Source organism: Solanum verrucosum, unplaced genomic scaffold, assembly GCF_900185275.1.
Source record: "Solanum verrucosum unplaced genomic scaffold, falcon-dt-bn FXZP01000199.1, whole genome shotgun sequence".
Classification (NCBI taxonomy): Eukaryota; Viridiplantae; Streptophyta; class Magnoliopsida; order Solanales; family Solanaceae; genus Solanum; species Solanum verrucosum.
Genome location: NW_026020049.1, coordinates 629,275 through 701,363, shown reverse-complemented (window position 1 = coordinate 701,363; position 72,089 = coordinate 629,275). Strand labels below are relative to the sequence as shown.

Below are 72,089 nucleotides of genomic sequence, written 5' to 3'. Positions count from 1 at the left end.
ATAATTTTTTGTTTATTTGATAAGATTGAATAAACAATTGGGGCTATTTTAATAGTTTACAACTTATGAGATTTTTATGTTTATGAGAAAATATACAACACAAAAATTTCATATCGCATGTCCAAACAAAACTTCAATTTCATCTAATGATTTCATATCATGATACCATATCGCATGACCAAATGGGCCCTTAAACTAGTAACTCACAATCTACAATTTTTATAATTTATGATTTATAATAAGGAAAAACTACATAATTAGACATACTTAACTATCATATATACATATTTTATCTATAGTTTAAAAATATTGCTCATAATACCACTTTTTAATAATTATACAATATATTTTAAAAAGTTAAATCAGATACACAAATCTCTTAAATATGGTATTAAATAATTATCTTAAAATTCAAACTCCTTGATTAAAGGTAAATTAACAATTATCCCTTAAACTCCTATGCCAACAATATATCTCCCCTCACCCCCACGTTTTCCATCACATCTGCATATTCTCTCTTCCTTCATCTCAATCTCCAATCCAAAGTTCATCTCCCAATTCTCTTTATTTCTTCCTTCTCCCTCATAAATCTTCTTCACTAAACTATCCATGCTGCCTAAACAGTCGATACAAACAAGCACATAGGAGAGGAGAAGTCAAGATAATCATAAGTTAAAGCCCGATATGTTGTTCGATTTATATGATCAAAAAGAGACTTCTTGATAATGCACACAACTTTGTTTGTATCTTTGCATCCAACAAGCACATAAACGCTGACTGTATGGCTCAAAAGAACCGTAAATCTAGATTTCACAGGTAGAGTCATCTTGTATTCATGCTCTTCCAAGTGGAACCTAAGAACATCACAGATTCCAAGAGGCGGGATCCAGATTTCCTTATGAAAAAGAGGCCCTATGACCACATCAGAAAACTCAGATGCAGAAGTCGAGTAAGATTATGTTTACAATATTTATGTAAAAAAATGCAAGATCTATTCATAATTCGCAGTATACTTTATGTATCTATCTAACAATATCGATTTTGTGTTATATCATATACCATGTCGCATATTTGATATAGTTATTTTTATTTTTTGTATCTAATATATAACAATGTTATTTATCAGATACATGTATGTCTAAAAAGTATCAGTATTAATTAAGACTATATGACTTTTGAATCTTGTGTTATATCAGATGCAAGGGGATGTACCCAACAATTAACTAATTCATGTATATTACACATGTTCTAAAGTGTATCAGAATTACTTAAATATGTAACATGTATCTGATCTAATATTAATGACAACGTAATGTATCTGTCATACTTATTAGTTTAATGTATCTGAATTATCTCATATACTGTTTAAACGAAATATGTTAAATAGTGTATCTTGACACGGATACACCAAACTTTATGTGATATAATAGGAAAAAAAATTGTATCTGAACTACCTTATATCATAAGGTATCTTAAACAAGTTAGAAAATGTATCTGGATTAGTTAGGCAGTGTATCTATAATAGTTTCACACTATGTATTAGAACTACAATCGAACTTATGTATCTGGATTTATAAAATAATGATATCGACTATTGTTGAACAAAAAATGTTTGAAATTATTTAAGAAGAAGAAGTGTAAAGTTTGTTGAATCTCAAAAAAAATAGTAGAATTTTAATTATTTTGATTATTTGTGATACACCAAAATATTCCATAATTGTTACACGCGTGAATTCCTCCTTAATTTATGATTGTCAGTTACAATCTTTAATTAGATAAGCTTAATGATATGTATCTGACTAACATGGATCTCGGATACATGTATCTAGACGCGATAGATACATGTATCCGAGGTGAAAAATATGGCAGGACTTGTAATTATGCAAACTGAAGGGAAGAGAGGTAATTAAACCCTAAACTAGTGGGATTTGTGTTGTTTACCTTTATAATAAACAGTAGAGTTTTCGACCATTACTTAGTGGAGATAAGATTATATCTTAAAGTGGATGTGCGGTATATCAAAGAATTACCTTTCAATATCTTATTGGAAATATATTATGAGACTCATCAATGATCAAACTAATTCCCTATATTACCTGAAAATAACAGTATTAAGTGAAAAAATTCACATAATATAGTAATAGTTTTGCGGTTTTTTTATAGCGGATACGTACTAATATATACACTTATTTTGCACACAAATAAAATTAGACAAAGATATTGTATCTGGAGTCCGAAGCCAAAAGGGCAAAAAAAATTGTCAAAAATTCCAAAATGGCACATTAATTATTTTTTTAACCAAAAGGGCAAAATCGCTCCTGACGGAGAGATTTCCTTCTGACAAAATTGACTACGTTACTCCGTTAAAAAACATAAAAATTGCTGCTAGGGCAACAATTTCGTCCAATTTTTTTTTCTTTTTTCCTTAAAATCGCTGCTCTGGATACAATTTTGTCATTTTTTTTAACAAAGCTGCCACTGCAACGTTTTTCTCAAAAAATTAGCTGAACTGTTTAGTGCTTGCCTCTATTGCTGCAAAGAGACGAAGACCAAAATGGGTGCTTTTGTTAAGCTATTGGGATTGCTTCTTTTCTTTTACTTCTTGTTAATTGGCATTGTTGCACCACTCTTTGATGGCCAAGTTTTCCTTCCTAAACACATGTTTCATCCTGTGTTGGTTGACCTAAAGAGATGGTACACTCAACAATATGGTGATTATTTGGTTTTTGAGAAACCCCATTTCTTTGTTGGCTTATTTGGTTTCTGAGAAACCCCATTTCTTTGTTGGCTTATTTGGTTTCTGAGAAACCCCATTTTTTAAGCCTTGCAAGCGATTTTTTTTTTTTAAAAAAATTTAACTTTTTTAAGGAAAAGGAAATCGTTGCTATATTTCAATTTTAAAAAGTTTTTTTTGAGAACAACGCTGCAGGGGCAGCGATACTAAAAAAATAATTAACGGTGTCAATTTTGTTAGAAGAAAATCACTCCACCATGAGCGATTTTGCCCTTTTGGTTAAAAAAAAATTGATGTGCCCTTTTGAAATTTTTAGCAATTTTTTTTGCCCATTTAGCTCCGGACTCATTGTATCTGCACAGATACACTTATTGAGTGCATGTGATGTAATGTTTATATTTCACAATTGTTATGCACGTGGATATGATGTATTTACTATTGTTACATGCATAAATATAATATATTTCGCTATAAAACTATTGTATATGCACGAATATATAATTTATTATGCACGCAAATACAATATATTTTACTTGCACATGAATACAAACTGTTGGCACGTTTCGTAAATATAAAAAGCTATAACTATGTTTTGTAAATTTAGAGGCGAATCTATAGCCATATACAAAAATTTCAATATTTGATTTGAACTGAATAAATCCAAAAAAATAGGGTCATATTTTTTCTTTCAACAAGGTGCCTTTGATCAGTTTTAGCATATATATACTATTGAAGAATTAACTAAGTAGGCGTTTGGCCATGCGATACCATATCACGATATGATATCGTGAGATGGAATCAACGTTTGGACATGCAATTTTACGCTGATTTCATCTCATGATTCCATATCATGAGATGTGATTCCATATTCTCCAAAAACCATGATATGGAATTATATATCATGATTTGAGATATTTTAATATAAAAATTGATCCACGAGTTTATATTTTGTTAACAACCACACATTTATATCTACTAATCATTTATTTCATATGTAAATAAAATTTATAATCACATTATTACTTTTTAAAATTTATTATTCTCACCGACATAAAATTTATTATTCTCACCAACATATAGTCACTTTAACTCACACCAACCGATTGTTAAAGTGATGAAATATGTATGGTCTATGAGCATGAAAATATAGTTGCGGATGATATCGACCAATAAATGGCTCAAAGTAACAATGTTGGTTCGTCTTCTCGGTCACATGATCGAGAAATGCAAGTTCAACGTGAGGAAATTGTCCGTACTATGTGGGAGGATTATATTAAAAACTAGTACACTACAATTTATGTTCAATTTTTTTAAATTGAATTAAAGTTAGATGAAACAATTACTTAAGTGGAGAACAAATAGCTTTGTAATAATTTATTATGCGATTTTATAAATTTTTGTTTATTTGATAAGATTGAATAAACAATTGGGGCTATTTTAATAGTTTACAACTTATGAGATTTTTATGTTTATGAGAAAATATACAAAACAAAAATTTCATATCGCATGTCCAAACAAAACTTCAATTTCATCTAATGATTCCATATCATGATACAAATATCATGATTCCATATCATGATACCATATCGCATGGCCAAACGGGCCCTAAGTAAACTAGTAACTCACAATCTATAATTTTTATAATTTATGATTTATAATAAGAAAAAACTACATAATTAGACATACTTAACTATCATATATACATATTTTATCTATAGTTTAAAAATATTGCTCATAATACCACTTTTTAATAATTATACAATATATTTTAAAAATTTAAATCAGATACACAAATCTCTTGAATATGGTATTAAATAATTATCTTAAAATTCAAACTCCTTAATTAAAGGTAAATTAACAATTTTCCCTTAAACTCCTATGCCAACAATATATCTCCCCTCACCCCCACGTTTTCCATCACATCTGCATATTCTCTTTTCCTTCATCTCAATCTCCAATCCAAAGTTCATCTCCCAATTCTCTTTCTTTCTTCCTTCTCCCTCATAAATCTTCTTCACTAAACTATCCATGTTGCCCAAACAGTCGATACAAACAAGCACATAGGAGAGGAGAAGTCAAGATAATCATAAGCTAAAGCCCGATATGTTGTTCGATTTATATGATCAAAAAGAGACTTCTTGATAATGCACACAACTTTGTTTGTATCTTTGCATCCAACAAGCACATAAACGCTGACTGTATGGCACAAAAGAACCGTAAATCTAGAAATCACAGGTAGAGTTATCTTGTATTCATGCTCTTCCAAGTGGAACCTAAGCACATCATAGATTCCAAGAGGCGGGATCCAGATTTCCTTATGAAAAACAGGACCTAGGACCACATCTGAAAACTCAAAAGCAGAAGTCGAGCAAGATGATGTCTAAAATATTTATGTGAAAAAAATGCAAGATCTATTCATAATTTGTACTATACTTTATGTATCTATCTAACAATATCGATTTTGTGTTATATCAGATACCATGTTGTATATTTGATATAGTTATTTTTATTTTTTGTATCTAATATATAACAATGTTATTTATCAGATACATGTATGTCTAAAAAGTATCAGTATTAATTAAGACTATACGACTTTTGAATCTTGTGTTATATCAGATACAAGGGGATGTATCCAACAATTAACTAATTCATGTACATTAAACATGTTCTAAAGTGTATCAGAATTACTTAAATGTATAACATGTATCTGATCTAATATTAACGACAACGTAATGTATCTGTCATACTTATTAGTTTATTGTATCTGAATTATCTCATATACTGTTTAAACGAAATATGTTAAATAGTGTATCTTGACACGAATACACCAAACTTTATGTGATATAATATAAAAAAAAATTATATCTGAACTACCTTATATCATAAGGTATCTTAAACAATTTAGAAAATGTATCTGGATTAGTTAGGCAATGTATCTATAATAGTTTCACCCTATGTATTAGAACTACAATTGAACTTATGTATCTGGATTTATAAAATAATGATATCGACTATTGTTGAACAAAAAATGTTCGAAATTATTTAAGAAGAAGAAGTTTAAAGTTTGTTGAATCTAAAAAAAAATAGCAGAATTTTAATTATTTTGATTATTTGTGATACACCAAAATATTCCATAATTGTTACAAGCGTGAATTCCTCCTTAATTTATGATTGTCAGTTACAATTTTTAATTAGATAAGCTTAATGATATGTATCTGACTAACATGGATCTCGGATACATGTATCTAGACACGATAGATACATGTATCCGAGGTAAAAAATATGGTAGGACTTGTAATTATGCAAACTGAAGGGAAGAGAGGTAATTAAACCCTAACTAGTGGCATTTGTGTTGTTTACCGTTATAATAAACAGTAGAGTTTTCAACCATTACTTAGTGGAGATAAGATTATATCTTAAAGTGAATGTGAGGTGTTTTATTTAAAAAGATAAGTACAGGGAAAATGACTGAGTTTTCAAGAAATCGATTAAACTTATGATTTAAGCAGATCGAATTTTCAAAAGAACAGAGTCGCCACTTAATTTTTTAGTAAAGAATCAAGAAAAAATTTAAGACTTTTCAAAAGATTTAAACAGATAAAATCAGTTGAAAATAAAAAGGTTCGAGTTCAAATGTACATTCCGAGAAGGTGTTAGGCCCTCGGAATGCCCGCTAAGTCGCGGTTGACCGGCGATTTGACCAAAATGATTTTGACGAATTTTAAAATTTTAACTTAAGTAAAAGAATTCATTTATTTGAACTAATTATTTTTAAAATTTAATTAAGTAAAGAACTCACGACTTTGGCTAATTTTGAAAGTTTAACGAAGTAAAAGAACTCATTTATTTTAACTAATTTTTGAAATTTTAACTAAGTAAAAGAACTTATTTATTTATTACTATTATTTTATTTTTATTACTTTATTGATCTTAAGGGGGAATTTTCTAAAGGGGAACGGTTCATAAAATGTCAACAAGACTAATGTTAAAATAAAAACTAAGTAATAAAATATATATGCTTTAATTCGAAAATAAAATGAAATGACCATTCTTGGGGAATTCAATTAAGTTAAATCATAAGGTAATGAAATGCAATAAAATATAAATAATAATATAGGGAGAGGAGATAATTAGACTTGGGCTTTGGCCCAAATCCAATTAAGTTGCCTTTTGACCCATTTTTCCATCCCAGATGATATACACCAAGTGTATATTCGAGGTATACACCATGTATGCCGTCGATTCTCGGACTCCCGGACCTGTAATTTTGTTTTAACTGTACATTCCTGCATTTTCCGCCTGCATTTTCACATTTTTGCCCTGTATGTGATATTTTCTGACTGTACATTGGTGTATACAACATGTATATCAGCCTGTTTTTGACTCTTTCGGAGCTTGAAAATTTAATTTTCAACGTTATCTTGCTGCTTTCAACCTGTGTGCCTATTTCGCTGACCCGATAATGAGGTTGACTCGAACGATATCATAGAGCTTTTATGGCTCGACTCGAAAATGCAAGGAAGAAAGTCCATCATGGACTCAAAGGAGTTCATATAACACACGAAAGAGAAGACGACATTAGCATACGAAATAAGGAAATAGCTAAGACATGATTTTAATTTGAGAGGCAAGGTAGATGATTTTTTTAAAAAAAAAAGAAAATAAGAAAACTACTGCTAGTGTATGGATTTCAAAGAAAGTAAAAAAAAATCCAGAAAAAAAGAAGTGCACACACAACAATAAGAAACCATGTTTTATCAAATTAATCAACAATGCAACATCACTACCTATTAACTAAGAAAGACATTTCACATACGCACTCCTATAGGCAGTATCACATAAATATCAATAACCAACAAATTGAGCCATATTGGATAACACACTCAACCTAACATGCTTGAATATGACCAAATTCAATTGAATGCCTAGACCATACAGTAAACAACAACAAACGGAGAGGCATTCCCAACAATAGCTACTGAAATAATGCACAATTGTTATCATCATTTGCTCAAATGAATAACTATGTATGTTGACAGTAGACTACTCACAATAAAATCATCATTCCCAAGTAAAAAAAAGTAAAATCTAGCAACGCAACTTAGCTTTCCTACACTTTATTGAAAAGCAATTAGGCCTAACTTGATTTTTTCTCTTTGCTTCAAAACAGAGGTTACAAACAGAAGAAAAAACTCTACTTGGATATTAAACCAGATTTTTGCTCCCATTTTTACTCGAAACACTTGGAGAGATCACAAAAGCAAAAGGCCAATATGCTATCACACATATGCTAAAAACATTAAACCATTAAACCCAAAACTAAGCTAGACCTAAAATCAATTTAAGAAGACGTAATGGGAGGCTGAAATTTAAATGCAACAACCATGAACTAAATTTGCCTTAAGTTGAATACATCGCATTTTCGACTCAAAACTAAGAAAGTTCGTACATTTAGAACTCATTTCGGCACAACAATTACTAAAATGAACTCGAAACCATACCAAACATGTTATTAGCAAATTAATACTTGAACAAATATCAACTGTGGGGAAACATGGATAATGAAACCATCAGTCCAAAGAGAACATTAGAGAAAAATAAACTATCAAAACAACAACCTTTAACAGAGGCACTGAACTAATATATATATGATATATTTGTGAATCGGCAGTGTAAACACGGATCTAGATGCTTATTGCTTATGAGGACGAACGCCAGACTAAAACCAAGAGGAACACTACTCTTTAGACCAAAATCAGACGAGTAACAGGAACATGAACGCTAGAAAAATCATTTAAATATTGAAACAAGTCTTAACACATGAAAACTAAAACAAAGTTAAGAACACACAAATAAAAAAAATAAAAAAAGAACTAGGAATTAAACGAAAGGTAAGGGAGAATTTACCTTTCTCCGTGCAGTGAACTGAGACTACGAGTAGAAGAATATCGAACTTAACACCACGGCGAGAACTTTCGAGAAATCCGATTAATCTTTTTGCAACCCACAAAGAATCGAGAAGAAAGAAAAATATATATCCGAAGTGTATGTTTCTGGGGATCTTTTACAACTTTTTGAAAATTTTTCTATCTGACTTCTCCTTAAAAAAAGAAATTTCCCCCCCTTTTACCGTGAATGAGGAACAAGCTACTTATGGACAAGGATTCGGGTTCGGAATGTGGGGGGAAACGAATAGAGATTCCAAATTCAAAAATTGAATTCCTTCACCAATTTGGACAAACACCTTTTCCTTGGGGTTTTGACTCATTTCGAAAGAGGAAAACAGGACAGAGCGGGTGCCTATTGCGATGTTAATGGGGATAGGGACGTTGGAGAAGAAACAAAAATGTGCAGCGTACGTCTCTCTGTTGCTGCTGCTTGCTGGACTCAGGTTGCTTTCTGTGTTGGATTGCAAATTGGGTTTGTTCTCGTCGGATCGTTGGAGGAAGAAGAAGAAGTGTCGTGGGTACTGTTTGTTGTATGTGTACATTGTTGAAATGAGTTTCTTAGTTAATGAAGGAATTGGGCTGGGCCGGGTCAACTAAGAGGAGGAATTGGTCAGTTTAGGAGTAATAAGAGTGTGGGTTGGGTTGGGAATTGAATTAAAGTATGGGGCTGACAATTAAGGGAATAAAAGGGGAAAAGGCTGTTGGAAATTGCTGGAAAATTGCATATATAAGGCCTAAAATTTTGGTCATTTGATTGGTCCCATAAGGAGTGAAAGCATTGGTCCTATTTGAAATAACTAAATGGATTGCAATCTTGCCAATTTGAATTAAGAATTTGGCCAGAATCGATTTTAATCAGAGAACTTTGGCCAAATCTTAAACAAGATGAATCAATACAAATTAATTAAAGAGCTTCTTACTTTTAACGAAATAAAATAATTAACTTAATCAAACTAATTAATTCAAAACATACCTATAATTTGAACTAAATTAAATTAGTAAAGTGTTTAACGTTAAAAATAAAAGAAATATTTTCAAGATAGTTTTCAAGTATTTGTAAAATATATTAGTTACATACGTAACAATATAAAGCATATTTATTATTTAAAATATTTAAAATATTATGAAAGTGAATAAAATTCTAAAAACAAATGTCTTGAAACCTATTTTGATTTTTTTATAAAATCAATTATTTCAAATCGTTTGAAATTAAAGAAGCTCGCAAATTAATTCTTATCGTGGAGGGTCAAAATTAGGTGTCAACAACTGTCCCTCATTTGACTTGGATTGATGAAAGGAATCCGAGGCAAATAAAATTGACAAATCCAATTTTGCCGACCACATCTTCATCCTTTAGAAAATGGGCTTTTGGTACGGACTTTAGAAATTATGGCTGAATCCTGGAAATGGTTTCCTACATATCTCAAGATATATGAGAATTCAGGCCACTTGTAGTTCGATACGCTTGATTTGACGCACAATTTTGAAAGAATTCAAAAGTAATCCCGATATCAAATTATGGAGAGATCGGAACGCTCAGGAGTGAGATTTAAGCGAGAATGTAAAAGTACAACCGAGTTTCAACATCGACTCTACCTACATATCCCTCAACTCAAGGAATCAAGCTGCTTGTAGTTTCACTCAATCGATTGAAAAGGAAATCTATTATGCCAAGATATCCTTTGGTTCATGCGGAGTGACAAAGTAAGTCGAATATGAAAAAGAGGCTTGCAACCTCTTAGTCATGAATGTGGCGCACTTCACACCCATAATTAAGGACTTACACTGACATAATTCCCAAAGCTCTTGACACATTTGTCACTCGGATTGGAAAGCTCTTCCGGTAGAGACCAAGAAATTTCTGGAAGCGAAACTGAAACCGACAAACCTAAGAAAAACCCACATGCCTTCTGATAGGGGTGTGGTTTGATTGTGGTGGAAGTCGCTCCTCTGCTCGCGTCTTGAGAGTTTGACACTTCTCTTTGGACTATGTCCAGTTCGCTGCTAAGAAAAGTTTCACGTTGTGCTGCATCATTTTTTATGTCGTTCGCACCTGTGGTTTGTTTTGGAGAATTCATCATTTCAGATGCTCTCAAGAAAGACTGAGATAAAATTCATTAGCATAAAAATGCAATTTAAATGGGAGACAACAATTTTTACCGTGTTGACACTTAATTGCTCTCATTGAACATTTGACGTCAATTTCATCGAGTTTGACGTAAAGCAAATAAAGCTTATGTCTCATATTTGCAATATAGTCTTCAATATACTCTTCCTTTGATGTCAAAGCAATAAAACAAGTTGATGTAATATGTTGACAATTCTCTTGATCTCGTTATTTTTTGCAAAGAAAAATGATGCAGTTGATGTTGATTTTTTTCTGATGGGTAAATCTTTCTCTTGCGATGCATAAATTTCCTTCCCGCGATGCATGAATCTTCTCTTGCAATGCACGAATCCCTTTTCTCGCGATGCATGAATCTTCTCTTTCAATGCACGAATCCCTTTTCTCGCAATGCATGAATCTCTTTTCTCGCGATGCATGAATCTTCTCTTGCAATGCATGAATCCCCTCTCTCGCGATGCATGAATCTTCTCTTGTAATGCATGGATTCCTTTTCCGCGATGCATGAACCTTTTTCCCGCAATGCATGAACCTTTTTTTCCCGTGATGCATGAATCTCTTTTCTCGCGATGCATGAATCTTCTCTTGCAATGCATGAATCTATTTTCTCGTGATGCATGAACCTTTTCCCCGCAATGCATGAATTTTTTATTGCAATGCCTGACTCTTCTCTTGCAATGCATGAAAATCTTTTCTCGCGATGCATGAATTTTTTTAATCTTCTCTCGTGATGCATGTCTTTTTTCTCTTGCAATGCATGACTCTCTTTTCTTGTGATGCATGAAACTTTTTCTCGCGATGCATGAATGTTCTTTCTCTTGTTGTGCATGACTCTTTTCTGTTGTTATGCATGACTTCTTTTGATGATGCCTCTCTGATACCAAATGAAGATAATGCTTCACCGAGTAACATATATGATCTTCTGGGTATCTTTTGGACGGTGGCATCGTCTCAATCGACAATATAAATAAAATGACTCTCGGAGTAGTGGTATCATCTTATTTGACAATACGATATAAATGACTTTCCGAGTAGTGGTATCGTCTCATTCAACAATACAAATATAAATAACCTCCAGGGTAAGAATATTATCATATCTGATAATATAATGCAGATAGACATCTTCCAAGTATATTTAGTTGTTAAAAAATAAAAGTATTGCTCTCTTCGTGGTTTTCATTTTTCCCATCTTCGAATATAATTGCATGTTCATTATGAACCTTGCCTTGCCGAGAATTTGAATAAAGTAATGCTACTCATATTCCCAATTCTTGGTATAAGAAGTATAAGATATTTCCTGCATCTACAGAAGAATTGTCAATTTTGAAGAGCTTCTCGCCCTTTTGACTTCTCCATATTCATTGAATAGAGGAATACATTGATCTCGAGGTAAGCTTATAGACCTGCATCAACAGAAAAATTGTTAGTTTTAAAAACGAACTGATATGTGTCAATCTCTTCAGTTGTCTGTTCCTTGTCTGACTATGTCCGGTTGATTTTTCTGATCTCCCGCTTTTTGATAGATAAGACAAAACATATTTATGCAAAATAATTTAGACACGAAAAAAAAGTTTTTAAGAAAAATAGATTTTCAAAAAGAGTATTTGGAAAACGTCGCTGCCAAGTGTCATGTCACGTCGAGCTTTAGCGAACGTCTTTTTAGTTGATGCCTTGAGGTCCATCTGATTACTTGTTGAGAAATATTCAAAGTTGTTCTAAACTGTCGATAAACCCTATGGAAATTTTGAGGCCATCCTCAAAATTTCTATCTTAGTTAACTGTCTTGGCTCATCTTTAACCGTTGGTAAGTAGATCACGGAATTTTTGAGATCCTCTCAAAAATTCTGTCTCAGTTGCAAATCTCAAAGTAATTTCAGTCTTGAATTTGTTGGAGAGATCTCTTTCTTGAGAATTTTTGAGTCCCTCTCAAAAATTCTGTCCCAATTTCTATTGTAAAGAGAAATAGAAATCTTACAGGAAATATGACCGAACCCTTTTGGCGCCTACGTATCCCGTTGAGGCATGAATCAGGTCAAACGTAGTTCCCCCTCTCGAGGATTAACAAAAATAAGAAATTTACAAAGAAATCGACCAAGGCCGACATGCTGCACATACGGTATGATCTTTGGATTCTTCACAGCCCAACTACGTTGAACCTGATGGATCAGCAAATCTGAGTCTCCAATAACCAGCAACTCGGGAACATTCATATCAATGGCCATTCTCAGACATAAGATGCAAGCTTCATATTCAGTCATGTTGTTCGTGCATTCAAATCGGAATTTAGCCGCCATAGGATAATGTTGACCGGATTTCGACACTAAGACCGCTCCGATTTCTTTCCCTTGATGGTTACCGCTCCATCAAAGAACACTCTCTAACCAGGGAACGCTTCAGAAATATCCTCACCCACAAATGTTATTTCTTCATCGGGAAAATAAATCTTGAGCGGTTCATACTCTTTATCAACTGGATTCTCTGCAAGATGATCGGCTAAGGCTTGCGCTTTTATCACTTTCTGGGTCACATACACAATATCAAACTCACTCAACAACATTTGCCATTTTGCCAACTTTCCGGTCGGCATTGCTTTATGGAAAATGTACTTCAGCGGGTCCATCCTAGAAATAAGGTATATGGTGTACGAAGACAAATAATGTCTCAACTTCTGAGCAATCCAGGTCAAAGCATATCATGTTCTCTCCAAAAGAGTGTAACAAGCCTCATATGGAGTGAATCTCTTGCTTAAGTAATAAATGGTTCGCTCTTTCTTCCCAATTTCGTCATGTTGACCAAGCACGCATCCCAATGCATTATCTGATAAATATAACAATAACTGACTCCCTTCTCGCGGAGGGACCAACACCGGCGGATTGGACAAATAGTTCTTGATGACATCAAAACCAGTTTGACATTCTTCGGTCCACTTGGTCGAGACATCTTTTTTCAATAACTTAAAGATGGGCTCACACACCACGGTGGATTGAGCTATGAACCGACTGATGTAGTTCAACCTTCTTAAAAACCTCATAACTTCTTTCTTGGTCTTCGGAGGAGGTAATTCCTGGATCGCCTTGATCTTGGAAGGGTCAAGCTCAACGCCTCTTCTACTAACTATAAATCCCAACAACTTGCCAGCCGGTACTCCAAAAGCACATTTGGCGGGATTTAACTTCAAATTGTATCGGCGCAAACGATCAAAAAATTTCCTCAAGTGAGTCAAGTGATCCGAACTTTCGCAGGACTTGATTATGACGTCATCTACATACACCTCGATCTCCTTATGAATCATATCATGAAAGATGGTTGTCATGACCCTCATATAAGTTGCACCAGCATTCTTAGACCAAAAGGCATCACCCGATAATGATATACACCCCAAGGTATAATGAAAGCTGTCTTTTCTGCGTCTTCTTCATCCATCAGGATCTGGTGGTAACCCGCATAAGAATCCACAAATGACTGCATCTCATGCTTAGCATAGTTATCAATGAGAATGTGGATGTTTGGCAACGGAAAATTATCCTTCGGGCTTGCTTTGTTGAGATCTCTGTAGTCGACACAACTTCTGATCTTTCCGTCTTTCTTGGCAACCGGAACAACATTAGCTAACCAAGTCGGATACTGCGTCATTTCCACTACTTGGGACTCGATCTGCTTTGTAATCGCCTCTTTGATCTTCAAACTCAACTCAGCTTGAACTTCCGAGTCTTTTGTTTTACTGGACTGAAATCTGGATTGATCGGCAATTTGTAGGACACCATATTCGTGCTCAGCCCTGGCATGTCTTTATAAGACCAGGCAAATACATCAATGTACTCCTAGAGCAAAAGGACCAGGTCTCTTCTTTGGGCTTCAGTCAGATGGACACTGATTCTGACTTCTTTGACACATTCCTCATCTCCGAGATTCACAGTTTCAGTTTCTTCAAGATTTGTCATGTGTTGATTCTCAAATTGACGAAACTCATCAGCAACATGTTCGGGTACCTCATTTTCTTCTTCATATTCCTCACACTCATCATCACCTGCCTCATTTCGTTCACTCGGTTCATGACATGACATGACATTGGCAGGTTTTAAATTAATATTACTAAAATCATAAACAAACAAAGTTAGGAAAGTAAAATATAAACAAATAAGTAAACAAACAAATTTTGATAAAAGAGGCTTTTCATTTAGATTAAAAGACAAGCACAAACTTTGGCCATGGCCGAGGGCCATTTTGCCTTTTTAAACATCACAAGGGAATTTAAAAGCTTTAAACAAATAACAATTGCATAAAGGGTGGGTCTCGGGCCTCTTTCGGACTGCCACCGATTTTAAAACTAACAAAAACACATGTCGTTTCTACCCATATGAGCGAGAAATCAGGAGTGGTGTGGAGGTCCATTTCTGCAATTGCTCATTAGGTTCTGCATCACGGATGCCCGATGTCCCAGCCTCTTCCTCGAGGATCGCATCAATCTCCTAAAAAAGGCCCCATATTCCTTCCCTGAGACCACCATCGTTGACATTTTCTCGTACCGAAAATGACTGATACAGATGAGGAATTGGCCTGGCCAATGTTTGATCAACACTCTTGTTCTTCATCTCTGCTTCATCAGACTCTGTGGGGACATACCCCAAACCAAATTTTGCTCATTTAGCGGGAATTTGGATAGGCTCGATGATTCCTCAAAAGTGTTTCCATAATCCGAAACCTGGTTCGAAACCATTCTGGAGCATGACAGTAGCAATCATCTTATACACGGTAGGCATATGAGGGCGTGGAGCCAGGTCATCACCGGTGGCATTTACCAGCTCCACCGTGTAGAAATCACAACCTCGAGAGACATCATCAACGATCGGTGCATACCCATTGGAATGACTCCATTCACCATAAATGACCAATTCCTTGTCCTTCCAAACAAACTTCATTAGTTGGTGAAGGGTAGAAGACACAGCCTCAGCCATATGAATAAACGGTCTTCCCAGAAGCAAGTTGTAACTGGTGTTGATATCCAACACCTGGAACTCCACATTAAAATCAGCAGGACCCACCTGGATATCCAAGTCTACTGCACCGAATGTGTCTCTTTGCACTCCATCAAAGGCCCTCACATTGACTTGGTTCTGGTGAAGCTTTCCCAAGTCGAATTTCAGCTGCCTCAAAGTCGAAAGTGGGCAAATATTAAGGCCAGATCCGTCATCAACCAAGACACGATTAATTATCTTGTCTCGACACATACAGATGACGTGCAAAACTTTGTTGTGCATCCTCTCTTCAAAGGGCAGCTCTTCGTCACAAAAACTGATTCGGTGTCCTCGGATGACCTAGTTTATCATGGCTGCTAAATTGTCACTGTTAGTACCCACAGGCACATAAGTATCATCCAAAGCCCTCATCAGATCCTGCCTATGTAACTACGAACCCATCAATAAGGCCCACACAGAGATCTGAGCCGGCGTCTTTTCCAAATGCTTCACAATTGAATAATCTTTCGACTGCATTTTTCTCCAGAACTCCTCGGCCTCGGCTTCACTGATCAGCCTTTTTGTTTGGTCCTTCTTCTGCCCTCTTTGAGCTAACTCTTTCGGTGTGTAGCACCTATCAGATCTGGTCATACCCTGGGTAAGGGCCGTTTCAATCACAAATTTTGGTCGGGTAAGAGTTTATCTCGGCACCAAGGCAACAGCCTTGTCGGGTGTCAGAATCACAGACTCTTTCTTCTCTCTGATGCTCAATGAAGCTACAACACTTTCCAATTCATCAGGAACAATCGGAACTATTGCCTTTGTCACACACCAGTCATCATCTGTCTCTATCATATTGATAGTGACACCTCCATGATTCGGCAAAGGATTACTATTGACATTGGGCACGACCGTCTGAAGAGAGACCACATTTTGGTCAATCAGGACTTGGATCTTATGCTTCAGGTTGATACAGTCCTCGGTATCATGTCCAACACTGTTGGAGTGATACGCACACCTCTGATCAGGTCTGCAAAACATTGAGCTAGTGTCAACCGGCTTGGGCCCCACTGGATGAATATATTCTGCCGCAGTTGATCGCTCGAACAGTTTTGTTCGGCTTTCAATAAGCGGAGTGAAGATCCTAGCAGGCTTTTTCTCAAATCTAGGACGGGAGGGATCGTAATTGCCTTGTTGCGGAGGAGGCATTTGACGATAATTTAGATCCTAGTTGGTTTGGTAGTTTGGTTGTGGAGCTTGGTAGTTCGAGGGGGTATTTTGGTAAAGTGGAGCTGGGGTTTGGTACATTAGGGGAGGTGTTTGGTAATTTGACTGAACGTTGGCGCAGTTGGGGGCGGCATTTCGGTAGTGATGAGATGGAGTCTGGTAAATTGGAGGGGGAGTTTGGTAGATAGTAGGGGGAGTTTGATAGCTAGGAGGAGGAATATTTTGATAACTGGAAGAGGGGTATTTTGATAACTGGGGGGCGGGATACTTTGGTAATCAGCCTATGCATGACAAGCCGGGTATGAACTCTGTGAAGGTCGAGAACGACCTTGGTATGATGAGGATTTCCTTGGGGTCTTCTTCCCCTCATAAGAGATAGAGGACACATCCTCTCTTTTCTTCTTCAACAAGCCCGAAGATCCGGGCGAGACAGCAACACGGGCAATCTTCCCGGTTCTCAATCGATTTTCGATAGTCTCACCTACCTTGACTATCTCAGCAAATTTTGCTCCAACGAGCAACATAATTCTGTCATAATATTCGGGCTCATGCACCCGCACAAACACTTCGACAATTTCCTTTTCTGACATAAGAGGTCTAACTCTAGCTGCCTCCTTTCGCCATCTATATGCGAATTCGATGTAACTTTCAGTTGGCTTTTGCTTCATCTTCTCCAAGGAGTAACGATCAGGAAAGATCTCCACATTGTATGCGAATAGTTCGATGAAATCCTTAGCCAGAGCGTTCCAGCAAGACCACGGTCACGTTTAATGAGACGTAAACCATTCTAGAGCCTCTCTGCTCAGACTTCGGCTAAAAAGCCGCATTAACAAAGCTTCGTCTCTCCCAACTCCCATGAGTTGGTCGCAGTAGGCCCTCAGGTGTGCTAAAGGGTTCCCCGTTCCTCCAAAGATGTCAAATTTTGGCACCTTGAACCACTTCGGGAGGTCCAAATTCGGATGAATGCACAGGTCTTCGTAACTCAACCCGGCGACCTCAGGAATGCAGTTCAACTCCTTCATGACTTTTCTAATATCCTCCTTCATATCTATCTTGGCAGTCTCCTCCTTTGACTTCCACTCTCTCTTCCTCTCATCATAGTAGTCGAGCTCCGAACCATGGGCATCATGCTCATTGGGGACTGGTATTTGGAAAGCGGCTTTTTGTGGTAGTGGAGGAGCAATAGAGGGACTCTTGTCATTTAAAGTGGCGTGATAGTTTTGGGGAAAGGTCTAGGGTTGGTGTACTGGTTTTGGTGAAGGAGGGAAGTGGGTGGGTTATTAGCGTTTTGGCTGTGGGAGGGTAAGCTAGTTTGGTGGTTTGCATTATGGGGAAGGAGTGGTGCTTGGAGGTTGGTATTTTGAGGATGGGGTGGTGTTTGATAAGAGGCTGAGGCGTAATGGAGGTTTTGGGTGGTAAGGTCAATGATGGAGGGATTACAAGCAGGACTTGAAGGTGGGTTTTGAGCTTGTTCCACGTTAGGAGGGGAGATTCGAGCTGGAGGTCTTCCGTCTGGTTGAGCATTGATACCAAAAATTGGAGGAGGCAAATCTTGTTTCCTCTGCATCTTGACCCTCATCTCAGCAATTTGTTGCATCAACTATATGATCAGTTCATTCTGATCAACAAGGGCGGGCTGAGCCACCACGACATTAGTAAGGCTGGTTTCTTCGTTGTTATCACCCATTGCAGCTTTTCCCTTTTGTGAATTTTGATTAGGGAAGGAATCTGTAGGATCTTTAGATCTAGTGAAATAAGGATGATCGGCCAGTGTATCAACACAGATCAGTTCTAACTACCTGTAGAGAAAAACAACTCAAAGGCAAATCTGTTAGTATTAAGTATAGATGAATGACACAAGATATCACATAGGAAGCAGGTAAACACATAAAAGTTGTTTCGTTTGAGGACACGTTAACCCACGAGTAATGGGGACTGATCTTTTGAACAAGCAGGAATTTGCTCGTTTTATTTAGGGGCTAGCAACTCAAAAAGGCTAAATTGCGTTGAGCTAATGTCTTCTTGCTGCATCTTCTAGCATCTGTTGATCTGAGCTCAATGTCTCCTTGTAGAATGAGAGAGGGGGAAAAGAAAATTTGAAAAAGATAGGGGTCGGGCCATGAAAGGTTGCCTACGTATCTCCCAAGGAGAATTCAGGCCCTACGTAGTTCAAATACAAAGGAAAATCTCATTTTCATTCATTCATTTTTGGTGATTACAAGGAAAGTGAAAAACAGATAATAAAGCTCCTAAAGACAGATGGCGCCTTCATCGAAGTTCCTTTCTCTGACTGCCGTATTAGCCATGGGGGACAAACTCAACTTGAATCTTTCTCATGTTAACGAGGGATTCCACGTCATAACGAAACCTGAGGCACCTCCCAATGTTGTGATCGATGGCATCATGAAAAGGGCGGGGCTTCCAGATCTCAATTCCAACGGGATCGATTGCTTCGTCATCCTTTCTGATAGAGGCCAAGACTCCCATTTGAACTAACAGACTGTAGATGTCCAGCAAAGTTTTCTTGAAAGGCGTGAAGTAGTGACAATAAAACAAAGTGTGCTCAGTGACCGGCATACTAGGCTCCTGTTGGTCACAGGTAAGGACGGTGTTCCCACCCCACATAAACGGGATCTCCCCAACGTTGATCAGGTTGCGGATTGCTGCCTTAAGCTCCACACAGTCTTCTATAGTGTGTCCTCTTTGGTTTGGGTGGTAGGCACATGTCTTTTGAGAGCTTTCATGCCCAAACCCAAAAGTGATTCCTTCGAGAGGCTTCAGCATACCTGACGCCTTAAGGTGATCGTAAATGAGAGCACACGACACGACTCTTGCCCCTGTTGACATTCAATTTTGGCCCTCCACATTCAATTAATTTTCAAGCTTCTCCGATTTCAAACAATTTGAAATAATTATTTTCGCAAACCAAAAAATACTTTAAAATTAATTTTCAAGACATTTTGTTATTTTTATATAGATTGTACCTGTTTATATTTATAATATAAATATAGATTCATATATTTTTCATGCTAAATAAAATTTTAGAAAATCTTCCTACTAAAAATTGGAGTTTTAACTTAGTGTGCATTTTTCCCCCTTGAAAGTCAATTAGGCTACATAACTAATCTTTTTTATTTCAAAATGACTAAGCTTTTTATGTCAAAATAATTATCTTTACATTGTCAGTATTAAGAAGCTTAATAATTAATTGAAAACATAATTTATTTGGTTCCAAGTTTTATCATTTTTATTTTAAGACCAATGGTCCTTCTTCCTTTAAAATCGATTGGACTCTCAATATTTCATTCCAAGTAAAAGAGAAGACCCATTTTTCTAGCCCAAAATCACCTGACCCAGCCCAAATAACCCCTATTCTCCTCTAATCTCAATTTCCCTCATCCAACAGTAACACACACACAATTCCAGCAACTTTCACCCAGTAAAGAACGAACCCATTCCCAAATTTTTGCCTCTTCGATTCCCTCATTTCTCCTTCAATTCGTACGTTCAAGCGTGCTTAGCACGAGCACAACGACATTATCCTCTCAATTTTCCTTTTTTCTTTTGCTAACTTTCGTTCAAAAAATGGTACGAATTCGTACACTACCTAGTTGGCAATCCTTATCCGCTTAAGGATTTTTGAAATTTCTCAAGTCCCACATCGAATTCCATCTTCAAATTCAACTCGTTATTTGTCCTATATAAACCCATTTCCTCTTACTGTTCAAGGGCGGAGTTTTTTGAGGAAGCGAAGAAAAGAGCACCCCGCTAAGTTTTTGGGAGTTCTTATTTTCGTTACTGAAATTCTATTGATTCGCGGCTATTTTGAGTCGGAGTGGTGGTGGAGTTCATCACGTACACTCGAGTTCCAGTTGCTGCCCAGAACCAGGTAATTATTTCATTTCCTTGTTATTAGTTCAATTTTAGTCTATGTTGTTGTGTTATTTGTTACAGTCAATTTAAGGCTAGTTATGTTTCTTAAATTCTATATATTGATGAATCCTTTCTGCTGAATGTCTAAGTTTTCTTGTTTGAGTTTTTGATCATAACTGCTTGAGAAATTTACTGTTTATAGATTAGGACGAATCATGTGGTTAGAGAAGGCCTACTGGTGTTGCTGATATGTGTTTAAGTTCTTTTGAGATTTTATTTCTGTGAAATATGAACATGTTTATGATCAATAGCAAATTTTACTTTGGTTGGTTTTTTTTTGCATTATATTCTGATTGGATCGAAAACAACCTAAAAATGCATTATTCTTGCTAGCTGGACTGCCATGTTTGTGTTGAAAATAGCTTATCTTTGGGGTTGCTCTTTAGCATTCTCCAAAGAGCTAGGAGTGGATGAATGAAAGCTTATATCATGGCTCTTATGCATCCTAAAGTCTATTGATTCACTATCTTTAGACCCCTGCTCGAATTTGAGTATATAATTTCTTGAATTTACTATTAAATGCTACGATGGTATCATCTTATTTTCTGCTCTCTATTTGTCTCGGGCTGATTTTAAAGGTTCAACTTAGGTGTAGTATAAGTGTTGGTTTGTTTACGTGGTTAGTTTTATTTTATTAGAGGTTGAATTTTGAATATTCGTTATGGGTCTAACTTTGAGACATAGAGCTTTGTTTACATTAGAAATTTTCCAGTTGGTATTGATCAATTGCTTAGTTAGTATTCACTGCTCTATTTAGTTGGTTATTAGTTTAAATTAAATTGATTTCTCATTTTACCTTGGCTGTCTGGAATGCTTTCTTTCCAGATATATTGTGGCTATGCTTATGCTAATTAAATTTCTTTTAAAATTTGTCAACTTTGTCTTTTGATCAAGTGTTGAATTGCTATGGAATTCTGGTCAATACTTCATGTTATTTGAGTCGGCAACTTCAATACTTGTTTAAATTACTCTCTGCTTTAGTTCTTGCCTAAGTGTTTGCTTATTCTAGTTTGTTTAAATCAGTATTTAGTGTATTTTGTTTAGTTCATGAGGCGATGATTAGACTTCCGCTAATTCTTATCTTTCTTCCTTTTACATGAACCTTCTTGTTTGAGCCTATTGGGACTCCTATCCTTGCATTCGTTTCTCTTCGAGTCGACCTCATCGAAATCGTGAAAGGGAAGCTAATATTAATGGGTTTAAACCCAAATCAGTGGCAGCAGCTAAGTAGCAGAGTAACAGCAATCAAAAATGGCCGGAAATTGAATTTTGGATTTAAAAATCCAATTTGATTATTGCAGCAGTCCCAAATGGACTAAAATTGAGAATTTTTTGACTTAAAAAGGTCCAATTTTACACTGTGGCAGCAGTAACAGTAGCCTAAATGGCTGAAACGAAAATTGAAAATTGGACTTAAAAGAAAGTCCAATTTGAATTCAGCAACAACAACGCCTACCTGCGTTTGGACCAAAAGTCCAAGTTCTTTTAAATTTTGTCATATCTTACCATGTCGAATGTGTTATTATTTATTATTTTATTTGTTGACTTCTAACATTTATTTTATCTAACTTAGATGAATCCTTGGAAGTTTTTTTTAAGTAACTCTTCTATTTCGTTAGTTGTTTACCTTAAGTATTTAAATTTTCAAAACTCTTGCAAGTTAGGCAACTTAAGCTCTTAGACTAACTTGAGAATTATCATATTCTTTCATAGTTGGTAATTAGCTTTGGATCCATGTTTATGAGTTTGAACTAAATATTTAGTTCAAATTTTTGAATAGGATAAAATTGTTAAGTTTCTTAAAATAAATTAGTTGTCTTTTAATTTAACTTAGGACTTTGCATGAATGACTTGAGGATTCTTTATAACCTTTCATAGTCATTAAACAAGGTTCTTTATTCCATATTTATGAGTTTAAATTGATTGTATAAGTTCAAAATCTGACTATGGATAAATTTTTAAGTTAGGATTATTTTTAGATTTCACAAGTTTCAAAAGATTTTTTTATTCAAGTCTCAAAAAAAAAAAAATTTAGCCAAACTTTTTAAATCCGTCGGTCAACCGCGTGTTAGCGGATTCTCTAAAATGTCTAAACCCTTCCTTAGAGAATTATTTGAACCCTTACCCGACTCTGGTTTTATTTAATATGTTTTCTTTCCAATACTCATTTTTAAATGGTTTTCTTAATTTTTCCTAAAAAACTAAGTGGCGACTTCCAAATAACTCATTTTTCCGAAACTTAACCAAAATTGCCAAAGTTGCGAAATTGGTTTCGAAACCTTAGTTTTCGAAATCGGGTCGTAACAGCCCCCACGCTATGTGTTCGCTCATAAGCCAGGAGAGTGATCTTTTGGTCTCATCCTTTCAGACGTCCCAGGAAGGGAGGCATATAGATGATTTCCTCATCGGCATCTTCTTCAGCAGCTCCAAGGTGAGTTTCTTCGGGACCACTATTTGCTTCTTGATTGAAGAAAGAGCATTTTCCGCGTATCTTCTGAAGTCTCATAGTTATGTCATTCTTGAGGACGTCATGCTCCTTCCACAACAATTGTCTTTTTACTTATAACATCACATTTCGTCCTTTTTGCTGCCAATTCCGCGTCTAGTGCCGCATTTGCTGCTTGTGCGACCGCGGTGGGAAACTCCACTTCTATTCTCTTTTCTCTGGTTTCTTGGATCTCTCGCCTGAGCCGCTGCAATTTCATCCTCAAATCCTCATCAGTTAGCTCTACGTCGATACCCTTGCCTTTTTCCATCTTTGCAGCAATTTTACATTTCCTGAGATAATAGGATAGTGTTTTAGGACTTGGGTAGTGGGATTTTATTTTTTAGGTGAGAAACTCAAGACTCAGGAAATTTGGTCGGACATTTTGCAGTAGTGACTTGTATTCAGTATCGTAGAGATTTATTTTTTCCAGAAAATTTTGACAAGGAGTGGGCTAAAATGTCCTCGTTCAAAGCAACGCATCACATAAACAGTTAAAGCGTACAAGAAAACAGACAAATATCGCGTCATAAACATGCATGTGACCCTTTTGTGCCAAGGTTAGGCCTAGCGAATTGAAGGATGTATATGTCTTTTTAAGCCAATTAATTATCCCCAAAATATTTCATTAATAACATTCAAAAATGTTTGACAAACATAAGATTGGGGAAAAGAGTTCGAAAAAATAAAGCAATCCCACGCAGGGGATGATAACAAACTCCAAGCTCATCCTGATCTTTCATCAAATCTGCTCCTCTTGGCTATGCTGACCTCTTCCCACAAGCATATATGTTCGCCCATAGGTGATCTCTTGCCAACCGAGCCCCTTCTTGATGTCTGAACCACTCAACCGACTGAATTTGCTGCTTCATGCTATCATCTAATTCTGACATACATTGCCTAGATTTTTGTAGCTCTTGCTTCAACTGAGCTATGACTTTGGCATCTTCCGAGTGTCGACGTTGATGCTCTAACTCATTCCTATCAAACTTCTCTTGGAGTTGATGAATTCGGATTTGATGCTTGGCTCCAACATCTGCAATAATATGGGGAACGTTTGGACCGGGTTCGATAGTTCCGGCGAGACTTTTCTTTAACCATTTTTTGTAATCCTTAGAACATTCCGGACGAAACCTATTTGGCACCGGCTCACCCAATACCCTTCGAGTCTTCCATAATTGAAGCATCTTTTTAGTAAAAGCGACTTCGCCATTTTTATGATCCGTCACAAATCTTGTCTTGTCTTCGATATGAGGAATCTCTTGTTTCCCTCCTAGCTGTCTAAGTACTTGAGAAGAAGCATATGGCTGAGTTCCTATCAACCCAGCAAATATCAAGTAGGGGGCCTTTCCACTTCGGATTACAATTTGTTTTGTTACTACCAAGCATTGGATCGACCACTGCACGTTTTCCTCTCTCAAACCCTAAAGTATCGGGTACCAAAACTCTTGGCCTCCAATCCTGTTGAAATGATTACGTTGCACCCACCAATCGTGACTTTCGAGTCTGTTTGGTCTTTCCAAGGGATCTGGTTCTGTTGGATCATGAGCTTTGATTAGGTGTCTCATCATCCACCATTGAAGTATCAAGTTGCACCCTTGAAAGAAACGTGTGCAACTTTTACATCTATCAAATGCCTTGTAAATGTCGGCAAGGATCATGGGAGTCAAACTGTAGTATTTTCTTGCGGACCCGTAGTCTACTCCATTGAAATAGCGTGAGCGACCATTACTACACCTGAATGAATGGTGTAGTTTGGTCCTTGAGGAAACACCATTGTCCCAAGTAGGCATATCGCAAAAGCGAGGGGGCGTGTTTCCTTCCATTTTTCTTCCGAAACAAACTTTTATTTGAACTTTTCGTAAGCTCTCACGCGTCCGAATCGATAATACAACTTCCGAAGTGGAATATTTTACCCGGGAAGCCTGTCCATCCATTCAGCTTTGATGAGTGACAATTTTTCTTTGATTCGGTAAAATCCTATACTTTTGGAAAGAGAAGATCAGTATCGGGTTAGTGTTTCCTTTTGTTGCACATGCCGACGCTCTCGTAACTTGCAAGAACTTTATCTATAGTCGGGGTCAACCCTACTTCCCCAAATCGAAATACCATGTTGTCGCTGTCCCAAAATTTCACCATCGTTCCAATCAAATCGGGGTAAGCCATAATTTCCATTAATGACGGGAGATGACCTATGTGTCTTTGAACTTTCTTCTTATCTTTCTTGTTCATGAATTTCCACCAAACTTGGAGGTAAGGATCAGGTATAGTCACCATTCGGGTTCTCAACGGTTCAAATGTCGAATTCATCCTACAAGAAAAACAAAGGTAAGTTAACCCCCACCCCCACTTGATAATTGATTGGTTTTAAAATGACACATACATCCTTCAATTAAAACACATAAGTATGATTGTCTTTTTATTGGCAAATGGGCCAAATAGACACAAGGTGGGCTTCTAATGGGCCCAAGACGCCTTTGGGTGTTGGGTCGACCTAGTTCAAATTGAGCTAAAAATTGGGATTTGGTTTCGCTCTACACTAGTTGACTAAGAGTGGCTTTGAAGGACCGGGAACCCAAGTGGACAACTTAGGCTGAAATTCACGACAACCATTAGACGCATGACGTACCAATAAATTGCCGATCCTTCCGAAAAAGGGTTGAGTATAAAAAGTCCGGCTGCGATTATTTAAAAACCGTCCTTAACATACTGTACATATAATAGGAAGATGTCATTAAATGCAATGACAGTTATAACAGTTTAAGCACTTTAAGCACAGATAAACAATTCAACAGTCAATAACAATTAATCACATAAGTCAAATCTTATGGTTAGAACTTAATTAACTCCCCAGCGGAGTCGTCATTTCTGTTTTATTTAAAAAGATAAGTACAGGAAAAATGACTGAGTTTACAAAAAATCGATCAAACTTATGATTTAAGCAGATCAAATTTTCAAAAGAACAGAGTCGCCACTTAATTTTTTAGTAAAAAATCAAGAAAAAATCTAAGATTTTTCAAAAGATTTAAACAGATGAAATCAATTGAAAATAAAAGGGTTCGAGTTCAAATGTACATTCCGAGAAGGTGTTAGGCCCTCGAAATGCCCGATATCTCGTGGTTGACCGGTGATTTGACCAAAATGATTTTGACGAATTTTAAAATTTTAACTTAAGCAAAAGAATTCATTTATTTTAACTAATTATTTTTAAAATTTAACTAAGTAAAGAACTAACGACTTTGGCTAATTTTAAAAGTTTAACGAAATAAAAGAACTCATTTACTTTAACTAATTTTTTGAAATTTTAACTAAGTAAAAGAACTTATTTATTTATTACTATTATTATTTTTTATCACTTTAATGATCTTAAGGGGGAATTTTCTAAAGGGGAACGGTTCATAAAATGTCAACAAGACTAATATTAAAATAAAAACTAAGTAATAAAATATATATGTTTTAATTCGAAAATAAATTGAAATGACCATTCTTGGGGAATTCAATTAAGTTAAATCATAAGATAATTAAAGCGTTAGTCAAATGCAATAAAATACAAATAATAAGATAGGGAAAGGAGATAATTAGTCTTGGGTTTTGGCCCAAATCCAATTAAGTTGCCTTTTGACCCATTTTTTCATTCCCAGATGATATACACCAAGTGTATATTCGAGGTATACACCATGTATGCCGTCGATTCTCGGACTCCCGGACTTGTAATTTTTTTTTAACTGTACATTCCTGCATTTTCCGCCTACATTTTCAAGTTTTTGCCCTGTATGTGATATTTTCTGACTGTATATTGGTGTATACAACAGGTATATCAGCCTCTTTTTTACTCTTTCGGAGCTTGAAAATTTAATTTTCAACGTTATCTTGTTGCTTTCAACCTGTGCGCCTGTTTCGCTGACCCGATAATGAGGCTGACTCGAACGATATCATAGAGCCTTTATGGCTCGACTCGAAAATGCAAGGAAGAAAGTCCATCATGGACTCAAATGAGTTCATATAACACACGAAAGAGAAGACGACATTAGCATACGAAATAAGGAAATAGCTAAGACATGATTTTAATTTGAGAGGCAAGGTAGATGATTTTTTTTTTTAAAAAAAAAATGAAAATAAGAAAACTATTGCTAGTGTATGGATTTCAAAGAAAGTAAAAAAAAAATCCAAAAAAGAAGAAGTGCACACACAACAATAAGAAACCATGTTTTATCAAATTAATCAACAATGCAACATCACTACCTATTAACTAAGAAAGTCATTTCACATACGCACTCCTATAGGCAGTATCACATAAATATCAATAACCAACAAATAGAGGCATATTGGATAACACACTCAACCTAACATGCTTGAATATGACCAAAATCAATTGAATGCCCAGACCATACAGTAAACAACAACAAACGGAGAGGCATTCCCAACAATAGCTACTGAAATAATGCACAATTGTTATCATCTTTTGCTCAAATGAATAACTATGTATGTTGACAGTAGACTACTCACAATAAAATCTTCATTCCCAAGTAAAAAAAAGTAAAATCTAACAACGCAACTTAGCTTTCCTACACTTTATTGAAAAGCAATTAGGCCTAACTTGATTTTTTCTCTTTGCTTCAAAACAGAGGTTACAAACAGAAGAAAAAACTCTACTTGGATATTAAACCAGATTTTTGCTCCCATTTTTACTCGAAACACTTGGAGAGATCACAAAAGCAAAAGGCCAATATGCTATCACACATATGCTAAAAGCATTAAACCATTAAACCCAAAACTAAGCTAGACCTAAAATCAATTTAAGAAGACGTAATGGGCGGCTGAAATTTAAATGCAACAACCATGAACTAAATTTGCCTTAAGTTGAATACATCGCATTTTCGACTCAAAACTAAGAAAGTTCGTACATTTAGAACTCATTTCGGCACAACAATTACTAAAATGAACTCGAAACCATACCAAACATGTTATTAGCAAATTAATACTTGAACAAATATCAACTGTGGGGAAACATGAATAATGAAACCATCAGTCCAAAGAGAACATTAGAGAAAAATAAACTATCAAAACAACAACCTTTAACAGAGGCACTGAACTAATATATATCTGATTTTTTTGTGAATCGGCAGTGTAAACACGGATCTAGATTCTTATTGCTTATGAGGACGAACGCCAGACTAAAACCAAGAGGAACACTACTCTTTAGACGAAAATCAGACGAGTAACAGGAACATGAACGCCAGAAAAATCATTTAAATATTGAAACAAGTCTTAACACATGAAAACTAAAACAAAGTTAAGAACACACAAATAAAAAAAATAAAAAAAAAGAACTAGGAATTAAACGAAAGGTAAGGGAGAATTTACCTTTCTCCGGGCAGTGAACTGAGACTACGAGTAGAAGAATATCGAACTTAACACCACGGCGAGAACTTTCGAGAAATCCAATTAATCTTTTTGCAACCCACAAAGAATCGAGAAGAAAGAAAAATATATACCCGAAGTGTATGTTTTTGGGGATCTTTTACAGCTTTTAAAAAAAAATTCTATCTGACTTCTCCTTAAAAAAAGAAATTTCCCCCCCTTTTACCGTGAATGAGGAACAAGGTACTTATGGACAAGGATTTGGGTTCGGAATGTGGGGGGAAACAGATAGAGATTCCAAATTCAAAAATTGAATTTCTTCACCAATTTGGACAAACACCTTTTCCTTGGGGTTTTGACTCATTTCGAAAGCGGAAAACAGGACAGAGCGCGTGCCTGCTGTGATGTTAATGGGGATAGGGACGTTGGAGAAGGAACAAAAATTTGCAACGTACGTCTCTCTGTTGCTGCTGCTTGCTGGACTCGGGTTGCTTTCTGTGTTGGATTGCAAATTGGGTTTGTTCTCGCCGGATCGCTGGAGGAAGAAGAAGAAGTGTCGTGGGTACTCTTTGTTGTATGTGTACATTGTTGAAATGGGTTTCTTAGTTAATGAAGGAATTGGGCTGGGCCGGGTCAAGTAAGAGGAGGAATTGGTTAATTTAGGAGTAATAAGAGTGTGGGTTGAGCTGGGAGTTGAATTAAAGTATTGGGCTGGCAATTAAGGGAATAAAAGGGGAAAAGGCTGCTGGAAATTGCATATATAAGGCCTAAAATTTGGTCATTTAATTGGTCCCATAAGGAGTGAAAGCATTGGTCATATTTGAAATAACTAAATGGATTGCAATCTTGCCAATTTGAATTAAGAATTTGGCCAGAATCGAGTTTAATCAGAGAACTTTGACCAAATCTTAAACAAGATGAATCAATACGAATTAATTAAAGAGCTTCTTACTTTTAACGAAATAAAATAATTAACTTAATCAAACTAATTAATTCAAAACATACCTATAATTTAAACTAAATTAAATTAGTAAAGTGTTTAACGTTAAAAATAAATGAAATATTTTCAAGATAGCTTTCAAGTATTTGTAAAATATATTAGTTACATACGTAACAATATAAAGCATATTTATTATTTAAAATATTTAAAATATTATGAAAGTGAATAAAATTCTAAAAAAAAATGTCTTGAAACCTATTTTGAATTTTTTATAAAATCAATTATTTCAAATCGTTTGAAATTAAAGAAGCTCGCAAATTAATTCTTATTGTGGAGGGTCAAAATTAGGTGTCAACATGAGGTATATCAAAGAATTACCTTCAATATCTTATTGGAAATATATTATGGGACTCATCAATGATCAAACTAATTCCCTATATTACCTGAAAATAACTGTATTAAGTGAAAAAATTCACATAATATAGTAATAGTTTTGCGGTTTTTTATAGCGGATATGTACAAATATATACACTTATTTTGCACACAAATATAATTAGACAAAGATATTGTATCTGGAGTCCAAAGCCAAAAGGGCAAAAAATATTGTCAAAAATTCCAAAAGGGCACATCAATTATTTTTTAAACCAAAAGGGCAAAATCGCTCCTGACGGAGTGATTTCCTTCTGACAAAATTGACTCCGTTACTCCGTTAAAAAAAACATAAAAATTGCTGCTGGGGCAGTGATTTTGTCCAAATTTTTTTCTTTTTTCCTTAAAATCGCTGCTCTGGCAGCAATTTTGTCATTTTTTTTAACAAAGCTGCCATTGCAGCGTTTTTCTCAAAAAATTAGCTGAACTGTTTGGTGTCTGCCTCTATTGCTGCAAAGAGACGAAGACCAAAATAGGTGCTTTTGTTAAGCTATTGGGATTGCTTCTTTTCTTTTACTTCTTGTTAATCGCCATTATTGCACCACTCTTTGATGGCCAAGTTTCCCTTCCTAAACACATGTTTCATCCTGTGTTGGTTGACCTAAAGAGATGGTACACTCAACAATATGGTGATTATTTGGTTTTTGAGAAACCCCATTTCTTTGTTGGCTTATTTGGTTTCTGAGAAACCCCATTTTTTAAGCCTTGCAAGCGATTTTTTTTAAATTTTTTTTAACTTTTTTAAGGAAAAGGAAATCGTTGCTATATTTCAATTTTAAAAAGTTTTTTTTGAGAAAAACGCTGCAGGGCAGCGATGTTAAAAAAATAATTAACGGTGTCAATTTTGTTAGAAGAAAATCGCTCCAGCAAGAGCGATTTTGCCCTTTTGGTTAAAAAAAATTTGATGTGCCCTTTTGAAATTTTTAGCAATTTTTTTTGCCTTTTTGGCTCCGGACTCATTGTATCTGCATAGATACACTTATTAAGTGCATGTGATGTAATGTTTATATTTCACAATTGTTATGCACGTGGATATAATGTATTTACTATTGTTACATGCATAAATATAATATATTTTGCTATAAAAATATTGTATATGCACGAATATATAATTTATTATGCACGCAAATACAATATATTTTACTTGCACATGAATACAAACTGTTGGCACGTTTCGTAAATATAAAAAGCTATAACTATGTTTTGTAAATTTAGAGGCGAATCTATAGCCATATACAAAAAATTCAATATCTGATTTGAACTGAATAAATCCAAACAAATAGGGTCATATTTTTTCTTTCAACAAGATGCCTTTGATCAGTTTTAGCATATATATACTATTGAAGAATTAACTAAGTATTAAGTCGACTGAATTGAACAAATAATAGATTAAAACTATATTGCTCATTCAAAATTGAAGAGGGGAGAACGAACCCCACGAATGACTATTTTCGATTTCTACAATATTGTAGGCACGTTAAATATAAGAATCTCATGAATTATTAAATTCATTTTTGTAGAATATTGTGGGGGTTAGAGAATGTCTCATTATGTTTGTGCCTTTATCATTGTGATTATTTGTGATGGTACTTTGGTGGTCAGATTTAAAATGAAAAAGACCATTATTACCAAATATATTTGTTGAGAAAATTTGTGCCCCCATCACTAATTTGTGATGAGGAAATTATGATCATATTGTCATAATTCATAAATACAAGAAGTTTACAGTCTTTTTGGAGGAAGGAGATGAAGAAGGTTAGAGAGATGGGTTTGAAGATTTAATTTGGTATGAATTTATTTAGTTTAGTGGGTCGAATTCGGACAAAAAGAGGAAATTAAGTTATTTTAATTGAAATCGGGTAATATTACTTGATTTAGGATTTTCTATCTAATTAAAGAGTACATGTGACAAGTTTGTAGACGGTAAGGTATAAATAACCACATAGTATAATGAAAGTTGAGGGGTATTTTAGACCATTTTTTCTAAAAGAAAAAGTAATTTAACTTTGTCTATGTATCACATAAAGTCTTTAAGAGAAAAAAAAACATTTTATATGGTACATAGATAAAACTGGATAATTTTTTTTTGTTACAAAATAAATTATTTCAGTGAGAATTATTGTGATTTTTAGGGAAAGTTGATACTTGAGAAACTTTCTTTGCATAATTTTTACACACTGAAACATGCATGTTCTTTATAGCTATTTGCACCCTATTTTATTTTTAAAAATAATTTATATCCTAATCTTTTTATTTCCTTGCAAAATGATAAAATTACCCCTTTTTCAAATTTTCATGAAGGCAAAATCAGAAAGATATATTAATATGTTCCTAAATTGAAAGTATATTCTCGATCAAGGTTTATATATAATTGAAAAAAATATGGCTTATGATTGCTCAAAACAAGCACGAAAGTAGCAATTGTGGTTTTCAACTGACCAATAATCCCTTTTAGCTGATTTGTCATTTGTGTGCTGCGAATATTGCTGGTTTAACTGAATTCATGACTTTTGATGTAGAATATAAATTTATGTGTAGATTTTTTTTATTTTTTTTTAAAACTAATATAAAATGGTAGATATGAAATTCATAACTTTAAAAATATAACAAGTTCAAAACGAATAATCTTCAAATTGAATCTATTGAGTATAAATCTTGAATGTTGTCAACTTTATATACTATCGTTTGGTGTGAAAGATAACACTAAATAGTCCCGTGATTAAATTATAGTACCAGTTAATTTGTTGTTTGGTTAGCAAGTCTGAGATCTCCCCTTGGGTGATATAGTAACTCGGATAACTTATCCCGGGATAAAATAGGTAAATGACAAAAATATGTCTTTAAACCGTTTTTATACATCGCTTTTCATATTCATGAAGGGTATATATATTTAGAACAAACAACTTGTTCTTAAAATTTATGTCATACATATTGTTTTGAATACAATAAACCAAACACTCAATAAAAATAATCTCAACATTACTTATCACATCGTAACTAATCTCTACATAAGTAATGGAATAGCAAATTATATGGCCAAACACTAATTTTCAATTTTTTCTCAAATATATTTGTGGTCAAACAGTCCCTAAAAATCACTCCAAAACAATGAAAAACAACCTCTTTCATGTTGCTTTATTATCATTTAAAATATTTTAATGGTAACTAATACATGTTATGAATCAGTCATCTACTGTTCTAGATTTATTAGATCAATAACAAAATATCTTAATACAATTTCACTTGCTTCATCCCAGTTGTACTAATTAAGGATAACTTATTCTATCCTTCAGAAAAGAATAGGGAATTGAGAGTGGCTCGCAATCCCTCAATTCAAATGTAATAAATACCCCATCTTTTTGGAGATGGATAAAATGTCTCTTTTGGGGTTTAAAAAAAACCGAAAGAAATTTCTTTTTCCAGAAAAATCAATTAATTCTTGTAAAAATGGATCAATTTTACGCGTGAAGTATTCATAATTGGGCAATTTTACCGTTAGTCAACTAACTCTCTTTTTTTTTTTGGCATATTTAAGTCAGTAGTGAAGAGACTTTTTGATAGATTTTACATCCTTAATTGAAGATCATATAATTAGTTTTTTTTAATTATCTTAAATTCAATGAATCAAAATTAAATACACAAATTAAAACGACAAAAACTACTAGTTACCATTACATTTCAAATTGGAAATATTACGTAATTACATGACTTAAGATAACATAATCTCTGAAAATTCCTATCATTTGTATTAATTATAAAAATCCCCCCTTTCCTTTTCTTTCTCTTAAACATCCGGATACATCTATCAGATACATTACAACTTTGTTTGTATACAATATATCTAGTACAAAATGTTATTGTTGATATATAACCCCAATTATTTCAAACTTAAATCAGTATTAATCTGATTTATAGTTATGTATCCAACACAAATTTTATGTATCGTTTGCTATATATCAAGTGAAGGAACAATGTATTTGTGAGTTCTAAAAAATAATTTAAAAAACTTTCACGATAAAATATAATTAGTGCCCAAATTATCGAGATTTCCGTACTTTATGCTTTCAAATTAGAATAACGATTGAAAGGGTGAGTAGCCCATCCCATCCCATCCCATCCCATTTATAGGAAGTGCCATATGTTGGACTTTAGCACATTGGCAAAAGACAATACGAACAAACTTGTAAATTATAATTTGGAAAAAGTGGCCCATTTTCAAACGGGAAAAATCCCCAAAATTCCTGTAGTGGGCCCCATCTACCCAAATTCAAATTCTTGGATGCCTAGACCCGGTCCCACTCCTTACAAGTCCGTTAGACTCAAATATCGAAATTTTCCCAAACTACTTTGCACGAAAAAACAAAGAGGAGGAGGAAGAAATAGTATTCGTAGATTACATCTGAGCTTGACAACAAATTATGCAAGATTTTGAGTGAAACAACCAAGACCTTTCATGGTGTTTCTTGTTGGCTGCTAGCTAAGAAAACAATGGCGTTTTCACCTGAAAAATCAAATTTCAGGTCACCATTGAAAGGGCCACCATCTCCTAGCTGGAATGATTTGTTGCTCAAGAACAAGAAAGCAATCAATCATGTCCTTTTCACTATGCATCTTCAATCCAGGTCCAATAAGCAAACCCCATCTTCATCCCCTTCTCCACAACTTCGCAAATCCCTAGATTTCACTCTTCCCTCACTTGTATCCGATCCAATTTCTCTTCTTTCTGATCAAATACTTCTTTCCATTCTCTCTAAACTCCCTGATTCACAAAGAAATTGTAACTCTCTTGTATCTAAACGTTGGCTCAATCTCCAAGGTCGTCTGGTACGGTCGATTAAGCTTCTTGATTGGGATTTCCTTGTTTCGGGTCGGTTGTTTGTTCGGTTCCCTAATCTTGTCCATGTTGATTTGGTTAATGGGTCTCTCATTTCACCGGGGAATGCGGGTGTTTTTTGCTCTAACCGGTTGCTTTCTTCTCACGTGGATTGTAGTGCTGATGCGAAAGATTGGTTTCTTAAGGAAAGATTTGTGTTGCCTTCTGATGAGATTGATAAGGGGTTGAGAGTACTAGCAAGTGGGTGTCCTAATTTGCGTAGATTGTTGGTGGTAAATGCTAGTGAATTGGGATTGTTGGGGGTAGCTGAGGAATGTCCAACTTTGCAAGTGTTGGAATTGCACAGATGTAATGATCAGGTTCTTCGTGGTATCGCGGCCTGTCAGAACTTGCAGATATTGAGATTGATTGGAAATGTTGATGGGTTTTATAAATCTTTGGTTACTGATATTGGATTGACTATTTTAGCTCAGGGGTGTAAGAGGTTGGTGAAGCTGGAGCTGAGTGGTTGTGAAGGGAGCTATGAAGGGATTAAGGCAATAGCACAATGTTGTCAAATGCTCGAAGAGTTGATTCTTCGTGATCATAGGATGGAGGGTGGTTGGTTGTCTGCTCTTTCCTATTGTGAAAATTTGAACACCTTGAGGTTTATGTCTTGTAAGAGTATAGATCATTGTGGATGGTTTGATGAAGATGTAGGATCTTGCCCGACACTTGAAAGATTACATTTCGAGAAATGCCAATTAAGAAATAAGGAGAGTTTGAGAACGTTGTTTCTACTATGTCAAGAAGTTAGAGAGGTTATTTTCCACAACTGTTGGGGACTGGATAATGAAATGTTCAGTCTATCCACTGGTCTAAGGTATTGGTTATATTATCCTGTTCTCGTTTACTTTGCTTGCTGTTGCTGGAAAATTTCGTGCTGGGTTAGCATTTTGTTATGCATTTGACATACATGAACTTATTGTGTTTAGGTTTTATGACCTTGAAATGTAGTTCCTTATTTTTGTTAAAAACGACTTTTTAGTGTTGCTGTAACCCCCATCCCCCACCCCTCGGGTATAATAGACGACCAAATGAAAGAATAGTTTGCTTGTAATAGTGCATTTTATTTTGGTCATAGTATACCCTTTGATCTTGTTTTCTTGGTAAAAGGATAAATGTGATAGATTTCCTTAGCTATTTATGTTGGGGATAGATTGTTTTTTTAAGGCCAGTTTGTAGATGCATTTGTAATCATGCACCCTCTTAGTGTTTCAGTTATTAATGTTAAAATAGCCTTACCGTTTCTCGAAGAGTATACACTTCCATCTTGCATTAGAGAAAACACATAATGTTGATGGCATGACAATTATGTTTCAATTCATTATTGATGCTTGATTTATCAATATCATGTGTGCTATCTTGGATTATAAAGAGTCCAGTTTTGAGTTTTATACATTGAACTTGCTTCAGTTCTGACTGGCAATTTGGTATCATATTTTGTTTTACATTCACCTGGAGCAACAGTAAAGTTGTTTCCGTGTGACCTATAGGTCACCAATTTGGGCCGTGGAAGTAGCCACTAATGCTTGCATTAGGAGGGTATCCCCTTGCGTGAACAATGGATACTTTATGCACAAGGCTGCCTTTAAAATTCACTTGAGTAAAGGGCCTGTAATTAACTAAATATAACATTATGTTAGGAATTTGGGTTTCACAGCTTCATTTTGGTGTTATTTTCAACAGGAGAGTGAAGTCTCTTTGCCTAGAAAGCTGTTCACTGCTCACAACTGAAGGCCTCGAATCTGCACTCCTTTCATGGAAGGAGATCCAGAGCCTCAAGGTGATATCATGTGGCAATATAAAGGATAGTGAAATCAGTCCAGCACTTTCTACCTTGTTCTCCACGCTAAAAGATTTTCAGTGGAGACCAGATACAAAATCTCTTCTTTCAGCTGGTCTTGTGGGAACTGGCATGCGAAAAAGAGGCAGTAAATTATTCAAGAAGACGTGCGACTGGAAGTCACTGCCTGGTGCATAGACTGGCTTCCTCATCATGCATTCAGACAATAAATTATTCAAGAAGACATGCGACTGGAAGTCACTGCCTGGTGTATAGACTGGCTTTCTCATCATGCATTCAGACAACTCTACTAGATTTTACCTCCTCATTTATGCATATGAGAACTCTAACACATGAAAGAGGTCAGTGCGACACTTTGCTCCAATACTATCAGCAATGAGGCCTTGATGTCAGTCATTATCCTGTATTTGTAGTCGCTTAAGTATGTAACGTAGGAACTATAGGATCGAAGATCGGCACTTTCTCAGGGTAGAGATGGAGAAAGAGGCCTAAGTTAATGTATAGAGCTCGATGCTGTAACCTCATGAGCATTCAGCTAAAGCCATCTCGCTGTATCTTTGTCAAGCTTAATGGTATTTCTGTATTTGGAACCCCAAAAACTCTTAAAAGGGGTTTTCCTATCTACGATGTTATAAAGAATTTTGGCACCTTTTATGCCATGACTATTGCCTTCCACAATTGTGTGAAAGCATATTTGATATGAACCATACCAGCAAGCATGTCATTTGTGGAGGAGACGAGAACCATAATAATTTTCTACATCAATGGCATCTATGTCGAAATGATTATTTTTTTTGGGCTTTTGACACCTTCAGTCCTTGGTAACTAGATTTATGGATCGAAAACTTGAAGATAAAAAAGGCTAGTAACATTCTATTTGAGACTTCTCTTTCAGACCTATTTTGATATAAGATGCAAAAGCAAATGGAACCAACAATCTTGCAACATCATGTAAGACATAATTTTTCATGCTCATACATATACATGATCCATTTGGTATTTAAATGGAACTACTCATCTACTCATACTCCAATTTAGACTATTACAATTGGGGCACTCTCTATGATCAACTTACCTATAATATGTATTTTGGTTCCGCCACGATCAGCTCATCCAAAATGTGTTCATCATGGCATATATCCTCCATAGTTGCAATTGTCGATACACCATATAAGAACTGAAGTAAAGATACAAAAAAGTTGATGAACTTCATTAAATCAGTGATGGTCCTTATATACAAAAATTTTAAGGATTGATCTCTATCTCTATTTGTTGTTTTTTACAAGCACACGACACAAGAGGGAGGGTAAACGAATTGACTCACATTATAAATATGTTGCTCGAATTAGTAGTTTCGAAGAAGATTGACGACTTAACTACAATATAAATTAAAAGTTTTGCTGAACTATCATCTGTAAAGCTCGATGATTCTCCATTCAAGTAGCTTTAGCATTAGTATGCATCTCTACACCTTAATTGAGCTATTGATGTGCATGTTACACATTTAGCCATCGTTCTCTACTTGCCTGCATATACTGTAAGTTCAGTATCTCATCTTCTCCATCATGAATACCAATTTAATTAATTTATTTTCACATCCTAGATGTTTAATCTAATAATTATTCTTACTGCACTATGTATATCGACTTGTACACGTTGAGTGCTCATCTCCCGTGCAGTCAAACATTTTTCTTCACCTCATGTGTGACGATATACCTCACACATATGTAAAATATTTAGTGCTTGTTATACACAAAAGTAATACATAAACATACCTTTTAATTTGGTCTCAACTTACATCTATGTCGTTCAACTTATGATGCGCACAAGTAAACACTTAACCATCATAAAGTTGAACAAGTAGACACACATCCTACTTGACAAATCTCACGCAATTTAATAGGTAGGACGCATGCATCTCATACGATTTGATATGCAGGATGCATGCATCTCACATGATTTACCATTTAAGACATTTAAGTATATGTATCTCCAAAATTAAAGATCATAAATATCAGTTGAGACAAAATTAAAATATATTTATCGCACCTGTCCAAAAGGTGTAAAGGAGCCTCCTATTTAGTAGGAGCTAGCATGCTAGCCGATGAATCCTTTGTTAGTTTCTTACCTTTCGAAGTATACTTTCGTTAAAATGACACATAACTTGAAATATTTCCTATTAATTACTTGAAGATTATTATATTATATAACTATTAGGTGAAACAGAATAAATTATAAAATATGCCCTAAGATATTTCTTAATCGCTAAAGCCAAAAGGAATCCCACCCGACAGACACAGTTCAATAAAAGCGAAGAAAGTTTTATGTGCACAAGCACAAGCACAAGTTGTTCGTAAAGTTGATTGTCCACATTCTCCGTCGATATTTACCGGCATCATCTTCCCGGCGGGCACAGTACCCGAGATATTTATCAGTGAGATATGAAGAAGGATAAGGCGGTTGTAATAGAAAGCCCTAGCACCAATGAAGAAGAAGATTACGAACAAGAAGATGCTGCCGCAACTAATCATTCAGCTCGTCGATTTTCTACCCGAAACGCTTCTTCCAAATACGATTTCGTTAAGGTTTATATTCCTTCCATTGCTGCAATTTTGTCGACTCTTTTTTTTTTGTTCTTTATTTTAGTTTAATTTTGTTCTCTGTTTGCTTGCTTGCTTGTGTTTTAGGTGAAAGTATGGCTGGGTGACAATGCCGATCACTACTATGTTCTCTCTAGATTTTTGCTCAGCAGAATGCTCACAGTCACTAAGGTTCAGCATCGATCCTTCCTTCCTTCGCAGATTATGAATCACATGCAAATTCATAATCAGCTAGTTATCATATCATGAATTGAATCAGTTTTTTTTTTTTTTTTTTGACTAAGGTATCAGATTTTATTCTATGTTGAAAAAATAAAATTTACTATCAAATTGGAATTATATGGGAGAAAAATGAAGAAGAAAAGGTATTGGCTTGAGCAGCTTATCAGTTGCCATGTAAAAATACAAACATGTAATCCCTGGTTCACTTTTACTTGTATACCTTGGATTTTGCACGGCCCTTTATAAACAATGATTAATGTGAGTATTTTACCACAATATCCATTTTAATTGATGTATAGTCTTTGGGTAAACCACCAAAAACTATTTTTTTCTGTGCTAAAAGTGAACTAGTATAGTGGACAAGTAAAAATGATCAAAGGGAGTATATCTCTAGGTATCACCTTAAGTTCTGCTGCTTCTCTTAGTCAATGACTAAAGTTGTCGCTTACCAACACTGTTCCTATTAAAATTCTAACATCACGACTCTGCTGTTCCTTGAATTGGGCAATATGTATGGTTATTATGCTGTCATTTGTTACTTTGTTAGGGTCCCAGGTTTCCTTATTTCAAAAGGATGGCCTACTACCAGATCTATAGCTTTTGGTATGAATGTGGAGTTAATGTGCACTGCTTCTCGTTTACAGATTCCAAATCACGTGGCTATTAAAATTGCACTTGAGCTTAAGAAGCTTCTTGTTGACAACAGCCTACTCGATGTGTATGACATCAAAATTTGTATCTTATTCTCATTGAGTTTTACCTGACTTGCTCCGTAGTAATTAAACAATTATTTCTTAATGCAGCTCACAATCAGATTTGGAGGCAAACTTATTCAAGGTACCACATGTCTTATTCTCGGTTATGTTCCGTTTCCAATTCTTTTCAGCGATTCAGTTATTTTTCCATGAATATTTAACTATCCAAGGTACTTAACTGTGAATGTTTTAGCTTATTCCATTGGCTCTACATCTTGACACAAAGATGTTTATGTTTTATATTGAATTACCTGTGTAGGAGAGTTAAGATGCACAAATTGATAAGCATATTATGCTGTCAGGAACCAACCCTTTGGTTGAGGGTATTATAGGTCGTGTTGACCTTGTAGTATGTGACTTGATTTTCCTTTCTGTTAGAAGTTGTTCAAAGTTCTGAAAGTAGCTAAATAACACTGAATTGTTTGGATGCCATGCAGCTTATGGAGCGAAGAGGTTTCGGAGAAGAGTATATAAACCGTTATAAAATGATTACGAGGTTGGTGATATTTTTTTGTCAACTTTCCCTTTCTTTTCCTATTGAGGATCATTTTCTTGTATATTCATTTTTGTAGAGGAGGGAGCAATGAGGAAGGGAATGATTGAAACGACCTAATTTAGTATTTGATGTTGCTTTCCCTCTGTTTTTTGGCTATCTTTATGTTCTTAGATTTCACCATATGCGAGTGCCTTTGGTAATTCTTGTTTGTGGTACTGCTTGTGTTGGAAAATCTACCATTGCTACCCAACTTGCACAGAGGCTGAACTTGCCAAATGTCTTGCAGGTTCTTCTTTAATCCCTCTGCATTTTCTGGGTCTGCTTCTATCTGTATCTTTGAGCAAGCGCTCTGTTTATCCTTGCTTGCTTATCAATTATATGCGTTTTTTTTCAGACTGCCATGGTGTATGAATTGCTACGGACATCAACAGAGTATGTAACTGTCAATGCAGATTTAGTTATTTTGGTTACCTGTTACTTCCAGAATCATGTTGTTCATGCTTAACTAAAGGTTATCTGAGAAGTGTGATATCATGTGGCGCTCAAATACTTGTATACCTTGTAATTTTGTCAGTGCACCTTTGGCATCTTCTCCTGTATGGGCACGTGATTTCAGTTCATCAGATGAGCTAATTACCGAATTCTGCAGAGAATGCAGAATAGTAAGGAAAGGTAATTCTTGTTGTAAACAACTGTTTTGGAGCATGTTAAGGAATTTGATCAGCATCTCAATTTTTTGTAGGTTTGGCTGGTGATTTGAAGAAAGCTATGAAAGATGGAAAACCAATTATAATTGAGGTATTTGTCCTCCATAAACTACATAATGAGTCTTTTTCATCACTTGTTTTGTCATGCTTAGATGTTACAGACACTTGTGTGACCTCCTTGTCTTTCTTCATAATCCTCTCTTGACATCTTGATTGGAAAAGAAGCATTGCTACTGGTCCTTATAAAAATAATAATAAAAAAAGAATAAGAAGAAAGCATTGCCACTGGCAGAAATGAGTTCTCAAGATTAGAAGTCTTAAGTTTTTACATTGAGCCCCACCTCTGTTAGAACTAATTATTTTTTAAAAAGGAATTTTGCGGAGGAAACATGGACTATTTCCAAAGCTCCCAGTGGGTGTGCTTTGTATCTATAAACAGATTTATCTCCTAATATATATGTGTGTGTGTGTGTATATATATATATAATACTTGTACATCCAATCACTTGGGAAAATTATGGATGTATCGGAACTAATTTTCTAGATTAGCATTTTGGATTTGCCAAAAAAAACTAAGTAGTTCTAAACCTCCTTGATGTCTTTATATATGCATCTGATATCGATGTGACTTGTGAGTGTTGTCTTCTGATTCTAAGTCCATCTTGTTCTTGTTCTTTGTATACAAAAAGCTTTATCAAAAATGTCTATCTTATTCTTGTTACTAGTTTGGACTTTCATTTGCACCATCAAAACGAGGGCTTCTTGTCAGATAACACAGTTTGAGCTCATTTATGTGGTTATGCATCGTCAATAAGACAATAATAGAAAGAGTGGCAATCACTTTGTAACGTATGATCGGGAAGGAAATGATGTGAAAGTGCACAATTACCTTATTTGACATCCAGAAGGAGAGAGAATCTGGGAGAAGGATAAATCTCCATCCAAGTTCTTCTGGTGCATCTACATTTGAGATCAGAAGGAGGGGAGGGAAGAGAGATTGAGGAAGTCCCAGAGAAATCATTGGTGAATCTGCTTTATAGCAGTATCAGAAGAGTTTCTACCTTGGTACACTGTGCAGGCAAAGCATTATCAGCTGCATGTGACAAGAAATCAGTTGGAAGAAATCAAATGTCAAATTGGGTAAGAAAGAATATTCTGAGGCTTAGTAAGCTTTGGGGTTTCTGTTCATAGGTTTAAAAAAGAGGTCATAAGAGTGGTTCTATCTCAAACCAAAAAGGTTAGGAAGAGCTTAAAGAGTTGGAGTTTCCTATAAATTATGGGAACGAAGGAGATTGGAGCAACTATAAAAGGTCAATGTTATGTACCTAAATGAAGATTGAAATTGTTTGCTGAAATGTGAGGGGGTAAATAAAAGGGAAATAATCCGCATTGAAGATAAAATTTTGACATGTATTATTTCCTCCAAAGGTCCAAGATAAGTAAATGGACAGTAGACTAACAAGGCAACTAGGCAAGTATGAGGCAACTGATGTAAGTACTGGGAGCCCATGGGTCCAAAGTGGGGTTTTAATTGGACAAAAGAGCAAAGTCTGCCAAAGAAAGTATGAAAGATGATCGTTCCATCTTCATTATTCGGTCCATCACTTGATCTGATTATGCACGGGTATTTACACGGGGGAGTATGGACCACATTCCTTTGATGAAAGAAGGGATATGTGGTAGGAATTGGAGGCACTGAGAGGATTGTGCAATAATGGGTGATTAGATCGGATTGTTAGGTTTGAAGTTGAGAAGTCCAATAATACTTGGGTTACATGGTCCATCAAAGATTTATCCAATCTCATCTCAGAGTTGGACCTAACTAATCTTGCACTTTTAGGCAGTAAGTTCACAAGAATAAGAGTTGAAGACAGACCAGCTGCGTTCAGGATAGAAATATTCCTTTTCTCTACTGAACTAGATGATTTGTTCAGGAAAACAATAGCTTGGGTGAACCCAGTATTGGATGATAAACAAATCTTGCTAGAGTGTGCATTTGGGAATAGAAATGGTTCATTTTTCAAGTTTGAAATGCTTAAATTTTGATCGATGAACACGAGAATTTGTGAAAACCTGCATACTTTCCCATGTCTTTCCTATAAAACTCGGTAGGAACTTATTAGCACCACTGTTTTGCTTGCATATACATGCTTGATATTAAAGGAAGTATTTTTAGCACATACCTAAACAATTATAAACTTGTGAGTTTCAAGATTTCCTTATAGATTCAAACTTCCTGCACCACCAAAGGAAGGAATAAACTTTGCAAGGGATCTACTTAACAACAAAAAAGAATCTAATACTTTCCTGCTCTACTTCCCGATACAATAGCAAGATGATTTTATGGATTTGGTTAAAGATGCTGATATTAAAGGAAGTGTTTTTACCACACACCTTTACAATTATATACTGTGAGTTTCAAGATTTCCTTATAGATCCAAACTTTCTGCACCACCAAAGGAAGGAATAAACTTACAAGGGATCTACTTAACAACAAAGAAGAATCTAATACTTTCCTGCACTACTTCCTGATACAATAGAAAGATGATTTTATGGATTTGGTTAAAGATTGGTGGCATCTTACAATACAAAAAGGCAGAGCTGATTTTGAAATCACCTGAAAGCTGAAGCTTCTCAAAGAGTTACTAAAAGATTTGAGCCAGTCAATTGAAAAATGCCAAGAAATGAGGGAGATGGAAATTGGAGCAAGCTAGAAAGCACTGAAAAAAGAAGCTAAGTCATACAGTCTAACTGATGATGAAACCAAATAGAGAATTGACCTTTAAGGTGATAAGGAAAAGTTAGCAAATGCAGAAGGGGATTGTATCGGGGAGAGGGATAATAGGTAAAATGGCTGATGCCAATAACGTCAGCACAAATTATAAGCTCATGATAGAAAGGACAATTGTCGAGGAAGCAGATAGGATTAAACAGAAAATTGCTGAGGTTCTATCAAGAGTTAAATATGAAAGAGCAGGCAGGAGAGCGATGTGTGAGAAGGAGATTCTTAATGTCTCTTAGGAAGAGAATGAGTGGTTGCAAAAAGACCCTTTGAAGAAGATGATGTTGAAACAATAATTAAGCAAAGGGTTATGAACCCCTGGACATGATGGATGTGGAATGAATGTCTTGATGGGAGAATCAAATGAAAAGCCCGGTGTGCTATGTAAGTGGGGCACAAAGAAGGTTTATGACCATATAAATTGGTATTTTCCGGTTTCTTTGGTGAGGAAATAGTGTTTGGAGAAATATGGTTCAGCTGGATATCCTTTTGCATAACCACTCTGAAATTCAAATCAATGGAAAACAAATTTCATAGTTCAATCTCATAGGGGGCTTCTATATGCAGGTAAGGAAAACAACTAATGCATCTGAAGGCTGTACTCATTGGTGTATCAGCCTAAATATCTTTTTTGTACCTTTTGTCTTATTGGTCTAAGTCTGAACGTGTAAATGAAATTGATCATATGGTAGACTTCAGTGGCTCCTTTAGGTAGAGACAGTGAAGCTATTAGCACACTTGAATATAATTTTCTAACACAATACCCCCATTTGTGCCTTAAATATAGTGAGATTACCTTATTTTTTCTTGAAAAGAAAGATACCCAAAGAGAGTGTGGTGCAGTTCAGGAAGCATTTTATGCGAAAAGAAATAATATGTATTGACACGTGAGCATGCATAGCATAGTCCATTCTAGTATATTCATCATTGTCATGTTGCCTTTCTCCAAAAAAAAAGAAGAAGAGTATATTCATCCTTGTTGCTGCAGTAGTAATTAGAGGATTCATCACAGTTTTGTATCACATCAACTATTTTATCAATTGGTGGTGAATGTCGAAAATCCTTTTGGCTTTGCATTCAGTTCAAATTTAAAAATAATGCTTGAACATTGAGTGATCCCAGTTGGATGGTATATTAATGGCAGGGGATACACCTAGATCCTAGTATTTACCTAATGGATGAAGAGAATAAATTGCCACCAGCTTCTCCAGCAAACCAAGCAGGGCCAGAATCTCCGAAGGTGGAAGAACAGAATGAATTACAACAGAAAAGCAATTCTAATGTTAGACACAACAGTCAGAGTGACTGCAATATGAATTCAGAACCAGGGAAAACTTCTGAGTTAAACAACCTCACAACTGCTCTGAAATCCTTGGACATTGTTAATGAAATCTCTGAAAATAGGGGTACGTGCCTTTGCATTTCTGCTAGTTTTTCCATCTCCACTAAAAGCTACTCAAGCTGCTTTTTTAGGGGGAGGGTTGTGTGGGTTCTTTCTTTATTTTTTCTCTCCTTTGATGCTTCCTCACTGCCTGTCTGGTAATGCAGGTGAAAAAGTTAAAGATTCAGGGGCAGACCAAAATCCTTCTCATAAAAGAGAAAAATCTGGTGCTCAACCAATAATTGTACCTATAGTTCTACGGATGGCCGAGTTTGACCATAAGGTGGTTACCTTAAATGTCTATTTATCCTATATAATCTCCAGTTTTTTTTTTCATTATATCTTCTTTCTCTAAAATAGATCAAGATAAAGAGCTGATCCAAATTCTCTAAGCCTTGTCTTCGAGATGGCAAAGTAAAATATAGTTTATCTATATGTACCTGTTTGGAACAGCTATTGCTTTCTTACTAATCTGCGCATTAGTCTGTTTGAAGTCAAGGGATTTAAGTTATTATCTTCCCTTCAATGTACCCAGTTCCACCTTCTATTTTGAGCGACAAATTTTACCTTCTACATCCTTCCTTACTCATGTCCCTAGTACTTCTCCCAACTGTCCTTTCCTCCTTTATTTACTGTAAACTGATGTCTCAATTTACATTAAACTAGCTTCATGAAATAGCTCAACATTTTTTTTGTTTAATGTTTTTCTTGAGCAGAGAGTTTATTGGACACAACCTCTCTACCTCATATGGTAGGGGTAAGGTCTGTGTACACTCTACCCTCCCTAGACCCCACTTGTGGGATCACACTGGTTTTTTTTTCCCTGTTAAATGGTGAAGTAAAAAATATGCTTTTCATGTTGGTTATCTTATACATTGCATTCACACTAGTCCACCACAGCTACTAAGCAAGATTCCATGGATAGCTTTGAAAGGAAAAGGCAACGAGGCAATGAGGTTGGGATATATGTACTAGCTGATTATAATAATGTAAACTATGAGATTCATGTGATTTATTCATCGACTGAAGTAGTGAAGTGCTCCTCGTTGAACTTCTCAGTTGTTACATTCTTAAAGTTAAATTGTTTGATTTATTATTGGCTGTCAGTCAATGACAGGAAGAGATGGGGTTTAATTAGAGAGTACCACTAAAGCAAGATTTATCCATTTTCAGAAGAGCAAAAGAGCAAAATGGAAATAGTCAACCATTTATATATGTTGAGTCTTTTACTTCCTGAGTTTACTACTTCTGCTTCCAATAATTTACGAGAACCTCAATTGTATGCAACAATAGTGGGATGTTCCATAATATTGTCTTACTCCCTCCCCTCCTCGGCTCCTCCCCCTCTTTTGCAGTGCAATTTTCATTTGGAACATACCAAATCATTTATAGGTTTTATCACTATACAACATCCTTTATTTTCAAAACTACACATTGATTAAACTAGTCAAAGTTACCTGCAACTGAGCTATGTGTACAAAGTACAAACTACCCAAAAAAATATAATTGTCTCCTTCCTGCTGCTGATACAATATGCAATGAAATTGAGTCCATCATTATCATCCTCAATTATTATCCATTGCCTAAAGCAGGATTGAGGCAGTAAAACTGCTTTCATATTTAGTCCCATGTCTTACCTTCTTGACAAAGTTGTGTCTTTCATGCAGGCATTGCTGGAAGAGTGGGTAGCGACTCGTACATGCAGTGAGAAATATCCTACCCAGGTTCCACAAGTTCTTGAGTTCTCTTATTTATCATTATCTGTACATGAATGTTTAACATAATTATAAAGCCAAACCCATCGGCTGTCCCCTAAAGTTGGCACTAAGTTTCACTTAGACACCTCAACTGGACAATGTTCATTTCAGACACTTCATATAGGGTTCCACTATGTCATTTTAACACTTTTTGGTGACATGTCAAAGTAAGTGTGATACACTCAACAATGACGCGTGAAAGTCTAGATTTAGCCATTTTTTATTTTATTTTTTCTTCTCCATTTCTCAAGTCACCACCTCCCACCATTTTTCAAGCTTAAACTCCTTCCATGGAGGTTTGACTTTTTTATTCAAATCCATTAGAAGTTTAGGAACTGACCCATTTTAAGATTTAAATATTGAAAAAGTTTGATAATTTTAATTTTAGATAAAATACGATTTAGTAGAATAGAAGGAGGGAGAGAGAATGAGAATAGTGGCAGTGGTGGATCTCCATTTTTCTGGTGAACAAAGGCGTGGAAATATTTTTCAGATCTGAATAAATAAAGTAAATGGTGATTGAAAATTATATTTAACTCACAAATTATTGTTAAGTAAAGAATTTAAAAAATAAAAAGCAGAGAAATGACCGTCCACTTCCAAATCTTAAAACCTTTTGGGAGATGACGATCAGCAGGGGTGGTGTGGTGGGGGTGGGCCGCTTCTGCATTTTTTTTAATTGGTCAAACCTCTTTTTTAAAAGAATTATTTGGAAAAATGCCACATGTCATTGATTCATTGGTCATTTTTTATCTTTACTCAAAATTCATTAGTTAATAATTATTTTGAATACGAATGACAAATGTCGTCATTTAATTCGTTACTTTACATGTCATTCGCGAGTGTAACACACATTATATATTTTGTCTGATTGTTAAAAAGTGTCAAAACAACACAATGAAACCCTACATGAGGTGTCTAAAATGAACATCACTTAGTTAAGGTGTCTAAGTGACACTTGGTGCCAACTTTAGGGGGCTACCGATGGGTTTGCCTAATTATAATTCAAGTGGGTGGCTTTCGATATAGTAGCACATGATCTCTGCAAAGCCTGTGATACATGTTCTTATCAGTAGAAGGTTTGCCTGGGATATTTAGCATCTATTATCCACATATGCTCTTCTTTTATTTTGGTTTAAATTACTAGGAAATTGATTTTTTTGGATTTACCTATGCACATGTGTAGATAGGGCCACCTGACCTCAACTTTCTGGTACAGTGGTGGAGACCTTTTCCAATAATTAAATGTAGATAATTCAAAAAGAATGTTTATCAAAAAAAATAAAAATAATAATAATTCAAAAGGAATGTGTAAGACAGAGGGTGCAATGTCTTGTCAAAAATGATCTGTTTACTACAGCATATAAACTGTTCAAGATCTGTTTCCCTTCTATTTGGAAAGTTGAAAAACCAATTTGAAGATATACTAACCAGAGTCTATGTTTCTCCCTACTTTTCTCGAAAGCATCAGTTCTTCCAGTTATAGCAAAAGAGAATATTAAATATCTTGAGTTTGAAAACAACATATGCATACGATGTTTAAACTTGCCTATGAAGATCGCCAATTTAATGATCCTTTCATCTTTTTTTTTGTATTTTTATATATCCAAGTGAGGTTATTTTCATACTTAATTGAAGTACCATTTTGTCTTCTAGTCATCAGTTAGAGATGTGACAGTTCCCTTTTCATTATACCCATAACCACCGTCCACCACCCACCACCACTACCCCCCCTCTCTCCCCCCACAAAAAAAAAGGAACGGAAAAGGGATGGCAGTTCAATTTTGTCATTCTTGTCAGTAGCATGGACTTAAGTGCCAGAAGAGAAGTAAAGAGAACTGTGATATTTTACGAATCAAAGAAAGTTGGAACACATATCATAAAGCTCATCAATCTACAAGAAATTAAGAAAATTTTCACCCTTTGCTGTCTCTGTATCTGGCGTCAATTCTTTTTATATGTTTATGCGTGTGATATTACTAAGCACACATATGATACATAATGTACTTGTATCTGAATATTTTTTATTTTCTTATCTTGTTTTTTTAGCTGGTAATCCTCTCTTGAATTTCTTTTCAGGACAAAGATAACATGATATCTAACTTGAAGACTATACAGGACTATCTCTGTTCCTTTACCTCACAGGTATGGTGTTTGCTATCTTTCCCAACATCAACATAAAATTTGGAAATCCTTCTACATAGATATAACTGTCTGAGGATAGACGAAAATATCTGAAGAGAAATCAAGACTAATAAACCTACCAGTAAGAGCCTAATCTGCATTAAACCTACTGTAGTATCTAATGAAGCTCAAAAGTCAGAAATTCCTCCAGACTATTTATAAGTCTTCTTGGTATTGGATCCTCTTCTCTTTTGTGTTTTTCTGGTGGAAAGCAAATTCAATGAGCACAACTGTATGATGAAAGCCCTATAATCTGTGTATATACGAAATAAAAATGGCTTGATAATCAAGCAATGTATTATTATCACCCTTAAAATACCGTCATTGCAGATTTGATACGTATTCAATTTGAAAACGTTGGATGCATGATGTCCTACATTCTCCTAAATGCAGCTAGTGATGCACGATGCTATTTCAATAGTGTGTTCTTGCAGCTAGCCAGCTTGTATCTGGAGTTTGAATCTAGTGTCCGTTTCTTTCAATTCCATTATTCATATACTTTTTCATGCCTGATCGATTTGATTTGACTTTTACAGACTACATCCCATATTGACTTGTTGCGTTCTTTATTGACAGGGTTTAACAGTGGTAAACATATCAGCGACGACGTTTCCACAAACATTGGATTGGCTGCACAATCATCTTTTACAGGTAATTTGCCAATGTATTCTTCTTTCCCTGTGGTTAATTTTGTTGATTGTATTTCTTGTGGGAAAGTTGAAACCGGAGCTGTCTGATGGGTTTGCACAGTTGAAAGAGAGGTTAAGATAAGTGAAAACCATTACTTACTTTTTCTCCTGCTTTCCAGTGTATCGAGCAAGGTACATCACATGTTTCTAGGGGTAACAGTGTGGAGATAGCCAAAGACTAGATTACTGCCAGCCGCATCTCGATGATCAAGGTACTCAGCAGACTATTAAGTCTGTCCACCGCCTTATCGGGCTGGTTGGATATTTATATTTAATGGTCCGCTTTATCGGTTATCTGTTTTAAATGTACTAAACTGCTAACCTAACCGATAAGATATCGGTAGGTTTGATATTAGCTTAGCAGTTATCAGTCAGTTTATTGGTTAAATTAATAATACCTTCGTAAATGAATTTGTATTTTATCCCCTTAATAAATTATAATATCATTACTTTTAAGTTGTCTCTGCTACATGGTCTTTTGTGTAATTCATTCAGTCAAGACAATCCTGCTCTATTGGTAAGAGGTTTGAGGTGTTAAGGCCAACGTCATCTTGTACCTTATGTTTCCCAGATGGCTCCCATAATTTACATGTAGCTAGTCCCTGAATTAGAGGAATGTGTAGAATTATTAACACGTTAAATTATAAGGTTACCCTTCACACAACAGACAATTGAAAAGACAAATTGATAGTTGGTTATCATTATTTATTTTATTTTTGCTGAATTTGATTATTTTCGCAAAATGATGAACATATTCGCTATGATAATTTATATAATCGATATAGAAGAAAAATAATCAGAATATCATTTCAATGTTTGACATCAATAGTTCACGAGAAAACTTTCTTTGGCATCTTATTAATTTATTTATATTTTTCCGACCTATAATCATTTATAGTTATCCTTTTTGTTAAATAAAATATCATAGATCCAGATATGCTTGAACTCAAATGGGATATATATGGCCCTTAACCTTTGGGTTATGGATGGATGGATTAGTGCTAATTAGCAAATTTCCCTATTGACTCAAAGCTTATTAAGTCAACGACTAGAAAATTAATCAGATGCTTTTTCTAAGCAATCATGCTACCAGAACTGAACGTATCACTTAATTAGGGCCTACCGTATATCATAAGTTAGTACTCTTTGTTTGTCTTACTTTCTTTTTTAGTTCATTTGAAAAAATGTTTTTTTTTTAATTTAACGTCTTAATTTCAGCTTTTCATATGACATGGTTAAGATCATAAGATTAAATAACATTTTGGTACATTTTACATATATTTAATTTAAGATCGTAAGATTCAAAATCTTTTTTACTTTCTTAAACTGTGTCGTTAAAACCAGACAAACAAATTAAAATGAATTGAGCATCTACATTAGAGTATGGTATAGGATCGTTTGTGCAACAAGCTAGCAAGTACAATTTTTCAGAGCTGACCAAATTTAAAGGGCACTTCCAAAAAAGAGAATTAAATCTCGTCATCCCAAAGTTCCTGGATGGTCCTGTATGGGCTTGTAGTATGATTAGATAGCCATTCTCCCCTCATAATCTTCCTCTCCTCGATTTTATTTATGTCAATTAAATCCCATTCATCTAATTTCAAATGAAGAGATCCCATATTCTCTTTCATTCTTCGCATATTAAAGCTCTTCACTATCACACTTGATCCTTGACACAATCCCCAACTTAGAGCAACCTAAAAAATTCATCAACATTAGTTATTTTCGTTCTAGTCATCCAAAAAATTAAATGATTTGCTTGTTTGAGACGCGCGTTTAATTTCTTACTTGAGCTGGAGTTGCATCATGCTTTTGGGCAATGGATTGTATGATTGGATGATCAACCACAGTAGTAGTCCCCCAAGCATTTCCAGGACCACCAAGAGGTGAATATGCACTTACATGAATTCCATATTCCCTACATATTGATCTCAACTTACGTTGCCTCCACATTGGATGCATTTCCACCTATAGTTAACCACAAAAAACACATCATCAGAAAATATTACAAACAAAAATTAAATTATTTATTTATTCGTATGTAACAGTCCAGCCCGTTAGTAATACTGTCCGCTCTACCTGATTGACAACAGGAGTGACACAAGCAAAATCTAGAATGTGTTGTATTTTTGTTGAAGAAAAATTGCTGACGCCGATGGATCTACACAATCCCATCTCTAAACACCTCTCCATACCGGACCAAGTATTTTCCATGTCTAATTCCTCAAAGTCTTCTTCTGCGGGAATTGGATAGTCCACCCATGGCTTCAAAGCCACTGGCCAATGCACTAAATACATGTCTATGTATTCCATTCCTAGCCTCCTGTAAATGTAAAGTTCAAAATTATATTATTTTCAAATATAGAAATGTATCATTCCTCACTAATAACAAAAAAATGTAAGTCAGCGCGCTTACTGTAGAGTTTGTTGAAGGGCAGTAACAGGATCATGATGATCACTTGACCAAAGTTTAGAAGTGACATGAATATCTTCCCTTTCAACCAACCCATCATGAATCGCTCGTCTTAATGCATTTCCCACAGCCACCTCTGAACCGTATATTTTTGCGGTATCAAAATGTCTATACCCCATCTATACGTACAGATAAAACGTACTATTAGACTAATTTCATACACAACAAATTGCGATAAAAGGTAATTGCAGATAACTATATTTGAAAAGTTACCTTGATGGCGGTTCTAATGGCTGTCTCAGTTGTTTCTCTATCGTTTTCGCCTGAATAAGTACCCATACCTATAATTGGTAATGTTTCACCATTGTTTAGTATTGTCTGATAATTTCTCATCTCTCTCTTTTTTTCTCTCACTTTAATTAATTTGTGTTGATGCATGAAATGAATTTAGAGTGGGTTTATATAGTTTGCGTTCCTCACCAAAAAGTCAATAGCTTTCAGATGTGACGGTGCGATACATGATGATACATTATTAAATACAAATTCGTAATTAATAATCAGCAGATTTTATTTGTCTCAATATCTGGAGGACGGCACAACTGGCACAAATCACTTAATTAAATTGATAAATGTTATAGTACAATTTTTTTATTTGGATTGAAGAGAAAGTGTCAAGCCGCTGACTTGCATCTTGAATTTTTTTTTTTAAAATATGGTTGACGACCGCCCATTTTAAATTTTAATTAAAAATGGTGCAGTAATAAAGTCAAATGGCTCAAAACTAGAATTATAGGGAGACCCCCCTTTGTTCTCTTCCCTAACAGAGAATGGACAGATGAACCCAAAGAGCAGTCTAATATTTTAAAGTTTGACAAGAAGTTTGATTTATTAATACTAATAATAAAATAATAACAATAATACTAACTAATAAAAAGTTGAGTAAACAAAAACTTGAGTTGACTCTAAATTAACATGTACATATAATTAATAAGACATATGGAAGACAATATAATTGGGATGGTAAGGTGAATGAGGAATTTGTTTCAAGGTACCTATTGATGCGACTGGCGAAGCAAAATCATATGATAGTGTCAACAACTTTATTAAGATCCAACAAGAACTATCAATCATTTCTGGACAGATTTGAAGAAGAAGACAAGAGGGGAATACTTCAGATTACTTTAGACGGACACACTATATTTTTTAGTTCATACATATATCAAATGAAGTTTGAGGTGGATAACTCATCTTTATTCTTAGCTTTTATATTCTTGCACTACTTAAGCATCTTCATTTGTAATATCATCATAGTGAGTATTATAAACTCCGTGATGATCATAGAATACCTAGTTTTCTCTAGTTCTTATTTTCTTCATGCTTGTTAATTAGTAGAGACTTGTTATCTCATTGGGAATGGTAAGATAAGGCTAGTCCCTCTTGCTTATACTTAACCCTATGGGCTATGGATATCTTTTTATATTTAATAAAAGACCGCTAAACGCTCAGTGCGGTAAATTTGCTAAAAAAAACATGTACATATAATAGTCCGTGAATGGCCTTGATCAATTTTTTTCTGAGTGCCGCCCTCCCGTCTATTTTAATTAGGGAAAATTACACCATTCCGCTCTCTGCTTTACAACAAAATTAACCCAACTTTTAAAATTAAAGTAATTGACCGCTCTCTACTTTACAACAAATTATTTTTTTGGCATAATACATAGAAATGACCCTTAATTTGACGTCAGTTGACAACTATGACCTTTAACTTTGAGTGTGCACAAGTAGACACTTAAATTTGTATAAAATTGAGCAAATGGACACATTCATCCTACATGACACCCTACATGAAAATTTTGTGTCCTACATGGCGTCCTATGTGTATTGTGCCATGTACGGCACTTGTGTCTACTTGTGCACATTCAATGTTGGAGGGCATAGTTGTTCGCTAAAGCCAAGTTAAGGGTCATGTATTAAAAGTACTCTTAAAAGTACACTTTAATATTCAACCGTTTAATTTGTTTTGAATATTAATTTGCACTGAAATGGTATCTTTTTTTAAAACAATTAAATTAAATTAAAATAACCGTGGCTGCATCGATCCTTCACTTTATTTGAAGTCAGAATATTAAACGGTTTGGAAGTAGTTATCCATTCCAGCGACCACAAAATAAATCTCTGGCTACTTCTACTTCTAGCCTAGTGAGATACTCATCATGTGCTGTGTACAGATTCAGCTATGTTTAGCCTTTGGGTTATGAAGGGCTAGATTAATTAATAACTTGCCAATTTGTTTTAAGTCAACTATTAATACAATAACATATCTTATCACATGTAAGGTCCGGAAAAAGTAATGTGTATGTAAATTTTATTTGTATTTTATAAAGATAAAAATATTGTTTACGACAGATCTCAAATTTTAAGTCAACCGTTACAAAATAAAATTAATTAATGGGGGCACTCTCTTTAAGTAATGATGCGATCGATAATGAGCATTGTATTAGTTGCAGTTAGAGGTGTCAAAAACCAAAATGTATTAACGTGCCTCTAAGTCAAGCAATTTTTATTTTGGATCCTTGTACTTTTGTTATTCTAGTTCTAACAATTTGAAGATAGTTTTCCCTATGACATCCACATCAATAACGAACATCTTTACTTAATCCTAATTTTGAAATATTCGATGGCAAAGACATTCCTTGATGATGTGGAAAGATGGAATTCTTTTTAAGACGATTAAAGTTGGCATATGTTCTTGAGAAATCTTGTCCTGAGGCTCCCAGTTCTGAGAAGCAATGGACGCCTCTACTTTGATTAAAGAACAAATTGCCAAATGGCAAGATGATGATTAATTATGCAAGAATTATATTCTTGGAGGAATGTCCAATAAATATTAGGGATAAGGGTCTAAAAAATATCCCAACTTTGATCGAATTTGTTGTTGCGATACTAAACTTTCATGAGGACCTATTACCTCCCTAGACTATTTAATACCGTATTTTAAACATATATATTTGTCCACGTAGACATAAAAAATAATACCAAATTATAAATAGTAATGTGTCCACGTGGGCACATATATATTTTTAAAATACACTATTAAATTGTATAGGATCTTTTATGCAACTAGCTAGCAAGTACATTTATGTTGTATCTTTATACAAATTTTCAGAGCTGGCCAAATTTAAAGACCACTTCCAAAAAAGAGAATTAAATCTCGTCATCCCAAAGTTCCTGGATGTTTCTATAAGGGCTTGTAGTATGATTAGACAGCCATTCTCCTCTCATAATCTTCCTCTCCTCGATTTTATTTATGTCAATTAAATCCCATTCATCTAATTTCAAATGAAGAGCTCCCATATTCTCTTTCATTCTTCGCATATTAAAGCTCTTCACTATCACACTTGATCCTTGACACAATCCCCATCTTAGAGCAACCTAAAAAAATCATCAACATTAATTAGTTTCGTTCTAGTCTTCCAAAAAATTAAATGATTTGCTTGTTTGAGACGCGCGTTTAATTTCTTACTTGAGCTGGAGTTGCATCATGCTTTTGGGCAATGGATTGTATGATTGGATGATCAACCACAGTAGTAGTCCCCCAAGCATTTCCAGGACCACCAAGAGGTGAATATGCACTTACATGAATTCCATATTCCCTACATATTGATCTCAACTTACGTTGCCTCCACATTGGATGCATTTCCACCTATAGTCAATCACAAAAAAAACACATCATCAAAAAATATTACAAACAAAAATTAAATTATTTATTTATTCGTATATAACAGTCCAGCCCATTAGTAATATTGTCCGCTCTACCTGATTGACAACAGGAGTGACACAAGCAAAATCTAGAAGGTGTTGTATTTTTGTTGAAGAAAAATTGCTGACGCCAATGGATCTACACAAGCCCATCTCTAAACACTTCTCCATACCGGACCAAGTATTTTCCATGTCTAATTCCTCAAAGTCTTCTTCTGCGGGAATTGGATAGTCCACCCATGGCTTCAAAGCCACTGGCCAATGCACTAAATACAAGTCTATGTATTCCATTCCTAGCCTCCTGTAAATGAAAAGTTCAAAATTAAATTATTTTCAAATATAGAAATGTGTCATTCCTCACTAATAACAAAGAAATGAAAAGAAAAAAAAATATAAGTCAGCGCGCTTACTGTAGAGTTTGTTGGAGAGCAGTAACAGGATCATGATGATCACTTGACCAAAGTTTAGAAGTAACATGAATATCTTCCCTTTCAACCAACCCATCATGAATCGCTCGTCTTAATGCATTTCCCACAGCCACCTCTGAACCGTATATTTTCGCGGTATCAAAATGTCTATACCCCATCTATACGTACAGATAAAACGTACTATTAGACTAATTTCATACACAACAAATTGTAGATAACTATATTTGAAAACTTACCTTGATGGCGGTTCTAATGGCTGTCTCAGTTGTTTCTCTATCGTTTTCGCCTGAGTAAGTACCCATACCTATAATTGGTAATGTTTCACCATTGTTTAGCGTTGTCTGATAATTTATCATCTTTCTCTTTTTTTTCTCTCACTTTAATTAATTTGTGTTGATGCATGAAATGAATTTAGAGTGGGTTTATATAGTTTGCGTTCCACCAAAAAGTCAATAGCTTTCAGATGGGACGGTGCGGTACATGATGATAGATTATTAAATACAAATTCGTAATTAATAATCAGCAGATTTTATTTGTCTCAATATCTGGAGGACGGCACAACTGGCACTAATCACTTAATTAAATTGATAAATGTACTAATACAAATTCTTTTATTTGGATTGAAGAGAAAGTGTCAAGCCGCTGACTTGCATCTTGAATTTTTTTTTAAAAATATATGGTTGATGACCGCCCATTTTAATTTTAAAAAATGGTGAAGTAATAAAGTCAAATGGCTCTAAACTGGAAATATAGAGAGACGCCTTATTTTTGTTTTGGGGAGATTTGATTTCGTAGTCTTAAGAAAAAATTATTTTTAATTTTACGTTTTTTTATAAGAAATTTTTATTTATAATAGATTTTTATTTTTATGTATAATATTTTTTTAAAAAAAAAAGAGATATTTTTAAGTTTTAATATATAAATGGTGATAAGAAATTATTTTCCCCGAATAATCATGCCAACAGTGAAACAAGAGCAGCTGAACTCAAAGAGCAGTCAGTATAAGGTTTGACAACAAGTTTGATAAATTAATACTACTTAGTAAAATAATAACCAATAATTAAATGTTGAATAAACAAAAGCTTGAGTTGACTCTAAACACGAACATAGGCAGTGAATGGCCTTAATCTCCCTTCCCCCCAACCACCCCAATTTTTTTTCTTCTTTTTTTTAATTATTGTGTTTTCTAAAAACAATTTATCTAAAATAGTTATCGTACTTTTTCTAGCTCATATTATTTGTTCACAGCTCTACATTATTAAAAAGAAATCTTAAATCACTTATCAGTTTAAGAAATCAAGATAAAGATAATTTTTTTAATTTTTGCTTGTAAAATTAATTTCTTTTTAAAGTGTAAATACTTTTTAAAACACAATAAAGTGTATTGAAAAAATTAAGGGTAAATTAGTAAATATACCTTTATTATTTTTCTTGAGGGATGTGTTATGTGTAAAGGGAAAAAGGGACAAAGTAATATGAGACATAGAGGATACTCATTCCGTCTCATATTAATTGATAATTGATCATTATACTAAAAATGGTTATCTCATATTAGTTGTTCACCTCACTAAATTAAGAAAACATTAATTAATTTTTTTTCTATATTACCCTTGCAACTAATTCTTTTTGAAAGTGTTTACATTTGTTTATAAAATTCGCAAGAAATTTTTTAAGGGGTGAATTAGTAAAATTATCTTTTATTTATAATCTCTTAAGTATAGTGCAAAATGAAAAATTAAAATATACTCTCTATATAATGTAATGTCAAAAAAAAAAAAATATTAAATGAGATCAAAGAATAAGTAAATAGTATGGTCAAACTGTCTTTTTTTTGTTAATGTATTTTAAGGGGCGAGAAAAAAAAAGGACAAGTAAAATGGATAGGGTGAAGTAATTAATTATTTTTTGGTACTTCTACTCAATAGATGTGTCAAATTACGTGCCCTTTTAGTCGATGTTTTTTTAAGAAGTAAAAAAATAAAATGAATCAAATGAAATTGTATTTTTCAGAGAAAAGAATTTGTCATATCTATTTACAATTTAAAGGAAGGAAACTACCCGATCCTATAAAACTCTAGCTACATCTAGAGAGATACACATCATGTGTTGTTCAAAGATAATTCAGAAATGTCTAACCTTTGGGTTATGGAGGGGCTACAATTAATTAATCACTTTTCAATTTGTTTTAAGTCAATGATTAATATAATAATATAATCTATATAGTTTCACATGTAAGATCTGAAGAAGATAATGTTATCTCATGTATTCAGGTTAGCAAAAAACAGAAATAGAAAAAAGATGAAACAGACAAAAAAATAGAACTCAAGTCCACATAATCCACTGTGTTTCCTTAAGAAATTTAATCCCCTCAAGTACCCGAGGTTACAGATTAATTCCTCCCAAGATAAAACTGATTAACTATTAGAGATGTAGCGGTACCTCAAACTTCACTAATTCCAGCGAACGCAAGAACAACAACGAGAGCACATACAGACTCTGTCGATCGACAATTTATTTTTGTAAGAAAATGTATGCAGAGAGGAAAAAATTTCAGTGTTTGAAAAACGAAAAAAACCTCTTATTTATAGCCATTTGCAGCAAGGAACGCGTCTGTTCAGACAAATCTGTTTAGACCCATTTTTTCCAGAACGTTGTGTCTTTTGGGAAAAGTAACGACTTTTCGGAAGGAACAAATCATTTCAAATGAATTTATCATTACGCGCGAATTTCAAATAATTCGTTGCGAAATTAATTCAGTTATTTAACTAAAATTCTGAATTAATTTATAAGAGAAAGGAAATCAATTAATGAGATTGATTAAATAAATTTTGTCCAAAAATATTATCAATCAATCATTTGCCAAATCCAAATTCGAAGCCTAGCCGAGCAAGCGACGACGACGACGGCGGGAGGGGGCACCTTCATCTTAACCCTTTAAGAACTATAGGAAGTGTTTCATAATATAAGGACAACAATTTTCCTTTCTTCTACCAATATGGGAGAAATGCTTTTCATTTGCAATTTGCAATGACTTTTCATTTTCCCTCCAAATAGGCTCCCCACTTTTTCATTTTCTCTTCTTATTTCCCATTCACACCTTGCTAAAACCCAACAATCCCCCACATGAATGGGGAATGGCTATTGTTAAAACATATGCATGAAAAACTTGTGTGTCTCGTAAGTAAGGGTTAATCGCACCTGGATAAGTAGGTTTCCCTTTAAACTTTCCGTAGTGAACATATATTGGATATACTCGGTCAATCGGTAGATTTGATATCTTTGAACTGTCGAGCTTTGGTGTATACCTAGACAACATAAGTTACACAATCAACCCTTGAACTGTTTTTGGTTCTCATTGTTTTGTTCGTTTCAGCCATGAACACATCTCGGTTAATAAGTGCTTAGAGAACTGGCCTTACCGGATTCTCCTTGAAGCGGCTTACACTTCACACTTACATAGGTGGTTTCTAACTGTGTTATCCCGTAGATACACTATTTGATATACCTTGTATGAAACTTAGAAACCATTAAAAAGTCTTTATGCCTTTATCCTGGTTACTGAACATTGTCTCATCATGAGAATGGGCTATAAAATAAGTTTTGACAATGTTGAACCGTCATCTATGACTTTTTTTGATCTCCTTGAACCTAGATCTTGAAATCTCCAGTCTTCTAGGTAGTGTTACTGCTACGATGACTTGTTCTCAGCCATAGTCTCATTCTCGTCGATAATCTCTTAACTCCATCTCTAGTTAGGCCTTTTGTAAGTGGATCCGACACATTATCCTTTGACTTTACATAGTCAATTGTGATAATTCCACTAGAGAGTAGTTGTCTAACAGAGTTATGTCTTCGTCGTATGTGACGAGACTTCCCGTTATACATAACACTTTCAGCCCTTCCTATTGCAGCTTGACTATCACAGTGTATGCATATAGGGGCCATTGGTTGGGCCAAAACAGAATATCTTCAAAGAAATTCCGGAGCCATTCATCTTCTTCACCTGCCTTGTCTAAGGCGATAAATTCAGACTCCATTGTAGAGCGAGTTATACATGTTTGTTTGGATGATTTCCAAGATATTGCTCCTCCACCAATGATGAAAACATATCCACTCGTGGATTTCGTTTCAGTTGACCCAATAATTCAATTTGCATCATTATATTCTTCAAGAACTGTTGGATATTTGTTGTAATGCAAAGCATAGTTTTCTTTACCGGGAACTACAAAGCCCTCAGGTTATTCCTTGTAAATCTCTTCCTCCAACTCTCCATTTATGAAGGCGGTTTTCACATCCATTTGATGGATTTCAAGACCGTATACTGCAGCTAAGGAAATTAACATCCGAATTTATATAATCCTAGTCACTGGCGAGTATGTGTCAAAATAATCAAGACTTTCTTTCTGTCTAAAGCCTTTGACAACAAGTCTTGCTTTATATTTGTCAATAGTTCCATCATCTTTCATCTTTCTTTTGAAGATCCATTTTGAACCCAAGGGTTTGTTCCCTAGAGGAAGATTAACCAACTCCCATGTATGATTGCTTAGGGTTGATTCAATCTCACTATTGACAGCCTCCTTCCAAGAGGTTGAGTCGCTAGACAACATAGCTTTCTTGAATGTTTGAGACTCACCTTCAAGAAGGAATGTTACAAAATCATATCCAAATAAAGTAGCTGTCCTTTGACGTTTACTACGCCTTGGACTCTCGTCATTAGGTTCATTCTCTTTTGGTTCTTCTCGAGGTTTTTTAGACCCCCAACTAGACGACTCAGGTCTAGTTTTATACGGATACATATGTTCAAAGAATTCAGCATTATTTGATTCCATTACCGTATTATCATGAATTTTCGGATGTTTGGACTTATGAACCAAAAATTGACATGCCTTACTATTTGTGGCATATCCAATGAATACATAATTCACAGTCTTAGGCCCTATTTTCACCCTCTTAGGTATAGGAACCTGGACTTTGGTTAGACACCCCCACACTTTGAAATATTTCAAGTTGGATTTTCTACCTTTCTATTTCTCATATGGAATAACATGTGTCTTCGTGTGAGGCACTCTATTGAGTATTCGATTTGTTGTAAGGATAGCTTTCCCCCACAAGTTTTGTGGTAGACCTGAACTTATAAATAAGGCATTGATCATTTCCTTTAAAGTTTGGTTTTTCCTTTACGCAATTTCATTAGATTGGGGAGAGTAAGAAGCAATAGTTTGATGGATTATTCCATTTTCCAAACATATTTCTGCAAATAGAGATTCATATTCACCACCTCTATCACTTCTGATCATTTTGATCTTTCTATCCAACTGATTTTCAACTTCAGTTCTATATTGCCTAAGTGCATCTATTGCTTCATCCTTACCATTTAGCAAATAGACATAACAATATCTAGTGCAATCGTCAATAAAAGTTATGAAATACTTTTTTCACCACGTGTTGGTGTTGACTTCATGTCACAAATGTCAGTGTGAATCAGTTCTAAGGGATATGAATTCCTTTCAACAGATTTATAAGGATGCTTAGCATACTTAGATTCAACGCAAACTTGACATTTTGATTTATTTCACTCAAATTTAGGAAAAACACTTAAGTTAATCAGATTCGCAAGGTTTTGTTATCGTGTCCCAAACGTTCATGCCATAAACATTTAGACTCAAGCAAGTAAGAAGAAGCAGAATCTTTATTCATATCAATTGCAATTACATTGATTTTAAAGAGGCCCTCAGTGAGGTAACATTTTCCTACATACATCTCATTCTTTCTCACTATAACTTTATCAGAAACAAATACACATTTGAATCCGTTCTTAGTCAAAACTGATATAGAAACTAAGATCTTGCGCAATTTCGGAACATACGAGACCCTGTTCAAAGTCACCACCTTGCCCGATGTCATCTTTAAGAGGACCTTGCCAGTTCCTTCCACCTTTGCAACAACGGAGTTTTCCATAAATAACTTCTCGTCTGTAGTTGTTGGAGTATATGATGAAAACAATTCTTTATTGGCACAAACATGGCATGAGGCACCAGAATCTATCCACCATTCTCTTGGATTTCCAACCAAGTTGCATTCTGAAAGCATTGCACAAAGATCGTCTATCTCTCCTTTGGGATTCAACTAAATTTGCTTGATCCTTCTTTTTGTCCTTCTTGGGACCCCGACATTTAGTAGCCATATGATCACGTTTGCCACAATTGAAGCAGCTTCCATTGAATTTCTTCGTAAGTGGATTGCTCTTTGGACCAGATGTTTTCTTTCTTTTCTTTGATTTTGTGGGATCTTCTTCAACAATATTTACTCCAGATATTGTTGAATTCCCGCATGACGTCTTTTCTGCGACCTTTTTAACCTCTTCGATTCTCAGCCTTACCATGAGATCTTCAACAGACATCTCCTTGCGTTTATGTTTCAAGTAGTTTTTGAAGTCCTTCCACAATTGAGGTAACTTCTCAATAATGGCCACTTGAATAGCATCATTCACAACCAATCCTACATTAAAGATTATGTGAGTATCAAGAATAGACTTAATATTTCTAACATAGGCATTAAATAAATTTATACTTTCAGCAAGGAAATCATGGATTATGACCTGCAATTCTTGAACTTGGGTGACGACGGTCTTATTGCCTATCATCTTATAGTCCAAAAATTTTGCCACAATGAACTTCTTCATTTTGGCATCCTCTGTTTTGTACTTCTTTTCTAAAGCATCCCAGAGTTCTTTTGAGGTCTTGACATTACTGTATACATTGTACAGATCATCTTGCAGGCCACTCAGAATATAGTTTTTACATAAAAAATCTGAATGTGTCCATTCTTTTGTTACCAAGAATCGTTCTTCGGATGGAGTTTCATCTGACATAATAGGAACGTTCTCACTAATGAACCTATGCAGACTCAACGTAGTCAGATAGAAGAACATCTTCTGTTGCCATATCTTGAATCGACTCCAGAAAACTTTGCATGCTTCTCAGCCGGTGCAAGGGCATCAGTTGAACGATTGTGTGAAACCGATGTTGTTGCAGCACTCACTGTTTCAACATTTACTTGACTTAAGTTTGTCATTTTTTCTGTCACAAATGGCAGACAATTTTAGTATGTGAAATACTAACAGTAAAGAATAAAACCTTACACAGCATGTTTCTAACGATAAAATTTTATGTTCTTTTAATCATTAATCGAATGAATTTAAAAAATGCAAACAGAGTAGAAAACCATAAAGGTTTTAATCTCCAGAAACGATTAAATTTCTTGACCTGTATTCAGGTTAGCAAAAAATAGAAACAGAAAAAGATGAAACATACAGAAAAATAGAATCTGAGTCCACAGAACTCACTGTGTTTCCTTAAAAAATTTAATCCCCTCAAGTACCCGAGGTAATAGATTAATTCCTCCCAAGATAAAAACGGATTAACTATTAGAGAAGTAGCGGTACCTCAAACTTCACTAATTTCAGCGAACACAAGAACAACAACGAGAGCACACATAGACTCTGACGATCGACAATTTGTTTTTGTTAGAAAATGTATGCAGAGAGGAAAAATTTTCAGTGTTTGAAAAACGAAAAAAACCTCTTATTTATAGCCATTTGCAGCAAGGAACACGTCTGTTCAGACAAATTTGTTCAAACCCATTTTTCTCAGAATGTTGTGTCTTTTGGGAAAAGCAACGACTTTTCGGAAGGAACAAATCCTTTCAAACGGATTTATCGTTACGCGCAAATTTCAAATAATTCGTTGCGAAATTAATTCCGTTATTTAACTAAAATTCTGAATTAATTTATAAGAGAAAGGAAATCAATTAATGAGATTGATTAAATAAATTTTGTCCAAAAATATTATCAATCAATTCCAAAGCCGAGCCAAGCGAGCGACGACGACGACGCGAGGAGCACCTTTTTCTTAAACCTTTAAGAACTAAAGGAAGTGTTTTTTAATATAAGGACAACAATTTTCCTTTCTTCTACCAATGTGGGAGAAATGACTTTTCATTTGCAATTTGCAATGACTTTTCATTTTCCCTCCAAAATTGGTCCTCCACTTTTCCATTTATTCTTCTTATTTCTCATTCACACCTTGCTAAAACCCAACAGATAATATGTATACAAATTTTTATTTATATCGTATAAAATAAAAATATTGTTTTCGACATATTTAGATTTTTAAGATAATTATTGTAAAATTAGTTAGTAGGACGCTCTACTTCAGAAAATGATGCGATCGATAATGAGTATTGTATTAATTGTCGCAAGCAGAGGCACACTCAATGCCAATACTAATTTCCTTCAACTTCCAAATCAACTGGCCCTGCCTAATATCAATGTATTGGACCCCTTTTTATTTATTTATTTATTCTTTTACTTCCTTCTTTTTTTAATGTGTTTTGTTCTTTGAAGACGTGTTTGAGCAATAAGTGTTGGGGCTTAAGTCATGAAGACTCGAGGTGTCTACGTGGCATATATGATAAGCAAAAAATATACTTAGAAGGTTCATTTGATAGATTGCTTGATTTGAAGATATGGTTAATGAGTTCAAAGAGGAATTTGTGTTCCGATGATAGAGCAAAAGGACAAATAAAATGATTATTGGAACTTTTTTAATTTAATTAAAAAGGAATTTACAAAATAAAATAAAAAACTGATATTGTCTGTTGGTTTATTTTTATTTACATGTTGGTTGTAAAATAAATATACGGATTTCATGAAGACATGAACTTAAATAAAGCGAATATTGATTTCCCTCGATTAAAACACACACTGTCCGACAATTTTTTTATTAAAGTATGACAATTAGCGCATTGGTTTCCGTAGAAGTACCAACCATGCCCATCGGTTTTAGTCCTTATTTTTTAGGGACAATTTTAGTAGTTATAGTTTATAAATAAAAATTTGTACAATAACAATAACAATATATCTAATATGATTTCACAAATAAAGTCTGAAAAATCAATTGGTAGATGTATGATACAAATCAAGATCATATCTCTTAATTGAGAGGAAATCTGATCTACTTGCCTCTAAAGAGTATAATATAAAGAAAATGCATGTTTGGGAGTTAGGAGTCTAAAATCATAGACATGTGATTATGGGATTTTGAGACACCATATAGTAACCCCTACTCCCTAACCACATCCACATGGCTAGTGAAACGCTGTCAACAGTATCCTCTTCGTAATTTCCACACAATCTTGTACGGTTGTGTACAAGTATATTTCACCAGTACCATAGCTAGGTAGGAATTTCTAATATTTTATTAATACATTACCAATTCATTCCAAAGTCAACAATATTGCAACAAAGAGGTGTTTACTATTTGATTTGAATCCGTTATTGATCTAAATTAAAATCAAATCAAATCAAATAACAAACATCTAGAGTATATTATGTAATATAGCTATAGTTTTGATTATTTTTAATCCGTGGCTATAGTTTCGCGAAATTTTGCTATTCGATTTTCTAATTGTATAGATCCAGAATTTGTATATATAATTCGGTTCTTGATTGTATAAATTTAGAATTTGTATATGTTTATTCTATCTATTTGTATACGATTTATGAAAAAATCATTATTAATTACCATGTAAAAAAAATAGTGAAAACGGCTAGCATTAGATAACTTTTGATTGTTCTTGTTTTGTTTCAATAATTGTGCTCAGCAGACCAAGGGATACACTTAGAAAGACATCATTTATATTCTTCTATCAATAATAATATAAAAAACTAACAAGTACATTAATTCATATTGATCTTATTTAAATTTTGTAGATTTAATAATTAAGCCACAATGCCAATACCAAATGTAGAATTAATTATATCTCATCATCCCAAAGTTCCTCAATGGTCTTGTATGGACTTGTAGTATCATTAATTAGATATTCAGCCCTCATAATCTTTCTTTCTTCCATTTTCTCAATCTCAAATAAATCCCAATCGTCCAATGTTAAATCAAGAGCTCCAATATTCTCCTTCATTCTCCGTGGATTGAAACTCTTTACTATAACGCTTGATCCCTGGGACAACCCCCATCGTAACGCGACCTAATAAATAAATAAATAAAAGTCAGTAATTTATTTGAATATATCACGATGTTATAAAAGATTATACTAATATCGTACCTGAGCTGGAGTTGCGTTATGTTTGTGAGCAATGGATTGTATAATTGGATGATCAATCACAGCAGTAGTTCCCCAAGCATTTCCAGGACCACCAAGAGGTGAATATGCACTTAAATGAATTCCATAATCCCCACATATTGATCTTAGCTTTCGTTGTCTCCACATTGGATGCATTTCTACCTGGAAAAAAAAACCAATTTAATATATTATCAATTAGTATTAGTCATACGCTGATAATAGAAGAAATATATATTAAATAATCCTTAATTGTCAACGATAATTAAGAAGATATATATATATGTGTTTATTTGGTCATTAGTCGCTATATTGTACGTACATATGAATACGTGTTTAATTGATGCATATGACAAGAAGGGGGTCGGCTTTGGTTGACTACAAAAAAAAATTATGGCCCCTCAAATAACTGAGTCAACTCACTACGTTCCAATCTAAGTGTCTTACGAAGTTTTAAAACTAAAGGGAGATTTTTAAATATTATGGTCTTAAACTTGTCAGGTAGAGCGTTGGAATTTTAAAAACTTACTAAATATAAACAGAATCACTCTTTTATAACAGACCAATTAAACGGAAAATAAAAACACTTAAAATGAGTACTATATATTGTAATCCAACATATTCAAATGCATCAAATTTAAATCTAATATCAGTGACAACATATTAGCTAGGTTGCAAAATATATATGTACCTGATTGACAACAGGAGTAACACAAGCAAAGTCTATGAGTTCTTCAATCTTTCTAGATGAGAAGTTGCTTACTCCAATGGACTTACACAATCCCATTTCTAAGCACCTCTCCATGCCAGACCAAGTATTTTCCATGTCCAATTCCTCAAAGTCTTCTTCTGCGGGAACTGGATAATCCACCCATGCCTTCAAAGCCACTGGCCAATGCACCAAATACAAGTCTATGTATTCCATTCCTAGCCGCCTGTAAATGAAAAGTTTAAAGTTAAATTATTTTCAATAATATAGAAACATGTCACTCTCCTGACTAATAAAAAAAAAACTCATGAATGTCAGCACGCGTGCTTACTGTAGAGTTTGTTGAAGAGCAGAAACAGGATCATGATGATCACTTGACCAAAGTTTAGAAGTGACATGAATGTCTTCCCTTTCGATCAATCCATCATGAATTGCTCGTCTTAATGCATTTCCCAAAGCCAACTCCGAACCGTATATTTTTGCCGTATCAAAATGTCTGTACCCCATCTACACGTTCAGATAAAATATACGAGTTTAAGTTTTATGTACAACAATATAAAAAATATCTACATATTGAAAACAATCACTTAAAAGATAATTGCATGTAACTAACTCCGTTTCAAACGTTCATGACTTACCTTGATGGCGGTTCTAATGGCTGTCTCAGTTGTTTCTCTATCGTTTTCCCCTGAATAAGTACCCATACCGATAATCGGTAGGGTTTCACCATTGTTAAGCATTGCCTGATAACTTCTCATTTTAATTTTTTTTCTTAATGAATTTCTCTCTCACTTAATTGTGTGTATGTTAATATAAAATGCATGAAACCACTTGACTTAGAGTGGGTTTATATAGTAATTTGATTTCTACTAAAAAGTCAAAATTTCAGTTGACAGTTGATAAATGGACCCTGAGAAATATTTTTATTAAAAATAAAATAAAAAAGACAGAAGGGAAGGAATCATAAAGAAAGAGATTCTTTGTTATTTTTATCAAATGTAAAGATATGACGGTGCACTCCAATTAAAAAAAAAAAAAGTCATATACAAGTATATGTTTTTTGCAAATATACTGTCAAATAATGATTGGGGATCTTTAATACAGATGGAGCAACGCCCTTCAATTGGAAGCTAATTAAGTCAATCATTAAATTAACCAATAAAAAAAAAGGTTAATCATTATGTATAGTATTTTCACCGTCTCAATTTATCTAATATAGTTTAATAAGAAAATAGTCTCTTGAGATGACTTATGATCTAAAAAAGTGAATCAAGAACAAAAGATTGCCTTCAATAATCAAAACAATGATCACAATTCGAAAATTAGTTATTCTCTCGCGCAACAGTGTTTTAGAACCCAAAAACTCAAAAAAATGAATTAAAGAACATTTGTTCTGATTACATCTAAGAGTAATATTCTCAACATATTTTCTGTGGGATTCGATCTCAACTTTGTTGGGTTCTATATTTCAACAACGACTGCTTTATACACCATTAAGAAGTGTAATATGGGCGTATATAATTGTGTGGTTATAAATCATCTCATTAAAAATCAAATAGATTTATGATAAATCACAAATTTTAAAAGTTTTTCTTTCTTTTTTAAATTTCGTGTCAAGTCAAACTAAAAAGCGGAAGCGGAAGTAGTATATATAGAATTTTGTTTCTTTTAATTACCATGTTTGTAGCATTTGGCACATATATATGAAGGTGTCATATGGAGTAATTATGTTTCCTAATATTTCTCAACAGATTTTGTTTGCCGGCGTATCTGCAGGACGGCCCAACTGGCTCTCAACACTATATTTATTTCCTTAAATTAAATGTAACAATTTTAATTTTATAGACACAAAGAAAAGGTCAAGCTGCTGACTTCCATTTTGAAAGAAATGTAGTTCAAAACCGCCCATTTTACTATTTTTTATATTATAAAAAATGGTGCTATCATTAAAGTCAAATGACCCAAAATTGGTAACATTACCAGACCAGGGGAGGCCCCTCTTTGTTTTCTTTCTCTTTCATACTAGATAAGTAGTCTAATTATTTCTCAACAAGTTTCATTTATTGATATTACATAAATGTATACAACATTAGGGGTGGGCATAAACACCAAAAATCCGAAAAACCGAATCGAACCGAATTATTTTGGTAATTTAGTTTCGGTATTTCGGTTTTCGGTTCGATATTCGGTATATGGTTTTGTATTTTTAAGTATTTCGGTTCGATTTTCGGTATGTAATTTTTGTGTATTTCGATATTTCGGTTTACCGAAATATATTAAATTATAATATATATTAATATTATATTAATTATTAATATTTAAAAATAAATATTATAATTTAAAATTAAAAATAAAAGTTTGTCTTTCCAAACTTTTCAACTTTACAAACCCACTTCCCAAAAGGCAAAAATTACCGTTCCCACTTCCCACGTCTAGTCGTCTACGGACTATAGCAGCGTCGACCGTTTCAGCGACCAGCAGCTGCCAATCGACCAGCAGGAAGCCGTAGCACAACAACGACCGGTAAATTTCAATGTTATAACAAGGCTAAATTTCAATGTTAACGACAATTTATTATTTTGAATCATACAATAATTTGAAAAACAGAGTAAAATAAGCAAAAAGAAATAAACATAAATAAAATAAACAAAAAAATTACAAAATTTTAAAAAGCCCACTAAGCAGGCCCATAACAAAAAACCGAATTAACAAAAACCAAACCGAAATAACAAAAACTGAATCAAACGGAATTATTTCGATTCGGTGTTCGGTACACGTTGTACAAGAACCGAAAACCAAAAAAATCAAAAAAAAAAAACCTAAACCGAACTAAAATACCAAATGCCCAGCCCTATACAACATAAATAATATATGAATGTGATCTTTAATTTGGCTGTAGTTCATATCTATAATACTTAATTTTAAATGTGTATAAGTAAATATTTACGTAGCAATTCGCATTTTATATAGTACCTATGTGTATGATGTAGGGCACGTATATCTAGCTACTTGTTAAGTCCCTTGAGGGAGTTTTCTTGAAAATTACATTCTTGAACAAAATAGAGACTTATTTGTCACAATGACTAAAAATAGTTGATTTAAAATTTTATTAGTTTAGAAATTAAGATAGTTATTAATATTTTTTTCCGTCTTTATCGTGTCTATAATATATGTGGAAGAGGTAAATGTGGTGTGAAAAAAATATAATAAGACAAATACTAATAAGTAAGGATTAATTACTTAGTCAGATTATTTTTTCTATTAATTTTATTTACAAATATGTAAAAGATAAATATAAGTACAGTTTTATGATAATTAATGACAAATCACTTCATATGTGTAAAACGTAGAAATTTAAAGAAGAAACTGAGGTACTTAAATTGAATCTTCCTATTATAAGTCTTTTCTATTATTTTCCCCTCCCCACCACCACATGAGGATGCCTGATCCATTATTGACTTAACTAGATCCTATCGTCTTATATTAGTTATCCATTTTATACATTTTTAAAAAAATTATAAATAAAAATAATAGTTTTACTAAGTTACCTCTTAAGAAACTATTTTGAAACTTTACAAAGTTATTTACACTTTTGCTTACCTTAAAACATACGCTATATTTGAATTTATTTGAAGTCAAGAACACGTATTTTAATCTAATTTCTTTTTAGTATGTTTACTAACCGTTTGAATATTCGATTAGTTATTAAGAGAAATAAAATGTTGTAAACAGTAATGAGAGTAAATCCAACTGTTTTTATGTGTTTGCAAGTAAGTCCAATCAAAAGCTCAAAACCCTTTTTCTGAGAGTGAATGTATTAGGCCATGCTCATTCTTATCACCTCCACGTGGTCTAGATAAGTTTTATTCCAATACAACTTCAAAAAAAAAAAAACAATTAACGGTAAAAGTCAAATAAAAAGAAAATAATTAATTTTATCTTGATTATATATATTAACAAATTATTTTAAATAACTATTTATAGTAACGTGGACAACTAATATAAACAGAGAGACGATAAATAAAAGTCCAAAATATTGTTAGTTAATAGGCAATAGCTATCCATATTCCATGTTTGCTAGAGATACTAGTATGATGCTGTGCTGTCAGCGGTGTATGCATCAAAATGGTTGCATTCAATGTCATTAACCTTTAGGGCTCTTCATGGGTTAGGGATACTTAATTAAATAATACTTCTTAATTAAATAATTAATTGGGTCAAGTCAACCATTAAACAATTAATAATACACGCAT

General features: G+C 34.4%; 5 protein-coding genes across 6 annotated transcripts; 2 read left to right on the top strand and 3 right to left on the bottom strand.

The window, feature by feature from the left end:
* The first annotated feature begins 34,567 nt into the window (after nucleotides 1-34,567).
* Nucleotides 34,568-37,172, top strand: LOC125823189 (F-box protein At5g07670). The gene is made up of 2 exons (XM_049502611.1): nucleotides 34,568-35,833; nucleotides 36,700-37,172. The coding sequence occupies exons 1-2, from the start codon at nucleotides 34,626-34,628 to the stop codon at nucleotides 36,992-36,994; spliced, it is 1,503 nt and encodes a 500-aa protein (XP_049358568.1). The 5' UTR covers nucleotides 34,568-34,625; the 3' UTR covers nucleotides 36,995-37,172.
* A 1,819-nt stretch (nucleotides 37,173-38,991) lies between these two features.
* On the top strand, nucleotides 38,992-50,859 carry LOC125823147 (uncharacterized). 2 transcript variants are annotated; one of them, XM_049502569.1, is made up of 15 exons: nucleotides 38,992-39,402; nucleotides 39,505-39,588; nucleotides 40,284-40,357; nucleotides 40,443-40,476; nucleotides 40,832-40,890; nucleotides 41,062-41,176; nucleotides 41,285-41,322; nucleotides 41,465-41,562; nucleotides 41,633-41,688; nucleotides 45,524-45,782; nucleotides 45,925-46,043; nucleotides 47,428-47,484; nucleotides 49,597-49,662; nucleotides 50,278-50,352; nucleotides 50,510-50,859. In XM_049502569.1, exons 1-15 carry the CDS (start codon nucleotides 39,259-39,261, stop codon nucleotides 50,570-50,572), a joined length of 1,341 nt encoding a protein of 446 aa, XP_049358526.1. In that variant the 5' UTR covers nucleotides 38,992-39,258; the 3' UTR covers nucleotides 50,573-50,859. The 2 variants fall into 2 exon arrangements, with proteins under 2 accessions (XP_049358526.1, XP_049358525.1); XM_049502568.1 differs by having other exon boundaries at nucleotides 45,524-45,785; nucleotides 45,928-46,043.
* Nucleotides 50,860-51,859: 1,000 nt separating this feature from the next.
* LOC125823138 (NADPH-dependent aldo-keto reductase, chloroplastic-like) lies at nucleotides 51,860-53,222 on the bottom strand. The gene is made up of 5 exons (XM_049502559.1): nucleotides 53,077-53,222; nucleotides 52,807-52,982; nucleotides 52,470-52,713; nucleotides 52,179-52,358; nucleotides 51,860-52,087 (listed from the first exon to the last, which is right to left on the bottom strand). The coding sequence occupies exons 1-5, from the start codon at nucleotides 53,194-53,196 to the stop codon at nucleotides 51,860-51,862; spliced, it is 948 nt and encodes a 315-aa protein (XP_049358516.1). The 5' UTR covers nucleotides 53,197-53,222.
* A 2,785-nt stretch (nucleotides 53,223-56,007) lies between these two features.
* Nucleotides 56,008-57,346, bottom strand: LOC125823139 (NADPH-dependent aldo-keto reductase, chloroplastic-like). Its single transcript, XM_049502560.1, has 5 exons — nucleotides 57,227-57,346; nucleotides 56,973-57,148; nucleotides 56,620-56,863; nucleotides 56,327-56,506; nucleotides 56,008-56,235 (listed from the first exon to the last, which is right to left on the bottom strand). Exons 1-5 carry the CDS (start codon nucleotides 57,344-57,346, stop codon nucleotides 56,008-56,010), a joined length of 948 nt encoding a protein of 315 aa, XP_049358517.1.
* Nucleotides 57,347-66,798: 9,452 nt separating this feature from the next.
* Nucleotides 66,799-68,600, bottom strand: LOC125823140 (NADPH-dependent aldo-keto reductase, chloroplastic-like). The gene is made up of 5 exons (XM_049502561.1): nucleotides 68,475-68,600; nucleotides 68,168-68,343; nucleotides 67,819-68,062; nucleotides 67,113-67,292; nucleotides 66,799-67,034 (listed from the first exon to the last, which is right to left on the bottom strand). Exons 1-5 carry the CDS (start codon nucleotides 68,592-68,594, stop codon nucleotides 66,807-66,809), a joined length of 948 nt encoding a protein of 315 aa, XP_049358518.1. The 5' UTR covers nucleotides 68,595-68,600; the 3' UTR covers nucleotides 66,799-66,806.
* Between the last annotated feature and the right edge of the window lie 3,489 nt (nucleotides 68,601-72,089).

What these genes read in the sequence shown, in the direction of transcription:
- LOC125823189 (XM_049502611.1), top strand. Translation starts at nt 34,626, where the DNA reads ATGGCGTTTTCACCTGAAAAATCAAATTTCAGGTCACCATTGAAAGGG. An exon ending in AGTCTATCCACTGGTCTAAG is followed by an intron (nt 35,834 to 36,699) that starts GTATTGGTTATA and finishes TATTTTCAACAG; the next exon opens with GAGAGTGAAGTCTCTTTGCC.
- LOC125823147 (XM_049502569.1), top strand. Translation starts at nt 39,259, where the DNA reads ATGAAGAAGGATAAGGCGGTTGTAATAGAAAGCCCTAGCACCAATGAA. An exon ending in CCAAATACGATTTCGTTAAG is followed by an intron (nt 39,403 to 39,504) that starts GTTTATATTCCT and finishes CTTGTGTTTTAG; the next exon opens with GTGAAAGTATGGCTGGGTGA. An exon ending in TAATGAAATCTCTGAAAATA is followed by an intron (nt 45,783 to 45,924) that starts GGGGTACGTGCC and finishes TGTCTGGTAATG; the next exon opens with CAGGTGAAAAAGTTAAAGAT.
- LOC125823138 (XM_049502559.1), bottom strand. Translation starts at nt 53,196, where the DNA reads ATGAGAAATTATCAGACAATACTAAACAATGGTGAAACATTACCAATT. An exon ending in CCATTAGAACCGCCATCAAG is followed by an intron (nt 52,983 to 53,076) that starts GTAACTTTTCAA and finishes CTGTACGTATAG; the next exon opens with ATGGGGTATAGACATTTTGA. An exon ending in ATGATGCAACTCCAGCTCAA is followed by an intron (nt 52,088 to 52,178) that starts GTAAGAAATTAA and finishes TGAATTTTTTAG; the next exon opens with GTTGCTCTAAGTTGGGGATT.
- LOC125823139 (XM_049502560.1), bottom strand. Translation starts at nt 57,346, where the DNA reads ATGATAAATTATCAGACAACGCTAAACAATGGTGAAACATTACCAATT. An exon ending in TCACTCCTGTTGTCAATCAG is followed by an intron (nt 56,507 to 56,619) that starts GTAGAGCGGACA and finishes GATTGACTATAG; the next exon opens with GTGGAAATGCATCCAATGTG. An exon ending in ATGATGCAACTCCAGCTCAA is followed by an intron (nt 56,236 to 56,326) that starts GTAAGAAATTAA and finishes TGATTTTTTTAG; the next exon opens with GTTGCTCTAAGATGGGGATT.
- LOC125823140 (XM_049502561.1), bottom strand. Translation starts at nt 68,594, where the DNA reads ATGAGAAGTTATCAGGCAATGCTTAACAATGGTGAAACCCTACCGATT. An exon ending in TTACTCCTGTTGTCAATCAG is followed by an intron (nt 67,293 to 67,818) that starts GTACATATATAT and finishes TTTTTTTTCCAG; the next exon opens with GTAGAAATGCATCCAATGTG. An exon ending in ATAACGCAACTCCAGCTCAG is followed by an intron (nt 67,035 to 67,112) that starts GTACGATATTAG and finishes TTTATTTATTAG; the next exon opens with GTCGCGTTACGATGGGGGTT.